General features: G+C 35.7%; 1 protein-coding gene across 1 annotated transcript; it reads right to left on the bottom strand.

Annotated features, from left to right (window-relative positions):
- Positions 1-2,990: 2,990 nt before the first annotated feature.
- On the bottom strand, positions 2,991-33,557 carry LOC143247393 (ras-related and estrogen-regulated growth inhibitor-like protein). Its single transcript, XM_076495392.1, has 6 exons — positions 33,386-33,557; positions 32,800-33,015; positions 17,297-17,427; positions 10,784-10,977; positions 6,703-6,826; positions 2,991-3,232 (listed from the first exon to the last, which is right to left on the bottom strand). The coding sequence occupies exons 2-6, from the start codon at positions 32,912-32,914 to the stop codon at positions 3,059-3,061; spliced, it is 738 nt and encodes a 245-aa protein (XP_076351507.1). The 5' UTR covers positions 32,915-33,015; positions 33,386-33,557; the 3' UTR covers positions 2,991-3,058.
- Between the last annotated feature and the right edge of the window lie 38,532 nt (positions 33,558-72,089).

Raw genomic sequence — 72,089 nt, forward strand, 5'->3', positions numbered from 1 at the left:
GCTCTGTCTACAATCATTACGCTCAGTCATTTGAAATAGTTGGCATCTCTGGAAACTTATAACAGGCACCAAGGTGCACATGTCTGATGACACACATTTTGTGTTAATGCAAAGCTATACAAAGCTATCCGCACTATGTCTACCACAGGGCATTTAACCCTGTATTTTAGTGATGCAAACCCGAACACTCACTGCTGAACTACTGGGAAGAGGCTATGTTTCAGAAACAAGATGCTTGGACTTCTGCTTCAATGCTACAGTAGACCAAAAGAGGAACATCGTAGCATGCATGAAATATTAAGACAACCATGAAGAAAGGAGTTACCACTAATAAATATATGAAGGTAATTCTTGAACACATTGTATTTTCATGCAACACTAAAAACGAGCATAGGACAATATATTTAAGCAAAATAAAAAGATGGGTTTGCCTTGTGGTATAACTCTGTATTTCTGAGCCAGCCAGGTGTGAATCCATGCATTATCACAAAGTATTTCACCAACTTTAACCTTTAATTGTGTTATAAGGGTAGCAGTTAATTAGGGACTGCGGCTTCCAGTCAAAGTAGCTTTGCCTCAAATATGAACACGTTAATAAATCATATATTTTAAAAATAGGCCATTATACCATGACTGTGAATGGATATGAAACACTTTTTTTTATTGAAGATCGTATTAAATACAGTTAAATTTAAAAAAAAAAATCAATCTTATCCTCAGAATGTATTTTGAAAAACTAGACATTACTTCAATATTTATCAGAAAAATATTTTTTTTTAAATCTGCTGTCTTTGTCCGAGAATTTTTCCTTGAGCCATTCTACGATACTTCTATCAAATATTTTTCGTAATTGTTTTTTTTTCTGACAAGCCATAAAAGATGTTGAAAAATAGCTTGAAAATTTCAGTTTTAATAATTAATTAAAAAAACAAATAATTATTTGTCCTTACGTGTTATACGTCTTGTCAGCATTGACAGTAATATATCAAAGGTGATCATTGAAAGGTTTGAAGAATAGAAGACATTACTATGAAGCACAATTTCACCTATTTTAAAACAGAATATTAGGACCAGTGCAAGAGCGAGGTAAAATATATTTATTCATACATATGTTTATAATGTACTTTATAATCGATTAGTTTGTTATGAATTTCGCGCAAAGCTACTCGAGGGCTATCTGCGCTAGCCGTCTTTAATTTAGCAATCTAAAACTGGAGGGAAGGCAGCTAGTCATCACCAACCGCCGCCAACTCTTGGGCTACTCTTTTACAAACGAATATTGGGATTGACCATCACATTGTAACGCCCTCATGACTGAAAAGGCGAGCATGTTTGAGGTGACGGGAATTCGAACCCGCGACCCTCAGATTACGAGTCGAACATTCTTGACCCACCTGGCCATGCCGGGTTTATCGATTAGTAATTGGTTGGTTGTTTAAAACAAAGTTACATTGAATTATCTGCTGTGTTTACCAGCGAGATAATTAGTAATTAAGATTCTGTAAGAATAGTTCGTATGTTAGGCCCGGCATTGCCGAGCGTGTTGAGGCATGCGACTCGTAATCTGAGGGTCGTGGGTTCGCATCCCGGTCGCGCCAAACATGCTCTCCCTTTCAGCCGTGAGGGCGTTATAATGTGACGGTCAATCCCACTATTCGTTGGTAAAAGAGTAGCCCAAGAGTTGGCGGTGGGTGGTGATGACTAGCTGCCTTTCCTCTAGTCTTACACTGCTAAATTAGGGACGGCTAGCACAGATAGCCCTCGAGTGGCTTTGTGCGAAATTCAAAACAAAAAAAAACAAACAAGTTCGTATGTTTGTTATAAGCATAGAGTTTTGTCCACTATAGGTATCGAAACGTGATTTTTGGCTGTAACCTCTCAGACTTACCGTTGAACAACCAAGGAGGGTGCTATTAGAAGACAGCTTAAAAATAACTTAATTGTTATAATGATGGCAGGTTAATGCTTTTATGTAACGAATGATAGAGGTGTATTCGAATAACTGATGCCCATATAATATGAAGAGTACTACCGTTTGTACGTGAAGTTAGAGAAATAAATATTTAATACAATAAAATATTTAGATTCCCGCAGTAATTTGGTATTTTGATTATTGTGTGCTAGCGTGATATCCTTTTGAAAGATACATGCAAACAAATTCTACATCTCTTCATTAAAAGGTCTAAAATCCTTAAATAGTTAAGATAAACTTATTAATGAGAGAGACTATTATTTTAAAGATTAGGTTTACGACACTCAGAAAAGATCATCTCAACGTCATTGTTTTTGAGCCCTAATCTATTTAACTATAAGGTTTGTTTTGAATTTCGCGCAAAGCTAAACAAGGCTATCTGCGCTAGCCGTCCCTAATTTAGCAGTGTAAGACTAGAGGAAAGCAGCTCATCATCATCACCCACCGCCAACTCTTGGGCTACTCTTTTACCAACGAATAGTGGAATTGACCGTCACATAATAATGCCCACACGGCTGAAAGGGTGAACATGTTTGGCGCGACCGGGATGCGAACCCACGACCCTCAGATTACGAGTCGCATGCCTTAACACGCTTGGCCATGCCGGGCCTAACATACGAACTATTCTTACAGAATCTTAATTACTAATTATCTCGCTGATAAACACAGCAGATAATTCAATGTAGCTTTGTTTTAAACAACCAACCATTACTAATCGATAAACCCGTCATGGCCAGGTGGGTCAAGAATGTTCGACTCTTCGTCAAACCCACGACCCTCAGATTACGAGTCGAGTGCTCTACCTGGCCATGCCGGGCCTATCTGGTTGTTATTAAGAACACAATACAATAGGCTATCTGAACTCTACCCAGCTCTGGTATCGAAACCCGATTTTCAGCGTTATAAGCCCCATATTAATGGTATCACTAACATGTCTGAAACGTATTACTTTTAAGTATTTTCTTAAATAAATATTAATTTTGAATAAATGCAAGACGTAGAAGAAGTTGCGATTAAATTAAATGTTTTATTTTTTCCCATACAATACTTCAGGTAATATGTTTTCCTTGTGTTCAGCTGTGTTAACTACATTGTAAAAGTTCGATCTTGCCGGACTTCGTGTTCAGGATTGGGTCGATTTTTCCGCCACCAGTTACTTAGTGTTGAATTCCCTGCGCTATTTCTTCGAGGATTCTGTATTTTGGGAGTAAGTACAGAAAATGCCGATAGGCGTCGTCTCCGTTCTTTACTGATGAGGACCTTCAAGAAACAAGAGAAAGATAAAATGCGTAAGAATGAGGCTTACATTCGTATCTCAGAACGACTGACATGTGTATTAACACTTTTATTGATAAGGAGAGAACAACCTGAAGATGACGTAGGAAGGTCGAAACGTTGTTCTCTCCTTATCAATAAAAGTATTAATACACATACCAGCCGTTTTAAGATACATTTTTATTTCAAGTGGGTTTCTCGTCATCAAGAGGCTTAAGTTTATGGAAAATGTAATCCCCCTTTCTAACAACTTGGCACTACATTATGCGGATATACACCTCACCACATATAAATGTTTATTTAGAGAACGATAATTACAGTAGACTTTACGCGTGGTGGCTGGGAGTTATATTAATTAATTTAGATAACTGGATGGTATGTTTGTTTTTGAATTTCGCGCAAAGCTACTCGAGAGCTATATGCGCTAGCCATCCCTAATTTAGCAAACCTTAGGGTGCATTTTATATCTTACATTATAGCTTGTACCCTAAGATCCTTTCAATTAGTGTAGTGTTTTCAATTTTTATTTTATTCGGCTTGTTTTCGGTTATAACGAACTAATAAATATAAATCGATATATTTTTAAAGAATCTACGATGTGTTATTATGGTTTATTTAAGATAAAACGTTTCAGTTTCTAAAATGTTCGTGATTTGAAATAGAAACATTTCGATACTAAACGTTAAATGTATCCATGATATAAAATTGTCGGGGACATTGGCAAAAACTTACCTTTCTTTCAGTGATATTATATCAGGTACAGCTAGAAATATTAAACGAACTGGATGTCTACAGTTATCTGAGAGTCACAAATGAAAGTCATCTTTAAATAACTTTCAGAAAATCAACAGTCCAAAACATTAATCATAATAATTTAGAATTTATTTTACTATCTATCGATACATTTATTTATAGTGTGAATTTTGCTAAGCCTAACTCTAAATTAATTGTAAATAATTTCGCCAAATACATTAAATAAATACAGTTTAACTAAACAGTTTTTTTAATTTTGGTGTTAGTAAACAAACCGCAAAAACATCAACAACAAAACAGATTTTTTTCTAAATTTCTCTTTTTATATAATTTTAAGACAACAACAAAATAAAAAGATTCATGTTAAAATTGACAAACAAACAGGCTTTGTTAAACCTAATTTAAAAAAAGATTCGAGAACTTTGGTGGAAAATGGTTTAAAGTTTGTTAGGGATTTTGCGCAAAGCTACACGAAGGCTATCTGCGCTAGCCATCCCTAATTTGGTACTGTAAGACTAGGTTTAAGGCAGTTAGTCATCACCACTCATTGTCAACTCTTAGGCTACTCTTTTACCAACGAATAGTGAATTGACCATCACATTATAACGCCACCACGTTTAAAAGGGCGAACATGTTTGGTGTAACAGAAATTCGACGTCGCGACCCTCAGATTGCGAGTCGAGTGCCATTGGAGAAAAAATGAGTAGCTGTAAAACGTGTTAAAGTGGGGAAACAAAATACAAGAGACAGTGAGGTAAAAATACAACATAACTCATCGAGCCCTTCAGTGGCACATCGGTGTGTCTGCGGATTCACACCGCTTGAAACCGGTTTTCGTCCCCATGGTGGACAGACAATAGATAGTCCATTGTGTTGCTTTGCGCTTGATTCCAACACGGCCCGGCATGGCCAAGCGTGTTAAGGCATGCGACTCGTAATCTGAGGGTCGCAGGTTCGCATCCCCATCGCGCCAAACACGCTCGTCCTTTCAGCCGTGGGGCGTTATAATGTGACGGTCAATCTCACTATTCGTTGGTAAAAGAGTAGCCCAAAAGTTGGCGGTGCGTGGTGATGACTAGCTGCCTTCCCTATAGTCTTACACTGCTAAATTAGGGACGGCTAGCACAGATAGCCTTCGAGTAGCTTTGTGCGAAATTAAAAAAAAAAGATTCCAACACAAACAAACCTTCATCGAACAATACGAAGCCGTGAAAAAAATGCAAAATTTGTATCTCAGAAGGGCTGGTATGGATATTATCAGTTTTATTGATAAGCAGATATTATTGTTAAGTAGAGACACGAAAAAAATATACCAAATTAAATGTGAGCTCTGTAGCCGAAATAATGTGATAAAATAAAATAAAACTGGAAAGTGACTAAAGTAAAAAAACACTAGAAAAAATACTATGCTGGGTCAGCGATAACGATAAAGAAAACAAAATAATCTCATAAAAATAAGTCATCCTGCACAGATTTGGCAATCAATACAAACACCCACATAAAGGAATCTTTACTACAGAAAATATAACCTGATCTAAAAGCTTAAACAATCACAATCAGGAAACGAAGAATTTGGACAATGTTGTCTCTCGCACGTGGCAGGTAGTATTATATACCTTGAATACCCTTGACAACTTTCTCATGCAGTGAAGAAGTAACCCTAACTGACACCTGTTTACTCTGTACTCTTCTTGGACTACGTTTCACAAACGTTAGGGTATAAGAACCCCTAAAAAAATTGAAAATTCCCTTTGCTAGTAGAGTTTATTATTGACAAATAATAGTATAGTTAACTGTCAACCATGAACAACTAAACAAAGGTAGCTTGTTTGTTTTTTTAATTTCGTACAAAGCTACTCGAGGGTTATCTGTGCTAGCCGTCCCAAATTTAGCATTGTAAGACTAGAGGGAAGGAAGCTAATCATCACCATCCACCGTCAACTCTTGGGCTACTCTTTTACCAACGAATAGTGGGACTGACCTTCACATTATAACGCCCCCACGGCTGAAAGGGCGAGCATGTTTGGCGCGACGGGGATGCGAACCCGCAACCCTCAGATTACGAGTCGCACGCCTTAACACGCTTGGCCATGCCGGGCCAAACGAAGGTAGCAACAACACATTTTAGAAACGTGTGTACGTTGTTGTTGTTTTGAATTAAGCACAAAGCTACACAATGAGCTATCTGTGCTCTGCTCACCACAGGTATCGAAACCCGGTTTATAGCATTGTAAGTCCGCAGATATACCGCTGAGCCATTGGGGTGTGTGTGTGTGTGCGGCAACAAATATTTAATTCTTGAATGTTTTGAATGTTTATATACCATCTTCAGCAAGCTGTATTTAACAGTATGTATTATTGGGTACACAAAGCAAATATACAGAAATATTAAGATACAAAATAAATGGAAGTAAATTAAAAGCAACCAAATAAACAAAGGATAGGCTAATATACAAGGATAATTTACCCTTAAGTTATGTGTTTGAATTATTTCTCTCTCACGTGTTTGAACTTTTTAAACACCTTTACCTAATAATCTACACTCATAGTTCCCTACTGACCATAAGTGTGTAAGTTATTGGTCAAAACACAGTCATAGTTACATATTAAGCATAAGTGTGCAAGTTATTGGTCAAAACACAGTCATAGCTATCTATTAACTTAAGTGTGTAAAGAATTGGTAGAAACACACACATACTTACCTGACATAACAACTCCTCGAATGCTAATTCGACATTTTCAGCTTCTCTAGCTGCAGAACATTCGTGGAATGAACATCTTGGGTAAAGAAGAGCAATACGCTGTCCTTCCTTAGCACACACTGCCCTGAAATCAAAACCAAATTCATTTTACCATAGTTACAAAGATAACACCTTTACTATATATATATTGTTTGTTTTTAATATGGCTGATACTATACATCCAGTATGTAACTATATATTGGCTTACCGGTGGCCGATTTGACCAGGAGTTAATAATTTTTGTGGGACTTACATATCACGTAATTTTACACATAATTAACTTATCAATTATGTTCATAACTCCATTATGTTCATGGGCCCTGGAGTTGAGCCTCTTCTAGCTCCCACTTAAATACGTCACTGGATTTTAAGTGTGTTTTGTTATTGATGACGTTTTCCGGAAGGTTTGTATATAACTTTGAGGTCATACAAAATCTATTTGATGCTTCTATAAGAGAGAAGAAAATATGTTAACTAGTTTCGTCCTTTTCTGAATTCCACCTTAAAACTACACACAGTGCACTGTATTCAAGTAAAGTTCTAAATAAAAAGAGTTGAAAGACAGTTCTTAATGTTTGCGTACACTGACATTTATAATGTTTCTTTGTTTTTGAATTTCGCGCAAAGCTACACGAGGGCTATCTGCGCTAGTCGTCCCTAATTTAGCTGTGTAAGACTAGAGGGAACGCAGCTAGTCATCACCATCCACCGCCAACTCTTGGGCTACTTTTCTACCAATGAATAGTGGGATTGACAGTCACTTTGTAATGCCCTTACGTCTGAAAAGGCAAAATTTATAATGGCAAAGTAGACTGGTAATATATTGTGATAATACAATGATAATTAGGCAAACAACGAATTATAGGCATAAGGTAAAGTTTTATTAATGGAGGATTATTTGTTTGTTTTGAATTTCGCACAAAGCTACTCAAGGACTATCTGAGCTCGCCGTCCCTAATTTAACAGTGTAAGACTAGAGGGAAGGAAGTTAGTCATAACCGCCAACTCTTGGGCTTCTCTTTTACCAACGAATAGTGGGATTGACTGTACTTTATAACGGCCCCATGGCTGAAAGGGCGACCATGTTTGGCGCGACGGGGATGCGAACCCGTGATCCTCGGATTACAAGTCGAACGCCTTAACCCACCTGGCCATGCCGGGCCTTTGATGGAGGAACATACTACGTGTTCCAACAGATCCTTGGTGTGTCTACCTGAAGAATACTGTTCAACGTTCTGGCGAAACATGTGGTATGTTATTATAATAAGACTAGTAGCATTGCAACAAAGAGAATATAGTTATTTTTTTTATCACAGCTTGATGAACTATGCCGTAGACATACCACTGTGCCATTAGGGGAAACTATGCCTGTCAGTTACATCACGTTGTTGATCGCGTGGGTGCTGTCATTTTGCAAAAACGGATCTAAATTCATTGGGTAACTAATGGCGCGCATTGTTATGAGCTCTGCTTGAAAATTTCACGTTAAAACAATATGTTCGAGCAAGCTAATCTGTAGTTATATAACTTCTGAGATCCCGAAAATGACTAAGTTAAATGGAGACATAAATAGTCGCATATTTTATAAGGACTGTCATACAGTTGACTGGAAAGACATGATTACACGTGTACAAGGAATAAAAAAAATGTGGCAGGTATTTAGTGTTTTATTTTGCTTTTAAATATCACACTATCCTAAACTGGTGTGTCCAGTGGCAATATTATCCTTCTTCGACCTTCACGGGAACATGTTAAATTTTAATAAGGTCGAAGGTTAATAGTAAGTTTAGTGACTGTTGGTATATGACGAAAGAGAAATTTGGCGGATTTCTGGTAGATGCAGAGACAGAGAAAAGGCCAAGGTCGATGGCTTCGCTGATGAGAACGACGACAACGAGAAGAAGAAAATAGACAGTTATCCAGCAGAGTATGCCACAATGGACGCCTCTTCAGCATCTCCATCTTGTTGCTGGGATATATAAATCTAAGAGTGGCAGGAAATTACAAAGAAGTCACGAGTTTTCAGAAATCTGTGGCTATAAATCGATAAGTGACATTAAAATCAAAGTCGTTGAAATAATACATATACACATATATATACATATATAAAATTACGATAGAAAACAATATCGAGATGATGGAAAATTTAGATCATACACCCTAAATTCTCGATTTATTAGATAATCTATATCAATAAAATGTTACATAATAAAGGGTTATTAACAGGTTAACTTATGCTATGCATAAGTCGTTAGGGTTTCTAGATATTTATGCATTAGATTTTTTTTGTGGCTGGGGTCTGGCGTAAACGTGTCGTTAATGTTCTCTTACTGAAAATCAAAAGATCGTGGTTCGCATTCAAATGGTACAAAAACAAGTTCTTGACTTTGGAGGAATGGGTACGATATAAAAGCAATGGTCAAATCCCACGTGTAGTCCCATTATTAGCCATGGATGCTGTTGGCTTACTGCCTTATCTCTAATCTATCTGCCTAGGTAGCCTTTTCACACAAGTCCATGCAGATGAAGTAGCCATAGTTTGTCTGGACGTTTAAATTTCAAATGTAAAACCTTCATAAACGGAAGTTTAAAATGAAGGCAAGGCGTGGCTTAGTGATAAGCGTGTCGGATTGTGGATCAAAGTGGATCAGACTTAATGTCGCTAAACATCCTTCAAACTGTGAGATATGGATGCACGACGAAATGGCTTGTTTGTTTTTAATTTCGCACAAAGCTACTCGAGGGCTATCTGCGCTATCCGTCCCTAATTTAGCAGTGTAAGACTAGAGAGCAGGCAGCTAGTCATCACCACCCACCACCAACTCTTGGGTTACTCTTTTACCAATGAATAGTGGGATTGACCGTAACATTATAACACCACCACGGCTGAGAGGGCGAGCATGTTTGGCGCGACGGGGTGCGAACCTGCGACCCTCAGATTGCGAGTCGCACGCCTTAACACGCTTGGCTATGCCGGACCACGAAAGTGGCAGTGATTTCTTTTTGTTTCAAAGGGTACAACAAGTTTTTCTGTGGCGGTGGGTGCTTCTCGATGACTGCTTTCCCTTCTGGTCAGTAGTTCAAATTTACAACTGTTCTATCTAAATTCTAGGAGTCTCTGATTTAACCACTTAGTCCACAAAAATATAGGTTGAAAATTTAAAACTAGACTCACATTAAAATTATATATACATGAATGAGTGTATTCTTCAAAGATGAACAATACATTTTATGGATGGATACACAAACGTAAGGTTTTGTTTATCTTCTATTTGTAGAACATGATGGAAGAAGTATGTCTCAATTGTTTAATATCCTGGTTACAACCAGCAATAAAACTCTTACCTAAAAATCTGTGATAATTAAGTGGGATGTGCTGTGCTGGAATGAAACTGTAAGAGTGAAGGGTCAAGAGAATACAGGTACTAATAATATCAGTGGTCAAGAGAATACCGGTACTAATAATATCAGTGGTCAAGAGAATACCGGTACTAATAACGCCACAAGGTCAAGAATAGCCACAAAAAAGAAGGGAAACTAGTCTCTTACTTCGGACATACGAAACTTCATGAAAAATCTCTGAAGGGAAATCTAGAAGTTTAACAAACTTACAACACTAAAATAGGGCCTCGATTCCCTGCTGTGGACATATTATACAACATGTCTTTGTTCTTAAAAGAACGAACAAGCAGAAAAAGAAAAACAAATTAGAAGTAAAAAGTAATTTATGAAAAAGGGAGTAAGGTTTGTTTGTTCCCTTCAGAGTAAAGTCACATTAGGGAATCGAACTTGCTGCTGTCCGACCAGGGAAGGGGGACAGGTGTTAAGACATTACTACAAATCTTCAGTCGTATTTCACGTGCAATATTAAAACTTTACAAATAATCTACACACACACACACACACATACACATTTCTTTCTATAATGGGACATCAGAGTATTCATTTCATGCATACCAACCGGTAAATTAGCGTTTATGTTATTAACGATTACTGCTGAATATTTAAACGGTGTCGAAAATTAATGCAGTTCGCTACAGACCTGTAATGGGAAAGATCCTCTTTGTTACCAATAAGGGCCACTGGTGTTTGTCCTCCTTGGCCAAGATCTTCGTTCAATAGTTTTATCACTTCTCGTGCTTTCAGAAAGCTTCTTTTGTCTGTGATAGAGTACACCACAACAAAACCATCTGCACCCTCTAAGAGGCCCTTGGATTTTAGCGACGTAAAAGATTCCTAATAAAGAAATATAATTAAAAATAACTTACTGAGCTAAACATACAACAACTGGAATAAATATACTTAAAAGTGATAATAACATGTATCAATTAATAATCCCATTTGCAGCTATTTATACAGTTGACCAGTATCGTAAAATTAATTTAAAACCGCAACTCTGGATACTGTAAGGAACTGGGAATATAAAATACAGGAAACTAATTAAAACGAATGATAAATAAAAAACGATAAACGTGAAAATGTAGACGGAAACAAATAGGTGTTTTGGGAGTATAACTCAGATAAGAAACGATTTCCGTCTTCATATATTTTCGAATATTTATATTTGGTATGCGGAATAAGTAATTAGATAGTGGCATAAGTTGGCAAACCTATATAACAAACACAAGAAGATTTCCAGTCATACGTCATTAGAATTGCTTCTGTCACGCTTAAATACGACTCAATGCTTAGTGAACTACATTACACACCACTGAACTGGGTTTATCGCACTTGGTAGAAACAGACTTTCTAGATATACACGTGGCTTGCTGTCTTGGACTCAACTATATGATGAATTCTAAAAATGAACCAAAGGCCTCCTGGGCAATAACTCATGGCAGACAAAACGACAGACCTGAAATTCTATTTTTATATACGTTTCGAAATTCTAGCTTAAAATAACATAAAATTAAAGAAACTAAATTCTGGAACTAATCACGATTTTAATTAACTAAAATTATTTTATTGTACAATTTTTGTATAAAAGTGTTCCCTTTAATGTTTTTATCTATTTGTTGCTCAACGTCTTAACAACTTCAGTTTATTAAGTTTTGTAGTTTGATCTTTTCTTAGAGCATATGAACAGATAGAAAAATATTTCGATAACTTCTGCTCAACTTAATTAAGTAGTTTAATGTATTCTTTAGATTAAGCTTCATAACAAAGTGTTTACTTGGATCATAAAGACAAATAAAAAAGATGTTAACTTTTGCTCAATTTAATTAAGTAGTTTAATGTATTCTTTAGATTAAGCTTCATAACAAAGTGTTTACTTGGATCATAAAGACAAATAAAAAAGATGTTAACTTTTGCTCAATTTAATTAAGTAGTTTAATGTATTCTTTAGATTAAGCTTCATAACAAAGTGTTTACTTAGATCATAAGGACAAATAAAAAAGATGTTGTAAACTTCTGCTTAACTTAGTTTTGTAGTTTAATATATATTTTTAGATTAAGCTGATTTAGACCATAAGAACAGGCAAAAAATATCTATATATAGATGGAAGGAAAAGCTCATTTCTGGTTTTCATACATCAAAGGCTGACGTTAAGTGGTTCTTAGCAAAATTAAATTTGAACTACAGGAGAAAAGACAAGAGATAAAATAAAAACACACCAGCCGACCTGATCTCACTAGTAAAACGTTACCTAGGTAACGTTTTTTCCCACTTGATGTCTCACGTTATCATGACAACGCTTTGCTTTTTTTATTATCAAGCCATTCTTTTGCGTAGTGTGAAGTGCATAGTTAGTTTTGTTTTGAATTTCGTGCAAAGCTACACGAGGGCTATCTGCGCTAGCCGTCTTTAATTTAGCAGTGTAAAACTAGAGGGAAGGCAGCTAGTCATTACCACCCCCCGCCAACTCTTGAGCTACTCTTTTACCAACGAAAAGTGAAATTGACAGTCACATTATAACGCCCTCACGGCTGAAAGGGCGAGATTGTTTGGTGTGACGGGGATTTGAACTCGCAACGTTCGGATTACATGTCGAGCACTTTAACCATCTGGCCATGCCGGGCTCAAATGCATAATACTGTCACTGATGTCTCTAGACTTGAATAACCTAAGAAATGTGGGACGTTGGTTAATATTGCGATAATAATGTGGATTTATTTGCTTTTCTTATTTCTATTAAACTCTGATCTCAACTGTTATTGTATTTTTTATGTAGTATACTCATTAGGAATGTTGGTTATCTTAATATGTTTCATAAAATTAATATTATTCTCAAGGTTAGTTACGTCATGGTTTGCGTGGTTAGGTTTGAAACCTATGGTTTGTAAAGTTGCATCTGGCAAACGAGAGAATTAGCTTTCGACAACATATAAATATAAATTGACATCAATAAAAATGACAGTTAGTGTTAAGGTTAGTTATTTAACGTTTTACATTGCTAAGTTTGCAAACTATAGTTTCTAAAATTGTATATAGACAATAAGACGGTTTGGGTTTGATATCATAAATTATATTTTGTACAATAAAACATTATGTTCAAATACCTGAAAGAAAATCACATTTCAGAACCACGTTTATTTTAACCGACGACAGTTGTCTGAAAGTGCGGTAAGGCCTCACGCCACTGGCTACGTAACGCTAAGCATGACGGTAAATGCAGCGAAAAGTTATTATACAAATATTCCGTTATTAATTTGTTCAATTTCGCCCAAAGCTGCTCGACAGCTATTTGCGCTAACCATGCCTGATTTTAAAGCGTTTGCTTGTTATGAATTTCGCACAAAGCTACACGTGGACTATCTGCACCAGCCGTTTCTGAAAGAGCAGTGAAATATTGGAGGGTAGGTAGCTAGTAGTCACCACCCATCGCTAACTCTTTGGCTAGTTTTTATTATCAAGAATAGTGGAATTAACCGTCACTTTATAACGTCCCCACCGTTGAAAGGACAAGTATGTTTCGTGGGACGGGGATTAGAACCCGCAACCCTCAGATTACGAGTCGAACGTCTTAACCCACCTGGCCATGCCGGGGCAATTTATCGAGTGATAGACTAAAGTAAAAGCAGATAGTTCAATACCACCCTCCATCAACTCATTGACTACTCATTACCAGCGAATAGTGTGACTGACCTTTGCATAACAGTTCACCTATGACTGAGAGCGCAAATATCCTCAGCGACGGGCTTTGCGAAAGCAAATTAATGCGAGCAATGTTAGTACAATATACACTACGCATTCGAAAATAATATTGGTTATTTATCATTCCAATTACGTAATGCTGAGTGGCAGTTTCATTATGATTGTTAAGTCACTAGGTGTAAATATAATTTTGAAAATAGATGCTCGATTTTTAAAATACAAGAGTTAATTGGAATTTCAATAAATAATTATCACATCGCAAGAAGTCGAGTTTAGGTACCCATGGTGGGCAGAGCACATATAGCGCCAACTGTGTAACTTTGTGCTTAATTATAAACAAACAAACCGTGAATAATTATTTCTTAGCTGATAAGAAAATTCGAACTGTTGTATTTTTATTATCAGGTGTTTCCAAAACAACTTTTTTCATAACACAGTCACATCAGACTATCTGCTGTGTTCACCGGATGTAATCGAACCCCTGATTTTAGGGTTACAAATCAATATATTTACCGCTGTTCTCCCGGGGGGAACTTTTGCTTTTGTTTGTTTGTTGTGGAATTTCGCACAAAGCTACTCGGGGGCTATCTGCGCTAGCCGTCCCTAATTTAGCAGTGTAAGACTAGAGGGAAGGCAGTTAGTCATCATCACCCATCGCCAACTATTGGGCTACTCTTTTACCAACGAATAATGGGATTGACCGTCACATTATAACGCCCCCACGGTTGGGAGAGCGAGCATGTTAGGCGCGACGCGGGCGCGAACCCGCGACCCCCGGATTACGAGTCGCGCGCCTTACGCGCTAGGCCATGCCAGGCCTGGAACTTTTGCAACGAAGTTAAATAACACAAATCTGTCCGATTGTTTCCTTTATACAAAAAGCAGGAAAGCAACTACAAAATAAATAGTCGTGTAGATTTCGTATTAAAAAACCATTTTAAGATAACGCTCTTACAGTAAGTATATTATAATCCATACTAACTCTGCAGTTTATTAATTAATTTAGTTTATAATTTATTAATTAAATAGACAAACACAAATGGCAAGTTCCTTCCCGTATAAGCGAATGAAAGGTAAAAATAAACAGTTTTTAATGTACATAAAGCTTAAGATTTAAGGCAAAACAAAAGCTTGTATTGAGCTAAATATATCCCATTAATTTGAACCCCACAAAAAATTGCACAAATTATAATAAAAAATATAAAAGTTCACACAATCTAATATTTCTTTTATTGTAGAATTAGCAAAGGTTAGAAAAACATAAAATACCATTTTATTTGCTTGACGACAGTTGCGTATGAATACAGTGCTCGATAAGTACGAATTCCATTCACCAAATTTCGTAAAGAAAACTCCAACATTTGAAATTCACTAATAAAAAAGTATAAATTTCTTTCTTCTATTTAACCAAACGCAGTAATAAATTCAAAAATAATTAAGAGTTGTGTTATTGCTACTTCAAACAATGTGTGGCCCGGCATGGCCAGGTAAGTTAAGGCGTCCGGTCGTAATCTGAGGGTCGTGGGTTCGAATCCCTGTCACACCAAACATGTTCGCTCTTTTAGCCGTGGGGGTGTTATAAGCGACGTTCAATTTCACTATTCGTTCGAAATACGAGTAGCCCAAGAGTTGACTCGGTGAGTGATGAAGACTAGCTGCTTTCTACCTAGCCTTACACTGCTAAATTAGGGACGGCTAACGCAGATTTCCGTTGTGTAGCTTTGCGCGAAATTAAAAAAAAAAAAAGTATATACAAAAGCATGAAACTATGATAAACCCGGATTCCCATTCCTCGTGTTGGACACAATAAATAGCCCAATGTGGTTTACCCTAAAACAACCAAACCAATTAAAGATCTATGTGGAAGAGTGAGTAAATTAGTGTTTATAAAAATCAAATAGCAGACCTATAATTTTCTTGCCAGTTTATGTTTGTTTGTTTTTGAATTTCGCACAAAGCTACTCGAGGGCTATCTGTGCTAGCCGTTCCTAATTTAGCAGTGTACGACTAGAGGGAAGGCAGCTGGTCATCACCACCCACCGCCAATGCTACTCTTGGGCTACTCTTTTACCAACGAATAGTGGGATTGACCGTCACTATATAACGCCCCCACGGCTGAGAGGGCGAGAATGTTTGGCGCGACGGGGATGCGAACCCGCAACCCTCGGATTACAAGTTGCACATCAGTTAATGAAATATTTTGCTAATTAAAGCGTCTACAGTAACATTGTTGTGACTGATTAAATATGAGTATATCGTTAACATTCTATTGATTCCAATATATGATTCGCGAAGATGCATTAATGATACATTATAACTGACAGAAATAGCAGTATTTGTTAACAAGCAGTTAGATATGGAAGTTATGAAACATGGGAAGACAAGAAAATTATGATTCAAGACGTTCAAACGCTGGAGGGATTGAAAACATGGCAAAAAAGAGAAACGTTTTTCAGGAATTATTTTATTTGTTTCAAGAACAAATGAACAAAAGCCTCTTCTAATGCCTGTGTTAATTCATCAAATTTAACTTTGTTTAAAAGTGTAAGCACGAGGTAATACTTAAGCTAACCAGAATTACTTGAACCTATACCAAAGATATAAACTTAAATGTAAAGAGTATTTCTGTTTATTATATTTGTATCTGTAGATTTGTGCCTTTACATATGGTTACTGTAATTCTCTATACATCTTGCTTTATAAAAAAACAGTCACACTATTTAGAATGGCCGAATTATTTGTGATATTGTTTTCCATAATCATTTAAAAAAACAACAACATCTACAGCATCGTGTTCTGTAGCTATTTCTTTATATTTATGTGGTATCGTGTACACCACATGAATATACTTTGTCTTCAGTTACATACAGCACATTAGTGATAAAGCTTATTATTCAGAAAGATTCTGAGGGTCTATTTTCATTGTTATTCAGTATAGTTTATTATAACCCAAAACAAGCCGAAACAAAAATAAAAAAAATAAAGAACAGTGCACCAATTAAAAGAATCTTAGGCTGCAGGTTGTAATATGGCGAATGGAAGTTACAACTGATAGACGGTGTGTCCCCACCGCAGTGCGAGTCCTACTTTTATAGTCACCTCGAAAACCTAGGGTACATTCTATATATCGCATTATAGCCTGTACCCTAGGATTCTTTCAATTGGTGCATCGTTTTTTATATTTGTTTTGGCTTGTCTTTGGTTATAATAAACTCACATTAGTCAGAGGTTTGAACTTACTGTTTTTAACGCAGTTTTTTCTTTTAATTTTGTTTTATTTTAGTTAATTCTTAGTGTTAATATTCTCTTTAAATATTCCACACACACACACACACACGTACATCTCCAAACTAGTTCGGAAAGAAACTTTGACGCAAGTTTACGACTCCAGCGTGATTATAATAAAGTTAAATGTATAAAGAAAAACCCCAAAACAACCGGTCCACTCAATTTCCGCACCTTTCCGGAAGTATCCGTTATTCGCACCGGAAGAACTTTATCGTTGACATTGACGTTTCGCTCGTAGCAACGAGAGGTACAGTGGTCATATTCCGGGAGGTACTTCTTCGTGAGGAAACGGACAATCAACGCTGAAACATGAAAAACATGTAACAAATTAAATACTAAACAAACATTATAACGAACTAAGCTTCCGCGTGGAAATAGTTGATATTTAAAATATTTCGATATATATTTTTGTATTACCACGAATGAGTTGTCATTACGCAAACATACAGGTTTAGATTTGTTTTAAATTTGCGAAGATCCACCCTAATTTAGCAGTGGTAGACTAGAGAAAAGGCAGCTAGTCAAATCACCCACCGCCAAGTTTGGGCCACTCTTTTATCGACGAATAATTTAGCAATGGTAAAATACAGAGAAGGCTGCTTTTCAATATCAACCATACAAACTCTTGACCAACGAATAGTGGGATTGACCGCACTTATGTCACCCTACGGCTGAAAGGACGAGTATGTTTGGTGATGAGGAATTCAAACCCGCGACTCTAACCACCAAGCCATGCTATGCCTACACATATACAATCAATAAACCAACTCGATAAACTTCAGCTATTGTACTTTCATACAATAGCGTTCATCGTTAAACTGAAAAGTTCAAAACAGTAGATTTGCATCATAGAGGCCCTGTAAGTGTGGGCTATAAGCCCACGGATTCCTTAATAGCTTAATAATAACGAGTGTATCCGAGTGTTTGTTTATTACATTTGTATTTATAGATATTGCTTTTAAGTATGGTTATTTTATTCTATATGTATCTGGCTTTATAAAAACATTCACACTGTAAATTATTGTTTGGAATGGCCGCATTATTTGTGGTATTGTTTTTCGTAAATATTTTTAAACGCGTATAGTATTGTATTACGTAACTATTTTTTTTAGAAGAGGTGTGGTTTGCCCGGCATGGCCAGGTGGATAAGGCACTCGACTCGTAATCTGAGGGTTGCGGGTCGAATTCCCATTACACCAAACATGCTCGTTCTTTGAGACGTGGGGGTATTATAAAGTGACTGTCCCACTATTCGTTGATAAAAGAGTAGCCGAAGAGTTGGCAATGAGTGATGAGGACTAACTGCCTTCCCTTTAGTCTTACACTGCTAAATTAGAGACTGCTAACGCAGATAGCCCTCGTGTAGCTTTGCACGAAATTCAAAACAAACAAACAAATATATGTAGAAACAACCAAGAAATCATTGGATAAAAGCCTACTAAAGCGTTAACCAAGGGAATAAACGATTTATTACTCAATAATTAAACGTCAGTAGTTGACAATGACGTCATGCTATTGGTCAGTAGTTAACAATGACAACATGTTATTGGTCAGTAATTAATGATGGCATGTTATCGGACAAAAATGACAGAAAATAAGAAACTGTAGCCGCACTAACTTTTTTTAATGCGTTTAGCTAACGTAAACTTTCGTTTAGTGTGTTTTATATCTTTACAGTAAATGTTATACAATTCCTCATGCCATTCTCAGGTACTAGCAGTATGAATATTAGCATTGTTTTAATTTTCTAATTTATAATACTATAGTTCATATCTTTATTTTATTCGGATAATTCTTTCCATTTTTCTTTATTTAGAGGCAAGGTATCGGTTCGTTTATTTATTGTCTTCATAATTTTTAGTATTTTTAACTAACTACTTTTCGTTCAGTATATTTCAGTACGCTGCACATTGTTGTGTGTTGATATGTACGTACTGAATGAGTTGTTTGACAGCATGAACGCAAGGTGTACACCGCATAAAATAAAGATATTCATTAAACAGTAATTATAAACTTTGCTAGATTAATCATAAAACTAGTCTACAACATTTTGTCAAATTTATGTCTAGAATGATGGAGCGAAATTTATCACTAACGGAATTTGAAAACTAAATATCGAATGCCGCTTCCCCTTCGATAATTTCAGTTTGACACTAAGCTAATACTATAACTCATGTATCCTATCAGTTTACTGAGGAAAACGTATATTTTTGACGTCAGAGCCACTGATCCTGGGAATCCCATTAATAAAATGGGTGGCAAGAAAAACTACTTCGATGCCATATTTTGTTATGAGATTTAATTAGCACGAGATATAATCAAGGGAATAAGTTTATTCTAAGAATGGCCGGTAGGGGTATTAAAACTTTGTTAACCTGAAGATGACCTAAGAAAGTCGAAATGTTGTTCTTTACTTTACTTTAATTAAAGTTTTAATACCCATACCAGCCGTCTCGGCCTGGCATGGCCAGGTGGTTTAGGCACTCGACACATAATCTGAGGATCGTGGGTTCGAATCCCCGTTACACTAAACATGATCGCCCTTTAAGCAGTGGGGGCATTATAATGTTATGGTCAATCCCACTATTCGGTGGTAAGAGAGTAGCCCAAGAGCTGGCGGTGGGTGGTGGCGACTAGCTGCCTTCCCTCTAGTCTTACACTGCAAAATTAGAGACGGCTAGTGCAGATAACCCTTGGGTAGCTTTCATTTGAAGCTGGATCATGCTTTACTTAAAGAAAAAAATACATTACTACCCCTTCCATTGGCACAGAGGTATGTCTGCGTACTTACACTAGTATAAATCGGGTTTCGATACCCGTGATGGGCAGAGCATAGATAGCCCTTTGAGTAGCTCCGTGCTTAATAACAAAAACTGACATTACTGATGAAGCAAAGCAAGAGCTGATAATACACATAGAATTTAGCCATTACAATAGCTCAGTGGTAGGTATGATGGCTATCTGTGCTCTGCCCACCACGGGCTTCGAAACCCGATTTGTAGCGTTGTAAGTCTGCAGACATGCCGCTGTGCCATTGGAGTAGGGAGCACATCTGTAAAAGTTAGACTTGTTTGTTTATAATAAAACAAACGTTGGGATACCTGCTGTGTCTGCCGCGGGGAAAACGAACCTCGAATTTTAGCGTTGTATACTTTTTCGCCCTCCCACCGAGGGAAAGAAAATAAGCTTATAGCATAGGATATTTCTGGCATTAGATTTCCAATTTTTTGAAAGCTGTAGTAAGAACACACTTTGGTACTAAGACTGAACTTGTATATATCCAGGAAGAAAATATTTAAGTGTCATCGTATAATCTGAAAGACAGCACTGAAAACATTTTTTATGTTCCGCTCTTTCAGAACAAACATAAATGTTGGCACACGCGATTGGCTACTTATCACACACGTTTCAACAGACTGGAACCAACACAAGTTTTGCGTAGAGTTTATTTAATTCAAATAAATGAAAACATTACGACCTGAAAAAATATAGCGACTGGTCGATAAGAAACACACTATCATGAAACACTAACTCATTACGTGAGGTTAAAATAAACTATTTTATGAAACGTTTAGTATCTTGTCTACATGCATTCTTTCCTATACCTGCTTCGTCTGTCTCTTTGTTAAAGAGCAACGCCGCATTAAGCTATATGCTGTGCTCACCATGTCGAATCAAATCACGGATTTTAGAGTTGTAAGTCGGCCAACTTAATGCTCTCACACAAAGTTTTGTCATTTGTTTGAGGTGGGGGTCTATTGATGAGTCAACGGTCCCTTAACGAACATACAGTGCTACAATTCGGGGTTCGATTTTCTGCGATGAACACAGCAGACAGTTCATTGTGGCTTTGTTCTGAAGTGTAAACAAACACAGTTGTAGAGGTGGGTATTTTTTGAAACTTCTTGTAAAATATTTGCTTGTCATTCGACTATCGATTAGAAGATAATATGTAAAGATAAAAATTAGCACCCTACTATAGTGTAGTTTACGTTTAAAGTTAGATTAGCAGGAAATATTTAATGTATTTTGGTTTCATAAATGCTTATATCTGCTATTTGGTTTGATTTCAATTTTGCGCAAAGCCACTCGAGGACTATCTGCGCTAGCCGTCCCTAATTTAGTAGTGTAAGACTAGAGGAAAGACAGATAGTCATAACCACCCACCGCCAAATCTTGGGCTACTCTTTTACCAACAAATAATAGGATTGACCGTCACTTTATAACGCCTCCACGGCTGAAAGGGTAAGCATGTTTGGTGCGATGGAGATTCGAACCCGCGACCCTCATATTACGAGTCAAACGCCTTAACACACCTGGCTATGCCGGGCCATCTGCTACTTAATTATATATTTTGTCGTAAGACCCGTATCATAAATTGTATAATTATTTCTATTTCTATTTGTAACAATGTCCTAGTCTGGTTATTACGAAAAACATCAGAAAATCTTCCTTCACTTTTTAAATATATCTTAATATTTCTCTCTCTCTCTCGTTCCCTAGCGGTACAGAGGTGTATCCGTGGATTTACAACACTAAAAAATGGGTTTCGATACCCTTGATGGACGAAGCACAGATAGCCCATTGTGTAGTTGTGTACTTTATTTTAAATAAACAAATTAACTTTAGTTAACACTTTTCATATTAAATAAAAAGGTCTGGAACAATGTTTAAATTATAGTACGTTGAAAACACCATTAATTTAGTCGTTAAAATTGTAACAAGGTTTTTTTCATGATATTTCTCTAGTTATAACCCGTGGGCAGCTAGTCATCACCACCCACCGCAAACTACTGGATGGTGATGACCACCCAATTTTTAACTAACGAATAAAGGGATTGATCGTGACATTATAACGTTCCCACGGCTGAAATGGCGAGCATGTTTTGTGTCGCGGAGATTTGAACCTGCGACCCTCAGATTACGAGTAGAGCGCCCTAACCATCCGTATACGTATATTTTAGATATGGAGTGACCAATGCTTTCTTGTATTACCAAAATTGTTGTAATTACTTACCATCTAATCGTTACTGATTGTACTTCATTTGTGGTCGTTCATTGGTTACTTTATGAGTAACAAAGATGTGAAGTCCTTAAAATAGTTGCATATCTTTATGCAATATAAATACATTTTAAAAACCCGGTTTCTAAGATACGTCCATTTCCTTTGAATATTTACATTTAATTTAGGAAGGAAATCGAATTTTACGCTCAACGCTAAAATGTTTGAAAAATAATATACAACGTAAAATCTAGTGGTTAAACCATTTTTTTTTCTTGTAATAAATTTAAAATCATCTATCTCTACTTCTCTGTCTGGGTTGAAAGAACAGTCAATACTTTAAAGTATAAACACTTATTCCAACTTGTTCCTTATATTGGCCTTAAAAGCAAAACGCTGATTTTGTTTCTTCATGGTTAGATAAAAGTGACTTTACTTTCTACATAAGTGCTTCCAGATATGACACAATATACTAGAGGACTAAAAGCAAACCCATAACACAAACGTAGGGCTCAGAATGTACGACTTATATGACTTCTCTCTCGTATTTTCCTACTACATTTTGTTTCTTAACTAATGGGCAAAAATGATATGCTTGTTTTCACCTCTTTGAAAATAGGGTCTTCTTATCCTGGATGACGAGAAACCCAATTGAAATCAAAATGTATCTCAGAACGGCTGGTATGGGTATTAACACTTTTATTGATAAGGAGAGAACAACGTTTTGACCTTCCTAGGTCATCTTCAGGTTAAAATGACCTAGAAAGGTCGAAACGTTGTTCTCTACTTATCAACGAAAGGGCCTTCTTATATTTTCGCATCTAATTAGCATTTTCCCCTACCCCACAATATAGTATATATGTTTTCGCTTTACCGGTTTTTGTAATACAATTGAAGTTGAAGACGCAATTAGAAATACGAATATATCAAAATATTAGTTTTTTTTCTCGAGTTGGAACCCACTTCTTTTTTTTTTGTCAAATTTATAAAATAATTCTGTGTGGTTAACATATTATAACGCTTTTTTTTTTTTGTTTAAACTAATAAGGTCTTTCAACTACTTTAACAGACTTCAGTGGCGTAGCGGTATGCTCGTGGCTTTATAACGCTAGAAACCGGGTTTCGATACTCGTGGTAGGCAGAGTACATTGTGTACGTTTGTGCTTAACTTCAAACATACTTCAGTGAGCACTTCTCGCATTAAAAGAAGAGGCCGAAAACAACGTTTAAAATTATAGTACGTTAGGAACGCCATTAATTTAGTGAATAAAATTTTACAAAGTTTTGTTCATGGTATCTCCCTTGGCTCGGCAAGGCCAAGCGTGTTAAGGCGTTCGACTCGTAATCCGAGGGTTGTGGGTTTGAACCACGGTCGCGTCAAACATGCTCCCCTTTCATCCGTGGGGCGTTATAATGTGACGGTCAATCCCACTATCCGTTGGTAAAAGAGTAGCCCAAGAGTTGGCGGTGGGTGGTGGTGACTAGCTGCCTTCCCTCTAGTCTTACACTGCTAAATTAGGGACGGCTAGCGCAGATAGCCCACGAGTAGCTTTGCGCGAAATTCAAAACAAAAAACAAACATCATGGTATCTCTCTGGGTACAACATAAGTACGCACGGTGTGTTAAGATTTAGAAACTAATGAATTCAAGCTGTCAGAAATAGCCACATGTGGCAATAAGTAACAACACTGGTGTAATCTCTTGGCGTTACTATAGCCTCTGCATCTAAAAGGTTTATGCCTACTCAGTCAGCGATTGGTATATATGAAGTCTTGTTTCTCAGCTAATGATTATCCAAGTTCAATAGTTTAACGTTTTGATCTGCCAGAATTCCCGAGGTGCTACGTTAGGATTTTTTGTAACTGTTTTTTTTTTTTTTAAGGGAGTTTACCAAAATAAATATTACCTAGGGAATTATTCAAGTGATTTTTTGGTGTGTTTTTTTTCTCAACCTAGTTAATCAAAACACAATATTACACCGGGAATTATTCAGCATCAGAAATACATCAAGTATGATTGTGCCATCATATGTTCAACTGGGTTTAAAATCCTTGGAAGGATATATGGACGTCTAGTGTTAATGATGCTGCGACATCACTGTACAAAATGCGTAGGCCTATCGACCCTGCTGACAACTTTTGATGAACTGGATAAGAAAATTTATTGAGTTGTGTGATGACAAGCGGTTAACCATGGGGTGAAGCATATCTTAACGATCTGAAGCTGGACATGTGGTGTCTGGTAAAACATATCTTCATGATCTCAAACCAGATCTGACAACGTCAAGCAGGACCTGGTGCATCTGGTGTAGTACATCTTAATGATCTCAAGATAGAACTGCGATATTTGGTGTAGCATGTTTTAACGATCTGAATCTGGATATATGGTGTCTGGTGAAACTTATCTTAACGACCTGTTTACGAACTGTTGTTCTGAAGTACACGTTAAGGTCACATTCTGATTGAGGACGTCTAAAACGTAACAGTCAACCCACTGTGATCTTTTACAGGATGTTTAGTATACGTATCTCCAGTCTGATCATGGTTCATTACCTTTTCCAATATTGTTTTCTGTACCTCCGTCACAAACTTAGTTCACCGACATCTCTTGACGATGTTATAAAAATGTTTGGAGAAAATTTGTTGTTTTAATGCATAGGCACATCGGACCATTTGTTGAGTTTATCGCGGTGAATCGAACCTCGAAATATTGCGTTGTAAGCTTGGAAACATATCGCTAATATATCGAGGGAACATGGAGAAAGTAACCAGAATTGAGGTACTCATAGATCATTATATAAAGACATGTGAGGCTGAAATTTAATTTTAGGCTTACAAACATTATATACATCCAGTATCTTCAGCCAACTCATCTGGAAAATCCAAGCTGTTATTACTTTTTTATTTTCAGTAGAAATACCATAAACCTCCCCACCAAACGTATGTATTGTATGCAATATGGCCCTTGAGAAATAAATGCCGTTTTGTTTGTTTGTTTTTGAATTTCGCGCATGACCACACGAGAGCTATCTGCGCTAGCCGTCCCTAATTTAGCAGTGTAAGACTAGAGGGAAGGCAGCTAGTAATCACCACCCACCTCCAACTCTTGGGCTACTCTTTTACCAACGAATAGTGGGATTGACCGTCACATTATAACGCTCCCATGGTTGAAAGGGCATATTTGTTGCGACGGGGATTCGAACTTTACTTAAATCCCAACTGCACGATTTCTTTTCACTTCGAGACAAGACGCAATGCACGTCCTTAATTGTTAGCTATTATTTTGCATCAATTAAAATTATTCTGTTTGTTTGTAGTAAAGCATAGAATTGTCTGCACATGTTCTGCTCTGAAAATTATTTAATTCCGTAAAGTTTCACCTTACGGCTTCTTAAAGTGTTGTTTTTTTAATAATCACATTCGGTTTTTGCTCCACCAGATCAAAATTCATGACTACACAATGGGCTATACGTTCTCTACCCACCGCTATGTTACTTGGGTGAGCAATAAAAATAGTAACACACTAAGTGATGAATATGTTTATGCACTGTGACGTTCCTCATGTGACTGAAATTCGCGATTTGAAAGAATTTAGATAGATAGTGTATTAGTAAATTAGATTATTCGTGCTTTACTTAAAAACAGAGAACAAACAGACAAACAAGGCATATCTTTAATTCATTTACCGTGTTTTCTACAAATTAAAATATTTTCAAATAGGAAATAAACCACATGTTTTCGAGTATTGTTTGTATATTGTCTTCCTCTTCAGTTTGCAATGATATCGACAACAATTAACGTACCACTTTAAACATGTTATCATCAAAATGGGTTTTGAAAATGAAACCCAGGATGTTCATTTCATTGCCAGGTTTCCAGATATACATTGGCACACACATAAACTGACACAAGCAAACACGTAATTTGTTTGCACTTTCAAGTTATATAAAAAGAAAACTTCTGAACTAGATCTGATTACTTGAAACTGTAATACAGTTTTTGTTGTGCTTATGTAACCAAATATGACATACTTCACCGTGTTTCTCTAAGAATCTGGGATTTTCGTGAACCTGAAATACGGACTTTTAATATGTATTAGTGTGGTTTATTCTTAGAACACGTGTGCTATTTCAACTTAAAGCTACAATAACAACCATTTGTCGTGAGAAGCATAGCATTAATACAGCTAAACAAAATATAGCTTTTAACTTGTTTTTAAAAAATATTTTTGAATACAAGTTTTCGTTTAGGTTTGTATTCGCGGCTCTTTCAAAATGATTAAACATTTCTGTTTTCTAATTTTACCTGCCAGTGTACATTGAAATTAAGGTTAGAAACTTTGATTAAAAATACAACTTTAAAGGCATAGGCTAAGACATAATCAGAAAACTCCCATGTTTGAGAAGAATGACTTTTCAAAATTATCCTAAACAAAGATTTTCAGTTACGTTAAGCCTTTAATCTATGCCATTTTCTAGGCACAGAACTACAGAGTAACTTTCATTACTGTGTTTCTGACAAGAATCAAAGATCGAATTTTAAATATTATGAACACCCAAGCCTACTAATGACACTATTAAGCTAGCGGGTTACTATTCTGTCAGGAAATCATCTGGTAATAAAGTAATAAAACGACTTCTAAATATTAGAAACAACTACCACAAGATACTTAAAAGAGCCACGATATTGAAGCTTAAGCAGCAAAATAATTTATTTCACCAATAACAAATTCCGAACGTACCACGTGATGAGAGTGTGTATACGCCATGATGACGCCAGTAAAGTAAGAAAGCTCATCCACTTGTCTAATAATTTCAATATTTGAGGGAAGTTAAAACATTTCAAAATTTGCTAAGTACAAGAACCAAGATGCACTTGTAATTTTACACCGTGAACTCTACAAAGGGAAAAAAAACAACAACTTTATTCGCCACCATGGTGAGGTAATGTAAAGTTTCACTCAGGCAATATCGTATTATTATTATTATGTATAACATGTCGTGAAAAGTAATATTTTCGGTTGCGGGCGATGCTGATTGGTTGTCTACTTTTAGCTCGTGCGCTGTTGGAAAAGCCAAATAATTTTTTCGCATTGAAATGGTACAATTAAAATTAAGTAAGCCTAATTAGGCAAAATTGGTTTATCTATACCATAAACACCTGTCATACAAACACCACATAGTACGTAGCTATAAGAACCGAAATTAATGGGTGAAATTACTCAAAAATTATCAGTAGATAAAGAATGTTATGCGATTGTATTTTTATACTAAGAACGGTTTTAACGTTCATTAAAAAATAGAACATGTTTACACAAATATATATGATAATTGGGAGATCACGTTTTAATAAGACGTATGGACACATTAACGGACGTGGAGAGCGAAAATTGCATGTAACTGTCGATATACCATTATAGGCTGTACAGTCGAAGTTATTTTCACCATACATTTGTCTTTTTAAATGGTCTATTGGTGTTGCGGCCTGGCATGGTCAAGCGTGTTAAGGCGTGCGACTCGTAATCTGAGGGTTGCGGGTTCGCATCCCGGTCGCACCAAACATGCTCGCCCTTTCAGCCGTGGGGGCGTTATAATGTGACGGTCAATCCCACTATTCGTTGGTAAAAGAGTAGCCCAAGAGTTGGCGGTGGGTGGTGATGACTAGCTGCCTTCCCTCTAGTCTTACACTGCTAAATTAGGGACGGCTAGCACAGATAGCCCGCTAGTAGCTTTGCGCGAAATTCCAAAAGCAAAAGCTATTGGTGTTGCAGCTAGACACTGGATTATCATGTTGTGAGAGAGAATTTGTTTTAGGTGAGACATATGACTTTTAATGATCATTTACTAGCTTGTATAATCAACTTTTCGCTGTGTACCGAAAAAAGCCGTTACGCTTACCAGTCTGTCGTATTCCTTTATACGTGTGATTTTATTCCTTCTTATTCAACGGGATTACGCTTGAAGGTTTGACCTTATCATAAAACTGAACATTTGTAGACTCTACAAATGACGGTGTAACTTCATGTCAATCTAAGTAACTTTGTCGAGATATCGTTTTTTGCAAGTCTGGAATATTCGAAACGCTCCTTGTCAAGTTTTATGACGCAAGGACACCATGACTTATTTTATAATGCAGCGATACAATATTTTCCAAAGTTTACACTTTCTTAAGTACCCTACACCTTCACTTGGGAAGATTCTTACTTGCTAATAGTCAGACAGTTTTACTTGCTACAGAGTAGAAGACGTTATTTTAGGCACATCTAAATATCGTTTATTCTTCGACCTTTCGTTCCTTATAGCTGAAATAATAATGATAATAAAACTAGCTACAACAGTTTAAGTCCACGCATGTTTTTTTCTAAAATTAATAAGACACTGATGATTACTTGTTTGAGTTTCTTTCGCTAACCCTACTTTATTATGAAGCATTTATAATGTTTTTCTTTCTCGAGTTTATGAACTTAAAGGACACAGCTAATTCTATATCATGGTGATTTAAATGTATTAATCTTTCATTAAATTTAAGAACGCTGAGTGAACTCTTTTAAAATTAAAACTTTATTATCCTTTATATTGTTCGTTTCTTGTACATGTGAATATAGGTCACAATAAGAACTTTTATTCTGTTGTGACTGGAATAAAATGTTAATATTTGTCACATTGGAATATATTACAAATAAAGTTTTTAATCTAAGTTTTACACGACATTAGTAAATCAATCATTCCCGCTCAGAAATATGATGTGAAGAGACAGAAAAACATTTAAGTGTAGTTGTTCTGTATCACTTTGAGTATCGAACGCTTGTTTTAATGATACAAGTTCCGAGATATACTGCTGTGCCACCGCGGAGCGAATGGTTTATGACACACCCTTCTTTGTGAACGTTTCGTTATAGAATCACATACATATAGCTCAAAACGAGGCACATGACGTTTGTCAGATACTGCTCTGTTAAACTACAAGTGTTTACTCAGTTAAATTATTTATTTCCATTGTATTTCAATAAAGAGCTTACAGGTGACGCTTTTGAAAGTTTAATAAATCTCCAAACTTCAAATTTATTTGGAAGTTGAAATTTAATATATATATAATGAAACAGTAATTATAAAAATGAATAAAACTATAATAAAGTAAGCTAGTTTCAGTATTCTATAACTGCAACACTGAAAGAAGTAAATCGTTTTATGGCTGACATATAAAAGCCATCGATGACTCAGTCGCTTGTATTATGTTATTATATTTTACTTCAATCATTATTTTGATAAAGGGTTTGTTTTTTTAGGGGGAAGGATAAGAAAGAAATTTGTCTATCGATTGGCGAAGAAATTCCTAAAGACATAGCTGGTTTTCCTACTTATATGTAATTTTTAAAAATAAGTTTGCTTATAGCATGGAAATTGTTACGTGTATACATTTTCTTGGAATTTAAATTACGTACTTAAGATTAACTTATATTTGCCTGCTAATTATTCGTATTTTTTGTAAAACTAATACAATGAAAAGTTTTGATTCAATATTTCCATTTATAAATTTACTTTAAAATTGTTTACACAACACTTTCTAACACGCGAATCATTACAGATACACATTATTGCCTCTTGAAGATTCTCAATATATGCCTGCTTTAGCTCTCCCTAATTTTGAAGTGATAAACTAAAGGGCTGTTCTTGTCGGCCGAATACTGGGATTCGACCATCACTTCACCAACGGTTCCCGCCCCCCAGTGGCTCAGCGGTATGTCTGCGGACTTACAACGCTAAAATCCAGGTTTCGATACCCGTGGTGGGCAGAGCACAGATAGCTCATTGCGTAGCTTTGTGCATAATTCAAAACAATAACACCAACGGTCCCAGCATAAGGAATACAGTCTTGTGTTTGTTTTTTTATATTTGGTGTAACGGGTCGTGAACATGTTGATTAAGTTGTCATTTCATGTTCTTTAAATTGTTGTTTCCTGATTTTTTTTTAAGTTACTACTTTCTGTTGGTTAAGTTGTTCCCACCTGCTGGTAAAATCGGTCACAAAAGGTTTTCTACTCTCACGCATAATGGCAATTAGATTCGGTAGATTTTTATGATAGCTTTTCTAAACAACCTGTTTTCAATCGAAGAACATAGATACATTCTACGATAACCAGATACGGTGTGACTTTCACATGTCTGTACCTTTGGGTTTGGCTTGTTTCGAATTTCGCGCAAAGCTACTCGAGGGCTTTCTGCGCTAGCCGTCCCTAATTTTGAAGTGTAAGATTAGAGGGAAGACAGCTAGTCACCACCACCCACTCTTGGGCTACTCTTTTACCTACGAATAGTGGGATTGATTCAGCCACCACGGCTGAAAGGACGAGCATGTTTGATGCGACGGGGATTCGAACCCGCAACCCTCAGATTACGAGTGTACCTTTGGGTGATATGGCTTCTATATATGTGCACTTGTAAGGTGATATGACTTTTAAAGACTGTTTTGATTTGTTCACTCATATTCACCTTAGTGCTCTCTTCCACTATATGTTATGCATGGACAATATCAATAGAAAAAATCCTTTAAAAAGTAATTGATCCAAGTTTAAGTATTCTGACGCGTTTCTGAAATAGAATATTTGAAATAACTAGGCAAATTATAGTTTTCTTTGACGACATTAACTCGTTTAATTAAGAAGGAACTCCAAATCTACATTAATGCAATGTTCAAACAGCAGACATTCATTAGAAAAATGGAGAAATAAAGAGTAAATGGAATACGGGTTTCATTTGTTCAGCGGATGTAATGGAACTGTTGGTATTGTTTGAAAGAATTACAACGACCACATCGCGTGGCACTTTTGTGTTGCTAGTTCCTATTTGTTTTTTGAATTACGCGCGAAGTTACACGAGGGCTATCTGTGCTAGCCGTCCCTAATTTAGCAGTGTAAGACTAGAGGGATGGCAGCTAGTCATCATCACCCAACGCCAACTCTTTGGCTACTCTTGTACCAACGATTAGTGGGATTGGCTGTCACATAATAACGCTCTCACAGCTGAAAGGGCGAGCGATTTTGATGCGCCGGGGATTCGAAAGCCTTAACCTACCTGGCCATGTCGGGCCCGCCAGTTCTTGTACCACTTCTGTTAGTATTGTTTGAAAGAATTAAACTTCCTGAAGCTTGTGTTTGTGTTGTCTTTAATAACGAATATAATGGATTTCGTTGATCTATGGGCATCAAAGGAAGAGTCTATTATCACTATAGAATTTATTTTTGACGAGTCTGTTGTTATAATGGGTCTCGACGGGTTAATAGAGTTTGTTTTCTTGAATTTTATGCAAAGCTACTCGAGGGTTATCTATGCTAGTCATCTCTAAATACAAGGTGATAAACTAGTGAAAGCTAACATTATACACCCCTAGTATTTAAGCTACTATTGTCAGAACGTATAATGAGATATGGCTATCACTCTCATAAAGCACTAATCGCCCAAAAGTGTGGAGCGCAACTACTTTGTTTTTTACGGCAACAAGACGCGAATCATCGTCTGGTTCGCGTTCAGCCTTTGTTGAAAAGGCTTAGTATATTTAATTAGTTAGTTAGTTTCGGATATTTGCACATAGTCATATAATGGCTATTTGCACAAACTGCCGTTAATTTTGAATTAATAGATTTGTGGGAAAATAGTTGGTCATTACCATTCACTATAACTTTTGGGCTATTCTATTCGAATAGTGCAATTTGTCCATCAGTCTTATAACTGAGCCAATGCTCTGCAGTTCAGAGCGTGTTGTTACAGCAACAAGAAGAAACCATGGATTCTAAAACAAACTGTGACAAGCATGGGGTTGGATAACATTTTATCAATATAAAAAGTGTCTTTTTTTCTTGTATTCCAAGAAGTCACATTATAATAAGCTTGTCTGTTTTTCTTAAAGATTTATCAGAGGACAAAGAACTGCTGACTTTGGGAACATTGTCTGGTTAATGGATTAAAATACTGTCTTTGGGAGCTTTAGCTGGTTAATGGATTAAAATACTGTCTTTTGTTGGTTAATGGATTAAAATACTGTCTTTGGGAAATTTGGCTCGTTGAAGAGTGTAACAATTGAAGGCTAAAATTTGTAAAATTTGATAAGAGTCTGCTGGGTTTAGAAACTTGGTTTATGAACAAATCTACTGTCTTTAGGGACTTTGGCTAATGGATAAATCTACTGTCTTTGTGGATTTTATAAAGGTACGAGCCTAATGACCTCAGAAACAGTGTTTTGTGAGATAATACTGTTTTTATGGACCCTGGCTGACGGATAAATCTTCTATTTTTAAAGATCCTAAAATATATGCACGATATTTTCTTGAGGAGTTTATATGTTTACCTAAGTATACGTCTTGTTATCAGAATAAGTGACTGCAACTCCTCGAAAACATAATCGAGAGAAATCCTTTCGTGTCAACTGCCTGAAGGTTTTCCAAGTTAATGGAACAAGGTTAATGTATACGTAAAAATAGAATGGATTATTGATGTTGTTCTTACTGGTTATTAAAAAAATAATTCAAATACATTTTATTATTACTTTTTACATTCAATGCTATTACTTATTTAACAAATCAAAAAGTAAAAGCTGTGTGAAAAGCAATTGTAATTTCGAAAATAACATCATATGCGATCTAAAAAGTGCTTATTTTAGTGAGGTGATAACAACTTACCAGTCTTTCCCACATCTTCTGAGCCCAAAACTATGATGTTACACGTGCCGTGTCTGGACCAGATACTAGTGAGGCCTAATTTCCGTAAAGATATTCCTTTTCCTTTCTTCGACATCGTGCCTTACCAACTTTACAATTAGCGAGATGTCTAAAACGTTGAGAGTTTTCAATTTTCCAGTTTCAAAGCTGATTGTAACTGCTGTTTGTTTTGCAAACCTTCAATAAATAATAAAAATACATTAATTCATTAATGACTTTTCTCTTCATTAAAATACTATTTTTATTTTTGTGAACTTTTGGCCTTCTTACCTTCAATCTGACAATAATGTACTGAGCTATATAAATTTGTTGATCCGTGGGTCACTGATAATTAATTTCTATTGTTTAATACATTGTTACCTGATGAAGGTTCCAATAATAAAAAAACGTCAGAAAGTGTAAAAAAAGTAATTTTGACACAGAGAACAAACAGTCCGTGTATAATTCTACACATTAAGTTACATATGTTTTGACACAGAGAACAAACAGTCCGTGTATAATTCTACACATTAAGTTACATATGACTCTCAAAAATTATATACATTACTCTTTTTTATTATTAATTATTCGTTGATTTATCGACAGCGATTACTTGGAAAATAACCCATTTTTAGGCCTAGTGAAGCTACAACAGTGGCTTATGATTTAGAATTTAGCACCCGCGATTGACTGGACTGATACCATCTTGCGAAATAAATTCATGTGCTTTTCTCGAGCATACACGGTGTCTATTCTGAGAATCAATGTGTCTTCGCGTGGTTTTAATGGTAGTGTAAACTCACGTGATCGTTCTACAGAGTAGAAACGGATTACCAGTCGTTACATATACAGGTAATAAACGCAGTTTTGTGTGTTATGCGAAATGATCAAATGTTTATTACTGATGTAGAAACTAATTATAATTTTGTTTATGTATACTTATGTTTGTAATAACTTAAAAACAAACCGAAACAAAAATAAATTAAACAAAAAAACGTCCCACTAATTGAAAAGATTCCAGGATACAAACTATAATGTGGGGTTATAAAATTACCCAAGGTTTTGGAGGTGACAGCGGAACTAGGACTCATACTTTGGTTGAGATACACCGTCAATCAGTCTTAACTTCCATTCGTCAATCTCACATAAGAAATAAAAAAGTAGAAATATAAATTAGGAGAGCGAGATGTGGGTACTCAAGCCCAGAACGTCCCACATCCATATCTCTCTTCACTGGCTGCAGCCACTTGTGGGAAGGTGACTGCTCTCCCACGTAAAGAATTAAAAAATTATTTGAAAGAGAAATAAGGAAATAAAGTACTACCATTTTGGGGGTAAGCAAGTTGAAAACTTACCTCTTGAAGTTAACATTCCAGCTCCTAATATGGTAGAAAAGTAGTAATTAACAGCATAGCAAACGAACTATATCAGCTATCCAAACAAACTGGTATAGATAGCTCCCAACCACCATCCATTCACCATATCTACTATAACTATTGTATTCCAAACAAGTCTTCATATGCAGCAAGATGAAATCTGCATAAAGTAGTGCCAATTTGTTAAATGACATTATTCATAACTAAAAATACTTATTAGAAATTTTAAGTAAAATTTCTCTAATTTTTATTTATTCCCATTTATTTAATATATTATTATACTTGTTACAGAATAATTTAATAATTTCATTTAAAATTTCTTTAGTAAATCCATTAACTATTAATTTTTATCAGTATTTCAACATTACTGATAAAATATTGTAATTTATTACAAATTTTACAATATCTGAATACTTGTGAAGTTATAATACTTATAACAGAAGAGTATGGTATATTACTATTGAAAAAAGGGTAAACCATATACTCGAAAAGCAAAATACTTTATTTTGTCAAAAATATTTATATTAGTATCCTTAACAATTATTTTAATTTATAAATGTAAGTAATGTGTTTCTGTATTAGATATTGAAATATTTTCAATTTCTAATTTTACTTGATAAATAATGTTAATAACATTATTTAATTTTTTAGGCAAATTAAAAAGACTTTTATAATTATATAGTAATAGACCAATTGGAATTTCGTATCTTTAAATGATGGCAAGCTTTATAAATTTTTACAAGGAGAAATAATATTTTGTTATAGATTGATGAATAATTTTGGAACTCTGCAGACCATTGAATATTTTATATCTAAAATTAATTACCAAATATGAAAGTTTGAATTGTCGTTTCTCTTTTTCGAAACTTGATAAATCATTAACTTTTAATCGATATTTTATTCTTCAAGTGTTTTGTATGATCATTTCGAATATTAATTTTTTATTAGATTAATTAATGCTTTTATTTTGGGAATATTAAGTTGATAAATGTTTTTAAAAATAATTTACGTATTCTAGTACTAGAATAAAAACTATTATCTAAATAACTACAAAATTTTGAAAAAGTAACCCATTTTAATTTATTATTTCCTTCTGACGGTTTACGATTTCGGAATAAAGTTTTTGGACTGTTTTGTTTAAAAACATAAATCATTCGAGTGTTTTAATAAAAGTAACACAGTATACCTTACTAAGACAGGCAATGATAAACTTACAAGTTTGATGTTTAAACAATGTATTTGTTAGATTCAAGGCAAGGGCAAGTGAGAAATATTTCAGCCAGTTCTTGGGCTGTTACATATTTCAATGTACAGAGAAGATCCTAATATTATGTATAATCAAAGTTATTAGGACTTATCAACTCCATACCAGCTAAGATAATTCCTAAGTATTAAATATATAGGTAAATTATTAAATATTACTAACTTCGGACCAGATTACATGAATCTTAAGTATTAAATATATAGGTAAATTATTAAATATTACTAACTTCGGACCAGATTACATGAATCTTAAGTATTAAATATATAGGTAAATTATTAAATATTACTAACTTCGGACCAGATTACATGAATCTTAAGTATTAAATATATATATATATAAAGCTATTATATATTACTATATTCAGGTCAGATTAGATTAATCCTAAGTATTAATTATATACCTGTGTGTAAAATTACTAGATATTATAAACTCCAGACTAGACGAAAACTAAGTATTGTATGTATATATTTAAAGTTATTAAACGTTACTAATTACACACCGAGCTAGATTTTCTGTTTGTTTGTGTGTTTCGAATTAAGCAACACAATTGGCTATCAGTGCTATGCCCACCACAGGTAAGAAAATTAGGTATCTAGCGTTGTAAATCCGCAGACATACCGCTGTGCTACTAGGAAGGGTAAGGGAGTAATCTAGTTTAACACTAAGTATTAGATATACTAGTCAAGTTATTAGGAAATATTTTGTCTTTTTCCAAACTCGTCAAAAGAAATACAAGACGTGAAAACGGATGAGAAATGAAGCTCTCGGGAAAGTCAGTAAATAAATACAAAATACGTCAAAAGGTGAAAACCAAACCTAAAATACACGTAACCAATATTTAGTATAAAGTTCAGGCATTTTTAAATTTATTATGAACTCGTCTAGGTTAGCGATTTCGTGGACAAAAATAAGGTATTATGTACTAACAGAACCAGTGGTTTGTTTAAAACATTTGTTTGTCATATTTCCATAATAATCAATCAGTAAGGATGTCACTAGGCTTAGATATATGATTTAAAGTTAACTATGTTTTTACATTCTATTGTTTATAGTAGATGAAGTGATACTGAGCGTCACTGAAACGATAATACGGACAGAGATGGGCGAATAAAACATGTGGAAAATGCATAATATTCGAAGGAAATAAGCAACTAGAGACCTGAAAATAGAGGTAAAACTTTGTGTTCAAAGATAGGGTATAAGGTAGTAAGGCGTAGAATTTCATATAAAAAATTCAAATGCACATGAAGAAAGAAACGGAAATGTAATTAAGTCCCTTTAGACGAGGAATTCCTCACTCAGTTCTAAAGTAAAATATTAGGATTTACAGATAAAATAATCGTTGTTAGTAATGTAGAACTCGATATTGGAAACAAGAAAAGACTCGGAGTTACTGCGATTAAAGATGTTGTTTAGGAAAAAAGAAAAAGTCGTTTTGTTAGAAAGGAATGAAAAGAATGAGAGTTAGTTACTAAGAAAATATCTTCCTTGTAAGAACAAATTATTCTGAAAGAAATACTGGCCTTTTTGTTATAAAACAACCATTATCTTGAAATTTGATAATTCCTTCATATTTAGAAAATAAAATAAAAAAGTTGTACTTATGAATGATGGAGATAGAAGAGCATAGCGTTCCAGTCACTAAACCTATCTAGGAAAGAAAAGAGACGATGTAAAAAATAAATAAAATATGTTAAAATGGATAGTTATGCTTTTAGATAAATGAGAAAAGAAAAATAAGCGGATAGATATTTCTAAATCTCATTCGCTAAATTATTCGTGGTACTCGAATAAAACCCAAGTTAACAGTAACCAATATTTTGATTTCTTGCTTTTGTAGTTCGTGTGTCATGCTGTGTTGTAGCCTACAGAGTGCATAATTATTCTCGTGATTCATGGCGTGCGCACATTTCGCTGATGTTACAACAATACAAATTTCAACGTTAAGCGGCTTTTATATGACGTCATTTTAGTGTCTACTGACTGACTGACAGACAAAATAATACTGTATAACGGTGTGAGTGGTTAAAACAGGTGAGCCTTTACTGTGTAGGTCAAGGTGTTTCTAAACAATTAGAAAGCTTTCTTTAATGAAAAACTCAAAGGCTGTAGAACATTTGTAATGATGGTAAGACTGTTTACAGATGGATTAAGATGGACATCCTTCCAACTCAGACTGCGTGTACAAAGGAATGTGTATATATAATATATGATATTTTATGAGAATTAATTAAACCTAAATTATTGTAATGATAACAATAATAAAAACAAACTGTACTGTAATGAATCTAATTTGAGAATTTTTGTACTATCATTTAAAAAAACAAACAAGGGTACTAAATTATATATTAAAATATGAAACGTACTTAGAGATTGTTTTTCATTCTTGTTTTCCTATAAAACTATCCAGAATATTACATGTGCATAGGCCAACAAACTTTACACTAATCCTGTACATTTGCAACCTACCGAACGCAATATTAGTTGGTATGAAATGAAATGAGTTTACTTGGAATCATAAATTATAATATACAGTTTCAGTAACTTAGTAAAATTTTTTGTAAAGCAATACAGACACATCTGTTCCCACAGTCACGGCATAGATTTGAACACCAAATTGTACGATAATAAACTAGCATTATCTATAAATAACAGTCCCTAATTTTACAATGATAAAATTGCAATATTTGTACAAAACCGTTCATAATTTTACAATGATTAACTACTAGGAATGCAGATAGCCAACAACACCCACTGTTAACTCTAAGGCTAATATAGCCTGACCGAATGATACAATTTAAAATTTAACCTATACGTTCATAGTTCACTAATAAACTGAACTAGAGAGAAATTTATGTAATTCATATTAAGATTAAATTGTTAATATGTTTTAAAAAAAGTGTTACAAAATGAAAATAAGGACGTTAGAAAACAGTGTTACCGAGATGAAATACTGTGATAATTACACTATGTAAATTTTTTTTACTTTTTCTTGTTCTTGGGCAGAGTGTTATTTCTCAATTGCTTATGCCTAAAGTAAATGGAAAAGACCCATTTTTCTCTTCAAACTTTGCTTTCGTGACCTGGGAGCGTCTAACAAAAACATGATGGGAGACTGTATTTGGGGGATGATACGTGAAAGTGAGTTGCATTAGAGACTCAAATCTCGAAAAACTACTCACTTCTAAACATTTTTGTGTAACTTTAGTATAAACACATGTAAATCTTGATTCATATGTTGTTTTATTCAGACCTTATGTAAATGAAAATGTGCAAATTTGCCCGTATTTACATAGAAAATAGGTTAATTTCTAAATTTCATTATCCAGGTCACAAAAGCAAAATTTGAAGGGAATAATGGTAATTTTCTGTACTTTTACAACATAAGCAATTAAGAAATAGCACATACTATCTAGGAACAAAATTTGTGTTACATAGTGTTATCAAAAACAGAATAAAGAAAATAAAACAAACAAAACAAAGGATTTAATCAAGAAGTATTCAACATCCAAATCGACTTTACGTCATATTTGATAAGAAAATTTACTGTTAGGTATTTTAGTATGATATTAAATATTTATATGGAATCTATATTTAAAAGTGGTTTATCTGTATGTAACTGGAACTTTCCATCTTCACGACTTTTCATCACAACAAAACTTTCAGTAGTCCTTGCGTGTGATCAAGAATCCCAAAATTCCATTTGCTATATTACATTTGCAATTTTTTTCGTGTTTTATGGCCATTTCAATTTTTCTCTTTGTCGCTCACCCATTTCCTATTTTCCGAACTCTGAGCTCTACGAAGTTTTCAGTTCTTTGGTGTGTCCCTTACGTAATCCGTTTTCCCATTTTTACAAGTTTGACAGACATTCCAATTTTATCTTTGCTATTGCCTAACTGTATCTTTTCACGTCTCGCAACGGACCACTGGCAAGTTAACGGACTTACAACGCTAAAATGCAGTGCTCGATTCTAGAAAGGCTGTTTTTATAAATAGTTACACTTTTTTTACAACTGTACAGTTGAAAAGTGTAAAACCGTGTAACATATTTCTGGAGAAATTATATTCTCTCAAAAATGAAACTGTTTCCGTATAGCTTTTAAAATCTAACGAAATAAATGCTATTAAATGTAATATGCCTTACTCGAATATTTATTTTGGCGCAAAACTATATACAATTCTATAAACCCTGAGGATTCAAACCCCGGATTTTAGCCATTTAATTATGTAAATTTATTCCTGACACATCGGTGGATGTTTTCCTTGAAAAAAACAAACTTAAAAGTTCATTGTAAACTAAGTTAATAACTAGTACTGCAAAACCTCATGGGGGTTATGACAGAAATGTTTTGTTTGTGGGACAAAAATATTAAATTAAAAAGTGTGTTGTCTGAACACCATTTTAATATGATTATTTGGAGACAGATAAATCTTTGAAATAAAAAAGTTTTGTCACCTAAATGGTACACGTAAGAGTGTGCTAAGCCTAAAGTTTTATCAACTAAATGGTTCTCGTAAGAGAGAGTTAAACCCAAAGTTTTATCACCTAAATGGTACACGTAAGAGTGTGCTAAGCCTAAAGTTTTACCAACTACGTAAATGGTACTCGTAACAGAGAGTTCGATCTGCGCAACACAGCATTACCAGCATGTAAAAAAACAAACTACAAACACGTAGTAGATACACCAGTTATTACGATTTTGATTGTAACCTAAGGATTAAGAGCAATTTGAGGAAACTAATTAACAAGAGGGGTAAGGAAAGTTCGAGAAAATTATATACCTGTATCTTCAGAAAACAAATATGTTTATCAGAGTGACGATCCAAGGAACCATGTTTCATCAAATCTAAATATAGACTCTAAAGATTATATATTCCCGTGGTATTCATAGCTCACGAGTGACAGTTTAAGGTGAAGTTCAGGTTTCAATCAATGGATTGGTTTTCGTTGTTGGCGGTGCTACTTAGTTTCAACGCACCTCTTGTAAACAACACCAAGTGGAAAATTGCCCATTACTGACGTTCAGTTACTGTGCATGTTGTCTTCTTCCGACGACAAGAATGTAATGTATGATCCATATTTAAAGTTCGAATTTAAAATAAGTGTTCGATCATGGGCGTCTCGCTTCGCTTCTTCTGCATGGGTATTTGGGTATGCTGGAAATTTTGATACCCAGGAGGGTCAGGTGCAAAAGACCTCTTCCTCCATCCCTAATTTCCATTTTCAGTTACTAGTATTGTAGTTGTAGTGCTTGAGGGCCAGAGTAACTCACAGCACTCCGACCCTTTTCATGGCAATGTCCATATATTGTCTAGAATAGATTTTTTATTATATATTTTTATATTTGTATAGAAATATTTATTAACTATGCATGTTATACTAATTCTAAACGTCTAGTGCTAGGTGGCCTGCTTGATTTCTATTTCTTAAATATATATTCATTGTAAAGAAGTACTTAGGACTATGTTAATCATGTACGTAGTATCTGTCGAGATCACACAATAAATCATTTTTATGCCAATTTTTATTAAAATAATTTAGTGTATTATGCAAGAGTCTATCGGATACTCCTCTAAGTTTGCATACTTGTGCGTGAATGTTGTTGAAGTACTGCGCGGTACTTCATATGCAGTGGTGATGATAGAATTTTGTATTTTCTGCAGTTTTTGTGATATGTTTAATCAGGTTTGAATGCGTAGTGTACAATGGGTCTAATGTGTGTCTTGTAGATTTTTATTATAATATCAGAATAAGTCCCTTGATTTTTACCTGATAGGATTCTTGCATAATTTGCTCTTTTCCAGATTTTAATCAGTATATTGTTAGTATGCTGTACCCACGTTAACCTGGTATCATAAGTTAATCCTAAAAATCTAGCCAAGGTAGCAGTCTGTAAGAGTGATCCGTTCATGTATAACTTTGGTGGATTTTTTTTTCAGTTTATTTAATCTGATGAATAGTATTACTTAGTTTTTTGGTATGTTTATTTATATTCTGTATTTCTGGCAGTATTCTTCTAAGTTATTCAGGATTAGTTGAAGGTTTGTTGCTGCTATTGAAGGAGTGGTTAAGGTACTCGACTTGTAATCCGAGGGTCGCGGGTTCGAATCCCTGTTACACCAAATATGCTCGCCCTTTCAGCCGTGAGGGCATTATAATGTGACGTTGGTAAAAGAGTAACCCAAAATATGGCGGTGGGTGGTGATGATTAGCTGCCTTCCTTCTAGTCTTACACTGCTAAATTAGGGACGGTTAGCGCAGATAGCCCTTAAATAGCTGTGTGCGAAATTCAAAACAAACAATCATATAATTTCTGAGTACCATTTTTTAGGAGAATGACTTGTATTCCATCTTATCCAGATGCTTTGTTTTTTGTGTTTTTGATGGCCATTGATACTTCCATTACTGTTATATCTTTTATCAGTTGATGAGTGATTCAGTCTATTGTTTTATCTGGTTTTATTGATATGCTTATTGTGTTGACTGGGAATTTTGGCATGTATATGGTTTTGTACTGTTTAATAAATTTATTGAATTCATTATAGAAGTATCTGTTCATGTCTGGTTCACGGTGTGTTTTGAATGTGCTTTCCAGGTGGTCTTTAAATATTAATGTAAATTATTAAACTCAGTCATTGGAGATGCGCGCAATGAAATTCTAATGTGCGCAACCTCATTTTTATCTTCATCGAAAGTAAACAAATACGATTAGGGCGAACATATACTACACGAATAAATGTTTTTAATAACATCCCTCCTAATCTGGTGGATCAGCCGAGAGTCAAATACTTATAACACTATAAACGGGTTTTGATACCTATGGTTAGCAGAGGACAGATAACTCAGCGTGTGGCTTGGCGCTTGATTAGAAACAAGTGAAAGTTATTACGGGGAAAAACATGACTTTTTGGAGTGCGTGTGTATGTTTTTTACAACACATCTACATCGGGTTGTCTGCTGTAGCTACCAAGGAGAATCGAACCCTAACTTTAGCGTTGTAAATCCAAACACTTACCACTTTGGGGTAATAATAGTATTTGTTTGGGGTAAATAATTAAATAAAAAACTGCACAGAAATACCAGTTTCCTCTAGTTAATAATGGCAAATTGTCCACGGAACAGAAAGACAAGCTTTAAAATATTGAAAGTGAAGCCGGACCCTGAGCGACGAAATGAACAAGTTCATTAAGCTGGTGTGAAAATCAATAGAAAAAACATATCAAGCTGTTTAATGGATATTCAACATTCATTTTTATCAATTACGTTATAGTTTTGTGGTTTAAATTTAAAGTTAAAGAGTGTGTGTTTGTGTTCTCTTATGGCAAAGCCACATCGGGCTATCTTCTGAGTCTACTGAAGGGAAATGAACCCCTGATTTTAGCTTTGTAAATCCGTATCACTGTACCAGCGGGGACTAACGTCAAAGAATTAGAACGTAAACGAGAAAAATGCATTAAAAATAAATCGTAGTTTATAATTTTTATAAAGATATTTTTGGATTTACTTTGACAATTCGTTTTTTTTTTCTTTTCTGGGAAATGTGGCTAAAATTTCACGTTTATGATTATTTATTGTTGTAAAAATGAAACTTTGTAGACACTATAATCATAATTTTATAATATGGTTTATGACATTGCACTGTCCTGCCATCTGCTGGAATACAAACGAATTTAGTTGCTCAACACTCCTTTTCTTTGTGACATCTAACCCCAGTGGCAAAAATCAGGTTTTGGCACTTGTAGTCGGCACAGTACAGATAGCTCATTGTGTAGCTTTGTGCTTAAAAACAAATAGACAAACGCATGAACTTTTTACTAACATAGTATAAAACTTGTAGTCACATAAAATGCTTCTTGAGTTATATAGTTTACAGTAAGAGTAGGGCAGACATAGCTAGATGACAAGCATTCTGAGGGTCGCCGGTTTTTCTCCACATCCCACGAACATACTCGTCCTTTAAGCTGTGGGGCGTTATTAAAGGAGTAGCCCAATACTTGGCAGTGGGTGGTGATGAATAGTTGCCTCCCCTCTAAACTTTCACTGCAAAATTACGTACGGCCAGCATGGGTAGCTCTCGCGCAGCTTTGCGCAAAATTCAGAACAAAACTATAATACTGGATGAAGCTTGAATGTGTACTTTAGTGACAATTAGAGAAGAGGACTTTTAAGCAGAAAATAATTCAAAACGAGTAAGAACACGAAAAATTAGAGGAAGATATTCATACTATAATAGAACTCTTGCTTATATGATACTGGAAAAACCTTTTTGTTACGCGATGTGCAACGCCAACTTCGCGAAACTTTTATCTTGTGTGCGTGTAGATTTGTAATAGGGTCACGATTTTCCTGTTTCGCCTCCGTGTCTCGTCACGGAGAACTTTATTTTTCTCCGTTCTTATGGTGCAGATATGACATTATGAAACGTAACACGCAAATCTAATGCACTGGAACAACGGGTGATTAAAAATAATCTTTCTACTTACGAAATAGTAGAACTGATCTTCCAAAAAAGAAACAAACTTTTAGACCTAATAGGTAAATCTAGAAACATCATTACGATTACTTGAAACTCACCGTGACAAAGAATGTAAGGGTACCCAAAACAAACATTATTTAGTTTTATTACTTTAGTAGAAACACGTGAACCTTCTTGTATTTATTAAATAGATTCTTCAGTACTTATAAAATAAGATTTTAAACCACAAATAATATCATCCACTTACCGGAGGAGCGCATTTCTTGTTTTTCGTTTACAAATCCTTGAAGCTCATGCCACAAAAAATAACGGGTAGCACAAAATTTAGTTTTTTTATTTCTTAATGTTTGCACCCCGATTAATACTGTTAGAAATCGGTTTTCGATACCTTTGATGGACAGAGCACAATTAGCACATTGTATAGCTTTGTCCTTAGTTCCAATGAATCAATTTTTGATGTTCATCATAAGCTAGCATACGGGGAGTGTCTGTAGCATTAATTTTTACCAGAGTTCACTGACGTAGCCGTTTTCTAGTGGGCCACAAGTTATAAGTTACGGACTTATAACGCTTAAAATTCAGGACTTAACCCCTCGAGGTGGACAGAATAGCTAACCCATTACGTAGCTTTGAACTGAAAAAATAAAATTACGCTCCTTGTGATTAGAGTGTTATAGAATTTATTATAATATCAGACCCAGTATGGCTGGGACACTTGACTCGCAATATGAGGGTCGCGGGTTCGAATCCTCCGTCACACCAAATATGTTCGCCCTTTCAGCCGTGAGGGTGTTATAATGCTCAATCAATCCCATATTGGTTAGTAAAAGAATAGCCCAAGAGTTGGTGGTAAGTGGTAATGACCAGCTGCCTTCCCTATAGTCTTACATTATTCAATTACGGACATCTAGCAAGGATAGCTCTCGTGTAGCTTAAAGAAAAAAGACACTTGACTTTTAATTTGAGGATTGCGGGTTCGACTACTCGTTTGATTTGAAATAATTACAGTAGTTTGGTTCTTCCTTCTCTTTTTCTTCACTGGTATACTTAAATTGTAATAGCCATTACAAACAGCATTATTTTCAAATAATATGGAAGTAGATCTGTATAAATTTAAATCTGTGTTATATTTCTGAAAGATAAAAGTTACTTGCACGGTTTATACGTATAAATTAGCAGTCATTTTTAGCTTATATATAACTTACATGAATGTCTCTGTGTTAAATGGGCTTGTTCAATAGCAATACTATAAAAGCTGCAATTTCGAATACAGCCATGATGTAAAAAAACACAACCACAAGCTATCGATTTATCTTTCAATGTTCACAACTACTTTTGTCTTATAGCATGAGGGATGATGTTAGGATTTTTCTAAGATCCCTTTTTTGAATTATAACTGGGTAGGAAACACAGCATCAACTCTTGTTTGACTTTCTTTTGGACAAATTATGCTAAAGTGAAGTGACTATTGACTCCAAATACAGACGACTGTTGTATTCATTTTCTGGACATGTCTCCATAAGAATGGATGTTTTGATTTTCTTTCCAACATACCTAAGACCTTGAATAAGGACCCCATCAACCAAACAAATACTTGTGAACAGTTTGGCGACTACATTTCTCACACACCTAAAATGGAGGAAAGCCATGCGTTGACAGACTTAGCACTCACGTTTATTCTGACCAATCTCTAAGCTTCCTGCTGTGACACATCTAAGTATTTAAAATGGTGGAAAATGTTTGCATAACAACATCACCACTTATTGATACCATATATACTTGCGTATCAAAAATGATGTAGGTTCTGGGTATGCAGGTCTTGCAGAGTTAAGAAACCAAGATATATCATACATCGTAGGTTGATGTCATTTACGTATCCTGCTATTTGAAAGCTTTTGTTAACAAATCGCCAGTATCTTAACATAAGTTTGAATTTCTTTAGACTTATCATTGCAGTAATGATGGGACAACAAGAAGGGAGAAAACAGCAACATTTTCAGTGATGTCGAGAAAACCCACTTGTAGAGAAATATATATGCAAAAACGGCTCGTTTGGGTTGAGAAAATATTTTACATAGAAGAGCGAACAACGTTTCGACCTTCTTCGGTCATCGTCAGGTTCACAAAGAAAGAGGTAACTGACCGGAAGCTGACCACATGTTTGAAAGGGGTTGTGTAACTGAGTGTCGGAATGTAGAGGGCGGTGATAGATGTTTGAATATATAATTTTATTCATTTTATTATATTAATATAGGTATAAAGGCGTTCCTTTATATTGGTTTACTTTTGGTTTAAGTTGTTGTATAAGTAAGGCTTCTTTAATTTTGCGTTTGTTTATGTTTGTTTCTTTATTTAGTATTTGAGTGTTTTCTATGGTTATGTTGTGTTTATTTGACTTGCAATGTTCGAAAACGTGTGAAGGTGACTTTTTATGTTCTTTGAATCTGGTTTCCATTTTTCTACTTGTTTCTCCAATATAGAAGTCGTGGCAGTTATCACATTGTATCTTATAAATAATGTTGGTGTGGTGTTTGTCAGTGTAGTTTTTACATAGTATAGACCTCAGTTTTGTGCCTGGTTTTTGAATAAATTTGGTATTAACTGGAATGTCATATTTTGTTACTAGATTTTGCCAAATGTTGGTTATTTGTCTGCTGATGTCAGGAATATATGGTATGCAGCAGTATATGGTTTCGTGATTTTTTGATTCGTGAGATATATTTACTTTAGTTGGTTGATTTTGCTTTCTGTCTAGGTGTGTGCGTATAATGTTTTCTACGGTTTGTGGAGGAAACTTGTTGATGTTGATGAAGTATTGTTTTATTTTGTCTAATTCATCGTTAATTTTATCTGGTGAGCATAGTTTTATGGCTGTGTTTATTTGGTTTCTTAGTATGTTGAGTTTTTTGTTTTGTTTCATGTGCTGAGTCCCAAGGAATGTATAGTCCAGTATGGGTGATTTTTCGGTGGATTTCTGTTTTGAATTGTGTGTCGGTTCTTGTAATTTTGAGGTTAAGAAATGATATTTGATTGCTTTCTTCCTGTTCACATGTGAAGTTAATGTTGGGATGTATAGAGTTAATGTGATTGAAAAAATTAAGTATGTGTTCTGTAGATTTGAATCCCGCAACCGTGTCATCTACATATCTGTACCAGTATAGTGGTGGATGTAATGCTGTGTTAATTGCTTGTGTTTCAACTTGTGTCATAAAAATATTGGCTAGAACTGGTGATACTGGGTTGCCCATGCTTAGGCCATTTGTTTGTATATAGTTGTGGTTGTTGAACATGAAGTTTGTCTTTATCGTGGTGAATTCTATGAGGGTTGCTAATTGATTACTGGGAATGTCTATAGTTGGGTTAGGGTCTCGGATATAGAGTTCTAAGGCTATCTTGCAGGCTTCAGTGGTTGGAACTTCTGTAAAGAGGGAATGATGAATGATGAATGAGCTGGCTGATGTTGCATATTTGGAGAATGCCCATGCTATGTATTTACCAAGATTGTAAATAAACGATTCATATGTGGACATTATTGGTTGTAATGGACAATCTGGTTTATGAGGTTTGGGGATGCCGTATATTTGTGGTGTGCGTGAGTCGGTTTTACGTAGGTAGGAATAAAGTGTTTGTGAAATTGTGTTGGCTTTTTTCATTTGTAGTAGTAATTTGTTCAGTTGCGTCTCGTATGTCTTTGTTGGATTTGTGTGTATTGGTTTAAATTTGTTCGTGTCTGATAGGATGTTCTTCATTTTTTGGGTGTATTCATTCGTGTTCATTATGACTATAGCGTTACCTTTATCTGCTTTTAGAATTTTTATATTTTTGTCCTGTTTTATATTTTTCAATGGAATTAATGTCTCTTTTTGTAAGGTTGTTTTTTAGTTTTCTGTTTTTAGTTTAGATCTACAGGCATCATCAGATAATATTTATATATATAACAGATACACTGTACACTTTTAACTGAATATATATATATATATATATATATATAACTGAATATGCTGAACATTGTTTAACAACTGAATGTACAGTCAACAAAGTAATTATTTGCACACTTTTTAATCTTGTGCCAGTTGTGGTTTTCTGATGAATCACTTAAATTGGTCCTTTAAGAGATATTAACATTTTGTCTCAATGTACAAATGGCTATGTAACCTATTCATCATGAATGATATTGTTCCTTCAGTAAATTTACTATTCAATTATTTAAAAGTAAAAGAAAAGTGTGCAAAATATTTCTTTGACTGGTGCTGCAGTGTGTTCTGCTACACATATATCATGCATGTAAGTTTCAATTTATTCAGCCTGGCTATAGATGAATTATACATACCTGACACAAAATGTTTACTACAAAGTCTGGTGTGCTCTGTGGGTGTCCAGTTTTTCCTATTGACAGCTGCAATCCATCGTCTTCTTCGGTCGGGATCTTTAGGAAATCTGTGGTATGACACATTTTCCACCTGTCCATGTCGATTTGAACAGTTAAATGCACAACACGAGTGTACCATCGCGCACTTTTGACTATGAATCACCCTTGTGTTGGAATATAAGCACGCCGAGCGTGCCACCCATCATGGCGGTCAGCAGTAACTAGGTCAAGAATGACGTCACACGCAAAACCTCTATACCTATATTAATATAATAAAATAAATAAAATTATATATTCAAAAATCTAACACCGCCCTCTACGTTCCAACACTCAGTTACACAACCCCTTTCAAACATATGGTCAGCTTCCGGTCAGTTACCTCTTTCTTTGTGAACCTGACGATGACCGAAGAAGGTCGAAACGTTGTTCGCTCTTCTATGTAAAATATTTTCTCAACCCAAACGAGCCGTTTTTTGCATATATACAGCAACATTTTGTTGTTATTGTGTAACACAACGGAGTCTGGTTGTCTTCAAAAAACTTGTATTCCAGCTTTCTTGCACATCATCCAATGTCTTTCTCTGTTAAGGCGATTCTGCTCATCCGAACCACGATGAAAATAATATATTGCATCATGTAAAGCTCAAAGACATCTTTTACTGTTTCCTTGCAACCTTCTGGTGTTATAGGTGTTTAGTTTCTTACAATGTCCTCTTGCTGTCATTGGTATACTAGAAGATCGCCGAACCTTTCTGTTTCTTTCAATGTTTTGATTTTATTCTGATTTCTGGATTAACGACTTCAGTTAAAGCTCAGCTAACCTTATAAATCACAGCTGAAAAACTAACATACAGATTCGTGAAGCCAATTTTACAGCGCAAGCTGACTCGACATACTTAGTGTGATAACACGAAAGAAACTTAAAACATTGAATTATTGGTTGAGTATTTTCAGTACTTCTGGAAGCACCATTATCATGTTCTTCTATTCCTTATTTGTCAACACTATTATTAAATGGAAGATTAGTTTCTTGGAGCACTTTATTTAAGCTCACAGCGGGCTTTTAAGTCAACAAAGAATCAGACTTGTACACACCATTATTATAATTTTCGTAATTACAATTACATTTGCAATAGGATGAACAATTTTTTTTTCCAAAAATAAAGTTATTTCTCTTGATAAAGGCCTGGCTTGGTCAGGTGGGTTAAGACGTTTGACTCGTAATCCGAGGATCGTGGGTTCGAATCCCCGTCACAACAAACATGCTTATCCTTTCAGCCGTGAGGGCGATATAATGTTACGGTCAGTCCCCCTATTAGTTGGTAAAAGAGCAACTCAAGTGTTGGAGATGGGTGGTGATGACTAGCTGCCTTTCCTATAGTCTTACACTGCTAAATTAGGGACGGCTAGCGCAGATAGTCCTCGTGTAGCTTTGCGCGAAATTTCAAACTCTTGATAAAATCTTCATCGCCGTAATTTAGATTAGCTAAGTCTGATATATCACATTCATCTAAAATAATTAGCCCTAGATCTTTTACAGTAGTATATCTGACTGCTGTTCACAGTTCCGTTGAAGAACACGTTTCAACAAGGCTGTATTTTATTTGTCCCTTAAATAGAATTGTACGTGTCGCAACTTATCATGCAGTACCGTACTCGTATTTCTTCAAAGTGAATGGGAAACTCGTATCAAAAGTTTTATAGTTTAAATTACGTACGCAAGTTTCCAACATGATGACAATTCTACAGGTAGTCTTGCACAATATTTTAAGTTTTGGTTTTTATTTGATCACAATTTTACTTGCCGTTGTCAGGTACCCGACGATGATACATATGTTGTCAAAACTTTCTACATTTATAATAACGTTGTTTTTTATTACCCATTCAAGGCTTCTCTAACTTTTATTGATAGGATATGTTTTGAATGCTTCGAAAAATTATTTTTCTGTTAATAAAATCGAAAACAGAAGTACGAAGACTGCCACTTATCTATACTCTGTGAAAATGTTCCCAGTGTTTATTGCATCTAACATTATTTGTAAAAGCGGAAGAGAGAAATTCTTTTATCTAGAATGAACGAAAAAGTCTCTTTATTCCGTTTGCCAGTGAAAATATTTGAGAGAGAAATGAAAAATAACATGTTTTGAGACAGTATCAAGAGATTACTCGAGTACCTGATACTTCATGAACTCCTACACTTACATGATGTTAGTACCCGGATGTGAGTAGGTTGACACATTGTTAACAGCAAATACTGAACGGAAAATTCAACGTTTTCTTATCGTTGTATGTTTTTAGTTTCTATTTTGTAATGTGTTATCGCGTTAAATACGTCTAGTTAGTTTGCTCTATAGAAAGGTTTCATACATCAATGTTAGTTTTTCCGCTATAATTTATATGGTTAGCTGAGCTTTAATTGAAAGTTGTTGTTACCACAATATTCAGGACAAAATAAAAACTTGGTAAATATAAGAGCTTCAGGCTTGTTTGTTTGTTTTTGAATTTCGTACAAAGCTACACTAGGGCTATCTGCGCTTTTAGCAGTGTAAGAATAGAGGGAAGGCAGTTAATCATCATCACCCACCGCCAACTCTTAGGCCACTCTTTTATCAACGAATAGTAGGGTTTACCATCACATTATAACGCCCCCACGGCTGAAAGGGCGAGAATGTTTGGAATGACAGGGATTCGAACCCGTGATCCTCGGATTACGAGTCGAACGCCTTAACCCATCTGGCCTTGTCGAGCCTTGTGAAATAAATAGAAAGCTAATGTATCGATATATTATAATAATATAATGTTTCGAATACGTTTTTTATATTTCATATTTTACGTTTTTATGCTCGTATGGACCTAACAGTTAGGTTTTTTTTTGTAGTTGTAAAGTCAAGTATGAAACAAGTTATTCAATAATGTTACATCCATCAGAAGTCTTGTATTTATTTCAATCGATTTCGAGTAATTAGCTCAGTAGACAGAAATTGAATAAAAGTTAAAATATAGAATATAAAAAAATATATAAGTATTTAGTCGCTTATCTACAAACCAGCTCCCAAGTCTGCTGCCTTACAACGCTAGAAGCCAGGTTCAATACTCGCGATGGGCAGCGCACGGTGAGCCCATTGTGTAGCTTTGTGCTTGACTTTAAACAAATAAATAGATTATCCACGAGGAAGGGGTAAATCAATAGTTACTTAAGTACAGTATTGCGAAGAACATGAACTAATTTATGTGAAACAGATTTAGGATTTTTTTTTTAGTCATTTGGCTGCTTTTACCCTGAAGAGTAATTCATATTTAGGGACAGCCTCACTGACTCCTTCAGTAGTATATATAAGTTTATTACCGCATTGCTGAGCACCATAAATATGAGAAAAAATAAATATAACATCACTATGTTCGTTGAGTTTGAAATTGCTTGTTTGTTGAACTTCTCACAAAGCTACTCGAGAACTATTTCCATTAATTGAATATAATTCAAAACTTAAAATTGATGGACTACAGGAAATGCTGTTTTTCAATATCAGCCACGCAAACTCTTGACCAACGAATAATGGGATTGACCTTCGCATCATAATTCCCTCACATTTGAAAGGGTAGAAATGTTTGATGACGGAATTCGAATGCGCAACCAGCAGGTCATCATCTGAAAATATTCTACTGAGTTTTGTAATTAAAAATCGGTATTTAATATTTTATTTCAAACATAAATAATGAAAAAAATTTGTTTGTTTATTTTGGAATTTCGCACAAAGATACTCGAGGGCTATCTGTGCTAGCCGTCCCTAATTTAGCAGTGTAAGACTAGAGGGAAGGCAGCTAGCCATCACCACCCACCGCCAACTCTTGGGCTACTCTTTTACCAACGAAAAGTGGGATTGATCGTAACATTATAACGCCCCCACGGCTGAAAGGGCGAGCATGTTTGGTGCGATTCGGGCGCGAACCCGTGACCCTCAGATTACGAAGCGCACGCCTTAACGTGCTCGGCCATGCCAGGCCTAATGATAATAAACAGGGTGATGATGTGAATAGCATATCTTCGAGAAAATCGTGCAACAAATAGCTTTAAATAGGGTAAATAAACTAGATATTTGTGCTGAGCTGCATGTAGTTTTGTGGTTACAGCTATAATATATCAATTAAAAAAAATAACTTCGTGAGGTTATATTTGTACATTCTCATATTTATTTATATAAGTTTCAAATGTTACCAGTCTTGGCTTTTTGATTTCTTATCAGAAGCCAAAATGCCATAAATCGTGCTTACAAAAACCTAATAGTTGTTGACGGTTGTATTAACAAAGGAATAAATCAAGTCTACACTATAACAATCCATCAGAACAAACGTTTCTGAAGTTAGATTTATTTTTCTTATATGTCATTTTAATTCAGTAATGTAGTACGAAGACTGATAGATCGATAAATTAGTGATAGCTGCTTATCTTTAGTGTTACATCTTTTTAACTGCACTAATGTGATTTTCATAAGGTTTATTTTACGCTTCTCGACTTTAAGCGAATTTTTCTAGCTACAGTATTAGGAAAAACATGCACTAATTTATATGAAACAGATATAGGATTTGTTTTTATTTTCATCTGGTTGCCTTTACCATGAATAGTAATTCATATTTAGGGACGGCCTTAGTGGATCCTTCAGTTGTACAACTATTCTTTTATTTAGTCACAAAATAATTTTAAAACAAATACGACAAAAGAATAAATTATTCGAATTAAAAAGATTCTCTTATAAGCTTGTCACATGTATTTACAGCTCGTACACAGTGAACACTTAATTTCTAGCCCTCGCCATATTCAAACAGAACTTCACTATGAAAGAGTTGAAGTGAATCACGCGATACGTGTCAAAAGGTAGTAGTTGAAAACATACAATAATTTTATTTTTAGAAGTATATGATTCTCCATAGAACATTCTCTTCTGTTGCATTTACACTGTCCATCTGTCTGTACATAGACAAATTAGGTACATAGCGCTCTCTTGTGGCAGTATTTTCACTATTAAAGTCTGAGGGTCGCGGGTTCGAATCTCCGTCGCACCAAATATGCTCGCCCTTTCCGCCGTGGGAGTGTTATAATGGTACAGTCAATCCCACTATTCGTTGGTAAAGAGTAACCCAAGAGTTGGCGGTGGGTGGTAATGATTAGCTGCCTGCCTCTATCCTTACACTGCTAAATTAGAGATGGTTAGCACAGATAGCTCTCGTGTAACCAAAACAAATCGTTGAATGATGGTCAAAACTGAAACATACTGTTAATTTTTTTTCTAATCACCAAGTTGTTCTCGGTTTCACGTTTCGTGCAGCGCTTAAGTTCTGTTAGCCCAGAATAACTGCAGATACAAATTTTAAATTTGCTTTTTAAATATCGCGCAATGAATTCAGATGGACTAATTTGCTTTAGTCGACGGTAAACAACATGTTACTTGTGACGTTTGGTTCAAACATAGCACATCGATGACAAAAAAGTATATATTTGTATTTCAGACAAAGCTACTAAGTTCTATCTGTAGTCGTCCCTACTTTTAAACCGCAGAGAAAATAGCCAGTCAGCATCACCATACAACCCACCATCCACGCATTATCAAATTAAAGTAAAGATAATATTTTATGGTATCGTACGGATTCGAACCCAGATTTTTCACTTCCGAAATCCAACCACAGAGAGAACAGATAGAGTCCACTGTCTAGCATTGTGCTTAACAAGAGATAAACAAAATCTAACACTGAACCGAATCGCCATGAAACAAATAAATAAAGGCGAGTCTAAAATTACAGAAGTGAAAATTAACAGACCACATGTAAAAATAAAATTAAACCTCAAAGTATTTTATTTTCAAATTGAACCATTTTATTACACATTTTCTGACTTTTACTCACGATAATGAAGTTTCAGATAAAAATATAAATATTTATGTGTAGTAAAAATGAATAGATTTTAATAAATCTAAATAAACAAAATATATGTATCTATTGCTATCTTTTTATTTCTTATGTGAGACTGGCGGATAGAGATTAACACTAATAGATGGTGTATCCCCACCGCAAAGTGGGTTTTCTTCCTCAGTTACCTCCAAAACTTAGGGTACATTCTATATCTGCACTCTAGGATTATTTCAATTGGTGCGTCGTTTTTATTTTTGTTTAGGCTTGTTTTTTAGAGTATAACTAATATATATATATATATTATTCCTAACAAATAATTTTTACACTTTACCGAGTGTTCAGAAATTCGAACCTAAAATATAACGGTATAAATGCTAAAATCCGAAGTTTAATTTCCCACGGTAAACACAGCAGAGAGCCTTTAAAACACACAGAGACAAAAAGAACAATGAACCTTACTGATCCTCTTGTAGCATAATGGTAACTTTACGGAGGTACAACGTTAAAAATCCGCGGTTCGATTCCCAGCGGTAGACACACCCGACAACTTCATGTGGCTTTGCTTTAAAACAAAGAATAACAGCAATGAACCCTACTGGACGGGTGTGTAAAAATTCAATCTTACTACAGATTATTGTTCTAAAACTTCTATAGTGGTTTGCTTTGGTTTCAATTTCGCGCAAAGCTACACGATGGCTATCTGCGCTAGCCGTCCCTAATTTAGCAGTGTAAGACTAGTTATCACCACCCACCGTCGACTCTTGGGCTACTTTTTTACCAAATAATAGTATGATTGACCGTCACCTTATAAAGTCCTCACGACTGAAAGCACGAGCATGTTTGGTCTAAGGGGGATTCCAACCCTCGACCCTCGGATTATGAGTCGAGTGCCTTAACCACCTGGCCATGCTGGGCCCTTCTATAGTGTGAAAACAGAAAAAGTAGTTTTTATTTCATTCAGATGTTGCGCTGAAAAATATTTTTTGACAGATAGTGGAAAGAGTTACCTAGTTATGATGAAAAGGTGATATGTGATAATAACATTAAAGATTGGTTAAGTTTGGTTGTTGTTAAGTGTAAAGCTACACAATGGACTATCTGTGGTGTGACAGTCATGGATATCAGAATCTGGTTGATCGTATTGTAAGCCTACAGACTTACCACTGAACTACTGGGAGTAATATTAAAGAAGTATTAGTTTTTCATATCCTTGTTTATTGCTATTTAAATTATAGTCTTAATGTGAATGGTTGTAAATGTAAGACTGCTCATCGCGGGTATCGAAACCCAGTTTTTCGCGTTATAAGCCTTCAGACTTATCACTGAGCCACTAGGGGACGGTATTAAAAATGTAAGACTAGTAAATACGAAGAGAAACACATTTGCCAACAGCAACATAAAACGTGTATATACAATATCATATCCTTTGGTATCAACATCTTAGCAGCTGCATTTAAATCACGTAGATAAACGTAAAAAAACAGCTGACGTTTCGTGTGAACTACCATGCATGTTGACGGCGCGTTCACTTACGTTTGTCGTGAAATGTTTTGTTTAACGCAACCGCTGACTCAAAGTATCCGAGTGAGTGACATAGGTGTCATTCACAACAATCTATAAAGTACAGTTCCTTTTGTGTGCTACATATATACATATATCAAAGCGTCTCAAGAAAGAGGTTTTAAGAAAAAATCAAGTTTCTCGCATTTTAACATTTACGGCATAACAAATTATGCGATTTTTGTCCTTCCTCCTTCTGTTTAACGTTCTGACGTTCATTTTATCGGTTACTTGTTTGTTTGTTTTACAGTAAAGCCACATTAGATTGTGTCCATCACGAGGAATCGAGCCCCGGATTTTAGCGTTTCAAAACAGTAGACTTACTCCTATCCTCCAGAGGGGTTATTAGATATTTACTAACATATAAGGTTAGTCAGTGTATATATCTGTTACTGCCAATAAATTCTTTACGTAGGCAATAACAATAACTCCTGCTACTGTAATATTTTGGATGATTTATTCTATGAAATCGTGCAAGCATCGTTATCCAGCCATAGTCCGCTTGCGTAGCGAAACGGAGCGCATGTAATATTGTAGTAAAATGAAGACTTTTATTAGAGTTTACGATCTATAATCAAAAGAGTTTAATGTTTAGTATAAATCAATGTAAACAGCGAAGTCTGTCAAATAGGACCACAGCATAGGGTTTCTGTTGATTTCACAGTCAGTATAGTTTTATGGATAGCTTTAAGAAGTTACTATTTTATTTCCATTGGTCACACCACTTAGATTTACTTCTGTATGGGTGCTTGGCTTTTCCAAGTGTGTGTGCTTTCTGATATATTATTTGAATATTGATTTTAGAGAATACCGAAAATCAAAATAATCATATTTTGATATGACGTATTCTAGCGTCATCGTCACCTGCAACCTAGTTTTCAATGTTGTCAACAAATCTGCTAAATTAATTAATCAAAATAAATTATTTTTAAACGCTACCTGAACGGAAGTTATGTAAATTCATGATTAATAAAAGCTTATCTTTGGATATGAAACGTTGCTTCCTTTATATGTAATTGTAAGAAATAACGCAAAATAAAATGCCCACACAAAATGTGAAACCGAAAATTTTCGCGTATCTCCGAAATGACACAAAAAACCTGCATGGCAATTATGGTGAAATTCCATCAGCAGGGGGCGAAGTAGTGGTAAAAAACACAATAACGCCCATAGAAACCTCAAAATGAAAAACTGAAAATTTGTATGTACCACCCGCATGGACCTAGTGAACTATATAAGCTTTGGTGAAGATCCATCCACACCTTACGCAGTACTTACTTGGACATACAACAGACAATACGTATTATATTTATATAAGGCATGGCATAGTCAGGTGGTTAAGGCACTCGAGTCGTAATCTGAAGGTCGCGGGTTCGAATTCCCCTCACTCCAAACATGCTCTCCGTTTCAATCGTAGGGACGTTATAATGTTACGATCAATCCCAATATTTGTTGGTAAAGGAGTAGCCCAAGAGTTAGCAGTGGGTGGTGACGACTATCTGCTTTCCCTCTAATCTTTCACTGCTAAATTAGGGACGGCTGGCGCAGACAACCCTCGTGTAGCTTTGCGCGAAATTCAAAACAAACAATATTTTTTCTTCATTTACTTCTTAACATTTTAAACACATAGATGGCACTAGCCGTCAATAATGTTTTCATGAACTTTTCAAAATTTCGCGAAATTTGTAAAATATCAGTACTGTTCTTATAATTCGTAGATATAATTTTGATAGTCATAAGTTTTTATTCTAGTTTGACTTTATTAGAAGATAAAAATCGTATTTAATTGAATAAATTGGACTTTTCTCGCTCAAAGCTACATGAGTCGCACATCGGTCTAACTGAGTAGTGTGGTCAGTCTTTTTATATTACTTCATAAAAACATTGTCCCACCTTAATGTCTCAGGGGTAAATCTTTGTACTTATAACGCTAAAAAATCGCATTTCGATATCTGTGATGAACACAGCACAAATAGCCCATTGTTTAGCTTTGTGAATATTTATACCACATCTTTTTATTTTTTACAGATAATAAATATTTTTCTGGAAAAAATATCTGCGGTCCTGAGATAGAAAGAACTAGTAAATAATGTTTTGTTTGCCGCATCCCGCGTATGTTAAAAATAATATATAAATGTTTATAATTAGTTAGGTTTAACTGAAATAAATATACTTTCATTTGTAACCAAAATTTTTTTTTTCTATCGTAGCATTTTCAAAATGACTTAGGATTATTTTTTTTTGAATTTCTGTTTTTAAGCCTTAGCAACTTTATGGTTGTTGCTAAATTTATAATTTCTTTGCAGAACTCTTCAAGAGCTGTCTACGCAGAGTCGCCTGTAAATTTTAATTAACAGGCTAGAGGTAAGACTGTTTTCTTTGTTTGTTGTTTTTTTTGGGAATTTTGCACAAAGCTACTCGAGGGCTATCTGCGCTAGCTGTCCCTAATTTAGTAGTGTAAGACTAGAGGGAAGGCAGCTAGTCATCACCACCCACCGCTAATCCTTGGGCTACTCTTTTACCATCGAATAGTGGGATTGACCGTCACATTATAACTCCGCCACGGATGAAAGGGCGAGCATGTTTGGTGCGACGGGGATGCGAACCCGCGACCCTCAGATTACGAGTCGCACGCCTTAACCCACCTGGCTATGCCGGGCCCGGTAAGGCTGTTAATCAATAGCATTCACTGACTGTTTATGAACTACTCCCGTCTGAGCCAAAATTGGATCTTGATCATTGTTGTTACAGAGCAGCCACAGCTACAAAGTGCAGAGCTACGGGACTCGAACCATGATTTACACTCCGGTCATGCTTCTGCCTACCAGTAAAATATGTTCGACCCAAATATCGTAACCAGAAAATAAAATATAAAATAAAAGTATCAGTAAGAAATTTACTGAAACATCAGTGAGTAGTGTTTTTCTTATACTATTGCTGTGTCCACCGAGGGGAATCGAAACCCTTATTTTAGCGTTGGAAATTCGTAGACATACCGCTGTCCCCTCGGGGGACCTAAAACATAAGAAAATATTAAAGCAAACACCTACAGTTTACTACAATGCCGAAGGGATTACCTGTTGTTTTCCGTTAAATTTTTTTTTAAGTTATCAAAGGAATATCTGTGCTCGTCGTCCCTAATTTTGACATGATAGATTAGAGTTGAGACAGCTAGTCAACCCCACTCACAGCAAAGCTGTGGTCTAGTCAACCCCGCTCACTGTCAAACTGTGGTGTAGTCGACCCCACTCACTGCCAAGCTGTGGTCTAGTCAACCCCGCTCACTGCCAAACTGTAGTCTAGTCAACCCCGCTCACTGCCAAGCTGTGGTCTAGTCAACCCCGCTCACTGCCAAACTGTGGTTTAGTCAATCCCACTCACTGCCAAACTGTCGTCTAGTGAACCCCGCTCACTGCCAAACTGTGGTCTAGTCAACTCCACTCACTGCCAAGCTATGGTCTATTCTAAACAAACAGTGGGATTTGACCGCCACTTTTCTGAAGCCGCAGTGCGGAGAGGATTTCTTTTTCGCTGTAGCAAGATTCGAACTCCGGATCCACAATCGGGACACATTATATACTGAGCCTCACTCAGACCCATTTATAAACAAGAGGTGACTTCGAAAACTAAATTTAAAATTAATGAAGATGTACTAAGAGGAAAAGTAAAGGAAGGAAAACCATGAAATACAAAGAACACATTAAGATGTAATCACTAGAGTGGGTTGTTTGTAACTAAGTACGAAGCTACAAAGAGGGCTTTCTGTGTGCCATGCCACTGGGAAGCTGTTTTATTTATAATTTATACAAATCTGCTTTTACTTCTTGCACAGCGGAATGTCTGTAGACTTACATCACTACAAACCAGATTTCGATAGACCTGGTGAGCAAAGCATAGATGTTCCATTGTGTAACTTTTTCCTTAATTCCGAGCAAACAAACAAATAAATCAATAAAACATTAACAGGGACGATACGTGAAGTTTAAGCAGAGCTGTTGGTGAAGTCATAATTTACTATTAAAAACATTAATTTCTTACAAGTAATTAACAAAAAGAGAGAGAGAAAAACTTTAAAATGTCTAAACCAAACGGAAGAACCGATAAACAGAAAAACTGATAATATTAACAGCATAATGTGAAGCAAACGTTAAAAATTATGGAATAATTTATATGTTCTAAAAAATGTAAAACAAGACGGCAACAAACTCAGGAAAGAAATTAATTTAATGTTAAAACAGTAAAGAAGTAAAAAAGGCAAATAACATTTGTCTTTAAAAAAACACTAGAATACTCAGTTATTAATAGTATTATCAATGTATGAGTGCTTTAAATTGTGAATTATGTAAGCAACTTAGCGTGAATTTTTAAAACTATGTACAAAAAGTAAATGAAAAATGACTGTTGTTCAACTCCTACGTAGTAGCAAACACGCTAAAAGTAGCGACATGCGCAAATTTGCTTTAGAGGATAGTGTGGGCGTGTGTTTTTTATTAAAGCAAAGACACATTGGGCTGTCTACTGAGTCCACCGAAAGGAATCGAACCCCTGAATTTAGCGTTGTAAATCCGCAGACTTACCGCTGTAACAGCGGGGGACGTTAGAAGATAGTACTTATTTTAGATGAATGTGATATATCAGACATAGCTAATCTAAATTACGGCAATGAAGATTTTATCAAAGGTTTGAAATTTCGCGCAAAGCTACGCGAGGGCTAACTGCGCTAGCCGTCCCTACTTTAGCAGTGTAAGACTAGAGATATGTATTTTCTTAGAGCAAAGCCACATCGGGCTATCTGCTGAGCCCACTGAGAGGAATCGAAACCCTGACTTTAGCGTTGTAAATCCGAAGACATACCGCTGTACTAGCGGGGGGCTTTCTCGTTCGGTGCACTCTACCCGCTCCCACGGCGAGTAGAAACTCCACTCTCGAATCGGCAGACGCGTGGCTAGAAACACGCCTGCAGTTCAAAGACTATAGGAAAGGCAGCTAGTCGTCACCACCCACCGCCAACTCTTAGATTACTCTTTTACCAGCGAATAGTGGAATTGATCTACATTATAACGCTCTCACGACTGAAAGGACGAGCATGTTGAGTGTGACGAGGATGCGAACCCTCGACCCTCAGATTGCTAGTCCAATGATTTTCTGTGAAAAAAAAAGATCCTTCTATGACCGCACTTTTTCATAGCTAAAGTGTTTTTGATTAGATATCACGACCTTTTGTTGATACACATGAACAGACTACAGCAAGTAAGAAAGTGACACTCGATAGTAACTAACATTAGTTTAAGGATCGCAACCCAATTATTCTGAACGGACCTGTACTTCACAAAACCAATCAGATTATTTAAAATACACGATGGTAGTTTTGCTCTTTAAAATAGTGATAGTAGTTTCCTTTATAACAACGCCGTGCATATTAGATTAACAGTTTCTTGTCATCACTCTCATGCAACTAGTACAGGTGTATGAAGTATCATTACTTACGCTAAATTATCAATCTGATATCACGTAACGCTAAACAAATTTGTTCTTAAAAGTTAGCAATGAATAACTAATAATAAGCCACCGGTCTGATTCTTTCAAGATTTGAGCTGAAAATTATTAATCTAGTTTCCTTGGACAAACCAATATTTGCATATTTGCGTGTACGTTCATTCTTTAGTTACTTTTCTCTAAACCAGTCATCTTTAAACTGAATAACGCAAAACTAAAATCAGTCCACTTTTACCCTTGCGTGAAGTTATAGTAAAAATGTCAGGTAGATAACTCACATGAATTTTTGCGTTATGTAGCTTTTAGAGAAAAGATTCGAATCCGCGATCCTCCGATTACGAATCGAAAGCCTTAACCAACCTGGCCACTGTTACATCGCGTTAACCTGGTATCGTAAGTTGATCCTAAAAATCTAGCCAAGGTAGCAGTCTGTAAGAGTGATCCGTTCATGTATAACTTCGGTGGATCTTTTTTTTTATTATTTAATCTGGTGAAGAGTATTACTTAGTTTTTTGGTATGTTTATTTTTGTTCTGTATTCAGGACTTGTTGGAGGTTCGTTGCTGCTACTGAAGAAGTGGTTAAGGCACTCGACTCGTAATCAGAGGGTGGCGGATTCGAATCCCTGTCACACCAAACATGCTCGCCATTTCAGTCATAGAAGTGTTATAATGTAACGGTCAATCCCATTATTCGTTGGTAAAAGAGTAGCCCGAGAGTTAGCGGTGGGTGGCGATGACAATGCAGATAGCTCTTGTGTGGCTTTAAGTGAAATTCAGAAACAAACAGAAACATAAAAATAAGTCAGAAAACTCGTAAAACTCGTTTTACGATTTTTTACGGTACCACAGGTATCGTAACCTGATTTCTAGCGTTGTACGTTCGCAGACATACCGCTGTGCCACTGGAAGACACATAATTTCATAAATTTTAAGTAGCTCAGTTTATGTAGTTTTCGCTTTTGTTTTGTCTCTAAATACGTTTTATAACCAGCTAGTTTATGTATATATTGATCCTTACTGGTCTTTATAAGTTTGTTTTCTGTTACACTCATGTAGTTTGAATGTATCTATGATTCGAACACTGTTCTCACAATTAAATAGGAAATTCCCATGAAAATTTGAATGGAGACCTAAACGTATAAGTATCTAAACCATAGTAAAGTTATGTAGAGTTAGTTACATTTTCCGACATGTTTTAAATACATTTCTACAAGTATTACATAAGCGCTTTTACAATTGATTTTTATATATTTTAAAGACGTATTACGTTGCGAGACATGTAACGATTAATTATAGGAAAATCAATACTTACGTAGCAAGACAAATTACGCCAATGTTCGAAGCTACTAAAATAACTTGACCATATTTCCTATTAGTTGAAAACAATGCAACGTATGTAAAGTTTGTTAATTGTTTCAAGACTGTTTAGTACAGTTAATTTGAACATGTTACAGTTAAAAGATTCCTTAAAATGATTAAAATTTAGCTAAATTTTCGTACTACGAAGATTAATTATATCAATTATAATAATCTGTATGGTTTGATTATCAAAGCAGAAAGATTTAAAAGTCGTTAGTGGTTGTTATACTTGTTAAATACTTTTGTCGAATATTTAGCTCGACAAGTGAAATGTTGCAATATATATTTCACGTAGTTCTGCAAAGAATCACGGATAAGATTTTGGACTGTGAGGAATTTAGTTCGGTTTGTTTTGAATTTCGCGCACAGCTACACGAGGGCTATCTGCGCCAGCTATCCCTAATTTAACAGCGTAGGACTGGATGGAAAGCAGCTAGTCATCACCAACAACAGTCAACTCTTGTGCTACTCTTTTACGAACGAATAGTGGCATTGACCGTCACTTATAACGCCACTACGGCTGAAAGGGCGAGCATGTTTGGTGTGACCGGGAATCGAAACCGCGACCCCTTGGGTTACTATTTTACCAATGAATAGTGAGATTGACTATAACATTGTAACGCCCCCCCACGGCTAAAAGAGTGAGTATGTTTGGTGTGACGGAGATTCGAACCGGAGGATTATGAGTCTAGTGCCTTAACCACCTGGCCATGCCTGACCAATTTAGTTCAGACGACTCTCCGATTTATTATGTTACGTATGTTAACGTATTACAATTTCAAATAACCAGAAACTGGAATTTTAATTTATGAAATAATTAAATATCACATTCATGATATTTCCCAACAATAATTTTCTTTTTTAACGCAAATATATTTTAATATATAAACAAAAACAATACAATTTAAAATAATAGTAATCTTAAATAATGGTTTATATACAAGAGTTTTGCAAACTTACACACAATTCTGAGCCTTATATCCGGCCTAGAACTGAATAATTTATCCACGTTCACGGTTAGCAAATTAATTATTTGTTGACATTTTCACACGCCTCGCTTAAGCTAACTAGCTAGATTGGCTTTGCGTCGCTTACAGGCTGACTTTTTCCAGCGAAGATTTTCTTTGTTTGTTTGTTTTTGAATTTCGCACAAAGCTACTCGAGGGCTACATGTGCTAGCCGTCCCTAATTTAGCAGTGTAAGACTAGAGGGAAGGCAGTTAGTCTCATCACCACCCACCGCCAACTTTTGGGTTACTCTTTTACCAACAAATAGTGGGATTGACCGTCACATTATAACGCCCCACGGCTGTAAGGGCAAGCATGTTTGTCGCGACGGGGATGCGAACCCGCGACCCACAGATTACGAGTTGCACCCCTTAACACGCTTGGCCATGCCGGGCCGGCCAGCGAAGATGGTACACTTCTTTTGACGGAAACGCTAATTAGCTTTATTATTGGCTGGCTTCACGGGGTTTGCAACCTCACTTTTTACCTAATACTACAATGTTAATTCACTAAAGTTAAATGCGTGTGTGTGTTGTTTTTTTTTTTTAGCAAAGCCACTTTGGGCTATCTGTTGAGTCCATCAAAAGGTTGAATGGTTCGTAATGTTAGGAATTTTAAAACGTTCCTGGTCCAGTTCTATAGTTTTCCGATTACTAGGCGTTTATCACAATTATAGCTTCCGAGGCCTATAGCACACTGATAGTAGCTGACCAATCATTTTCGCTCAGCTGCTTTTATGTCAATTGCTCAAGTTTCTTGAAGTTTCAACAATGTTCTAACGCATTTTCGTAAAAAAAATATTGTTCATTCTTACTCTCAAAAATCTACTATAAATATGGAGAACAAGCGGGTCTTGCAAAATACACATGCGATAATATAAGTCACGCGCAAAAAAGAAAACTACATTGAAACCGCGTCGGAATTAAAATAAACGTATAACGGGTGTATTTGTATATTTTCTTATAGCAAAGCCACACGGGGCTATCTGCCGAGTTCACCGAGGGGAATCGAAATGTATAACGGTAAATCCTTTACAGGACTCATAACAGTAACATCCGGGGCTCGATTACCGGTAGTAGACAGAGCACACGTATGCGCTAAAACAGACAATTTCACATAGAACGAAATCCAAACACAATGCAGCTACATTTGAGTGAGAGTTGAGTATTTGGTAGTATAGTAAAGTTATTTGTTTTTTGAAGTTCGCGCAAAGCTACACAAAGGCTATCTGCGCTAGCCGTCCCTAATTTAGCAGTGTAAGACTAGAGGGAAGGCAGCTAGTCATCACCCCCGCTGCTACTCTTGGCTCTTGGGCTACTCTCTTACCAACTAATAATGGGATTGATTGTCACATTATATGGCCCCTACGGCTGAAAGAACAAGCATGTTTAGTGCGACGGGGATTCGAACCCGCAACCATCAGGTTACGTACGAGTCGAATGCCTTAACCATCCTGGTCATGCCGGGCCTTTAGTAAAGTTAAGTGAATTTGCTATTGTAAATATGTAAAGCTGATCTGTTTAAGAATACTTCAAGATATGTAGAATCTAAAACCAAAAGTACTTTTTTGATTATTATAAAACAAATTATGCGTGTTATAAATACAAACTGGACAATAATTTAAAAAAAGAAACCTTTATGTTATATTATATGCCCCAGAGCTGCTCAGTCGGCGTGTCCAGTCCCATGACTGAGTTTATTCGGTCCAGCGCACTCATTATTATTTATTTACTAAATTTTAAGTTCAAACATAAGAAAAAAATCCAAAACATTTTACTAACAAGTAAACACTAACAGTAAACTTGATTTCCGGTAAGGTACGTAATAAAGAAAAGAACAAATTATGGCCTTTCTGTATTTCCATTTCTTTACATTAACTGCAGTTAACCTTTGATAAGACAAAACACACCATCGGTCCTACCCTACACGCATTCGAAAAAAAAAAATATATATATATATACAACAAAAATATCATAATAATGCGAAAAATGGAGCTTCCTTTAACGCGACTTTAATTTCTGGACCAGTTAACAGACAATACACTGAGAACCACTCCTTCACAGCCTTTCACCCCAGTGGCATAGCGGTATGTCTACTGATTTACACCGCCAGTAACCGGGTTTCAATAATCGTGGCGGACATAGCACAGATAGCACATTGTAGCTTTATGGTTACTTCTAAACAAACAAACCTTCACAGCCGGCCCTGTTCGTGACACACTGCGTCTCATTCGTTCCTGTGAAAAACACAACTTGGTTTAGGACAGAGAATATAAGAGGAGAAATAAGTACAATATTTGGTAATGAAGTCACTTAGAACGGAAGCCTTATTGTGCCACCTGATTTAAAATAAGGCGGACTTGCGTATTCTAGTGATTTATTTGCCTGTAAGTGCCCAGCATGGCCAGGTGGTTAGGAAGCTCGACTCGTAATCTGAGGGTCGCGGGTTCGAATCTCCGTCACACTAAACATGCTCACTCTCTCAGCCGTGGGCGCGTTATAAAGTCAAAGTCAGTCCCACTATTCGTTAGTAGAAGAGTAGCCCCAGAGCTGGTAGTGGGTGGTAATGATTAGCTGCCTTCTCTCTAGTGTTACACTACTAGATTAGGGACGGCTAGCGCAGATAGCCATCGTTTAGCTTTGCGCGAAATTGAAAAAAAATAAACAAACAAATTAGCCTGTCAGTCTGAAAGTTCCGTCGATTCGCGTTCCGTTCGCACAAAATCGCGTTCTGAACATCGAGGTCGTGGATGTGGTTTACACAGCAAGAGACATATTTCACTCTTCGGCCATACAAGAGCAGCCCAAGATGTTACGTTGGATATCGCTGATTAGCTATCTTTCTTCTAGTCGTATCAGTTCAACACCAGTTACGGCTATGTGCAGATAGCTCATGCGCAGTTTTGCGTAACATTTCGAAACAAACAAAATAAAATGAAGTTGTTTTAAAGGCATATTTTTCTGTTGTAGTACATATTTGTGTCTTAGAATTACACAGAACGAATATATTGAGGTAACTTTTGTGGAATTATAATATGTTCACTATTTCAGAAACCAGCTTAATTATACTTATTTTAAACGAATTTTGGTAAAAGCAAGAGGGAATCTTTAACAGCTGCTGCTGTAACGAGATCTCAAATCGGCCAAAGGATGGAGCTATGAGCTAAATGTTTATACTTGGAAAAAGGAAAAGCTCAGAGCAGATCTACGATCCACTATGCCGTAGCTAAAAATTATTTTAATAACCTCATATTATGACTAAACATCATATTCGCTACAAATTGAGTGGCTTCTGTTTGTATCTCTGATTACTTTGTTATGAGTATGACATAACTAATCCTGTTCAGAGCACGTACGTCTCCAAATAACTGAACATTAATATGTATAGACATCATTCGTCAATTATCCTTGTTCAAGATATTCTTTGGAGATATGTATGTATTTGAGAAGGTATAGAAAGTTATTTATATTTATAAAACTGTTCATAACTAAAAGTTAGCCCACTATATACCTGTGCGCTAAAAATTCTATAACAGCAAAGCACAGTTAATATTCGAGAATATAGCCATTCCGAAATATTCTTGCTATTCAATTTAATAAATGCACTAATTCGCATTTCCCTCGGCTATTAATTAAATCACCATGTACTCTTGTTCATAAATATCTTTCAATGTGCTATTCTTAAAAGGAACTTAAGTTAATGTACTTTTATAACAGCACGCTTACCTGTAATGGGTGTATTTAAACAATTGCTAGATCCACATTTTATTGTCACTCATTATGTTTGTTTCTCATTTTGATTGTAATAGTAATTTGTTGAGTCGCTTTATGGTTTATATATGTATTAATGTTTATTATGCTAAGAAAGAAAATAGGAGCACAATTTCCTATCTTTTGTTATAAATGTCTTTTTATTTCAAACGTACAACGAGCGGGAACTCTCACTAATGTTCTATACGTATTTAAGTTAATTTGATGATGTAAGCCTAAAGACATTGTGATACATTGTCATCACAAGCTATTTGCCTCATTAAGAGAACCAAATGAAAATATAACATCACAGCTTTTGTAAATCTAATAATGTTTTGGAGTTAGACTTTTTCTAAGTGCATAATACAACTGAATTTAAATCGAGCAAACTATAATCCTTCACTAACGAATAGTGGGATTGATCGTGACATTATGAAAAGACAAGCACGTTTAGTGGTACGGGGATTAAAAAGAGTGATCATCGGATTGCGAATCCAGCTTCCTAACCATCTGGCCATACTAAGCCTGGATGGATATTAATATTATATTAAAAATTATTTATATCGTTAAATTATAGCTGAATTTTATTATGGTTTCTGTAATCAGCCAAACCTAGAAGGTTGGAAAAAAGATTCAGATTTGTAAGGTGTGTGAGCTTTGATTTAATCTTATGTTTGTTTATTTTGTATATCTGAAACTAAGTTTATCTATTGCTACTCAAAAAAATAATAAAACAAAAAGGACAGAAAAGACAGTCAGGAGTTACACTTTGACTGTCATGTTATCAAGTAGTTTATTGTAGCTTGCAGAATTGAACCCACTTCACTTGCTACGAAATCCAGGGCTCTATCAAAAGGTCGTTCAGTCCCGGAGTCTCTTATAGGATTAAAGTAAAGCCCGCTAGCAGCGTAGACGCTTTTTTAAGTTTCGCTAGGTGAATTTACGATATATGAATATTTCAAACATTTCAAGAAAAAGAATTAACGTGTATAAGAATGCTTATATAAATGTTCTATTTTTATGTATTTTATAAATAGGTGTAAAAATACTATTTCACTTATTGATGAAAGATTGCTTGTTTTTGAATTTCGCGCAAAACTACACGAGGACTATCTGCGCTGGCCGTCCCTAATTTAGCGGTGTAAGGTTAAAGGGAAGACAGCTAGTCATCACTACCCACCGTCAACTCTTGGGCTACTTTTTTACCCACAAATAGTGGGATTGACTGACACATTATAATGTTCCCATGACTGAAACGGCGAACAGTTTGGTTTGACCGTCTGCTGCGAGTTGAGTGCCTTAACCACCTGACCATGCCGATTCTTGATGAATGCAAATTGTTTGTTACCATTGTTATCTGTTTTTTATCATAAACGTTCTAAAACCTGTTTTTAAACCTTACTGGTGGATGAAACAAAATTAAATGTAAGGTTTATTGGCAGTTAAGCACAAAGCTTCACAATGAATACACTGCACAACAAAGTTTTTGCTTCTTGAACACTGTTGGGTGTTCCTTATAGATTTTTGGCTGCTGATTATGAAAATCACATCCACATTTGCCCATCACGTACTGTTTCATCAAAATCTTCAGTTTTGTCATGTTTTTTCTTATATTTGTGTTAAAAAATTTTCGTTTCAGCAAGGACCTATGAATAATGTTTTGTGCAGTCTGGGCATGTCCAGGCATGAAATCAGACCAAGTTGGAAGCTGTTCTGTGGAAGTATGCAGCTCGGACATGCCTGGGCAAGCCGGAGCCAGCTTGACACTGTCTCAGCAGGCTATATAAGTGGCTTGCACACACAGATGCTGCTCATTGGATTAATATAAACCTTTTAGTGTGTACGTATTGTTTCAGAATATAGCATTGCTTCAGTAGCACTGTAACAAGTACGTTAGACGTTATAGACGTTTACAGGACGATTGGTGTCGGTCAATATGTCTCGTCAATGTCGTAACAGCCGCGATACATTCTGCTATATTTGTGGCGAGTATACGCTTGTTCATTAGAGACGCTCAATGACTGCTCTTTTGAAGAAAGCATATCATCTGTACTTCGGCTGTAAAACTGGTGATCAAGACCAGGAATGGGCGCCTCACATTTGTTGTGCAACATGTGCTGTCTGTCTGAGAGAGCTTGGCTCAGAGGCACTCGAAAGACAATGCCGTTTGCTGTCCCGATGATATGGCGAGAACAGAAAGACCATGTGACGGACTGTTACTTCTGTTTGACTATTGTGTCTGGTTTCTCTGCCAAAAACAAGAAGCCAATTGAATACCCTAATCTGCCTTCAGCAATGAGACCCGTGCCACATGACGACAGTCTTTCAATTCCGAAACCACCAGAGGAATGGACCTTAGACGAACCAGATGAAGAAACTACAATGCAGGGAACTGGCAGTGACATTGATCCGGATTTTGAACCGTGCTTCTCAGGCGATCCACATCTCACAACACAGTCAGAATTAAACGATCTGGTCAGAGATTTGAGTCTGTCGAAAGGAAAAGCCGAATTGCCTGGTTCGAGACTGCAGGAATGGTGTTTGCTGTCACCAGGTACGAAAATTTCTGTTTTTCGAAGCCGTCAAGATGGTATAAAACTAAATTACTTGCACAAGTTGACAGTCTCCGTTTTTTGCGTTGACATCGAAGGATTGTTCTTTGCTTTAGGTTGTGATCATAACCCGCAAGAGTGGCGTCTCTATACTGATTCACCAATGTTAAGCCTCAAAGCTGTTCTGTTACACAATGACAATGTTCACCCTTCAATACCTGTTGGCTATGCAGCACACATGAAACCTACGAGAACATGGAAATGTTGCTGAAGCACATCCGGTACAGCAAGTACAACTGGAATATCTGTGGAGATCTGAAAGTGTTACTGGGACTGCAGCTCGGCTATATAAAGTACTGTTGTTTCATCTGTGAATGGGACAGTCGTGCCAAAGAGACATTATTCTAGAATCTAGACAGAGCTGGCCACTCCGTAAAAAGCTAGTTCCAGGACAAAAAAAAAATGTGGCACATGAATCGCTTGTCGACCCGGCAAAGATTTTTTTGCCCTCTCTTCACATAAAATTGGAACTTATGAAGAATTTCGTGAAAGTAATGAACAAAAAAGGCGAAGGTTTTTGTTATTTAAGACAGATGTTCCCAAGAATAACTGAGACCAAGATCAAAGAGGGCATATTTGTTGGCCCTCAGATCAGACATGCTATGAGTGGTGACAAGCGGTTAGAAGATCTGTTAGTTGGGCCGGAAAAGATTGCCTGAAAAGCCTTCAAAGACGTTGTTAACAATTCTCTTGGCAATTACAGAGCCCCACATTACATGCAGTTGGTAGACAAACCTCTCAAAATATACAAAACAATGAAGTGCAATATGTCACTTAAGATTCATTTCCTTCACTCACACTTGGACTTCTTCCCCGCAAATCACGGTGCTGTCAGTGACGAACACGGTCAAAGGTTTCACCAGGACATTGTTACAATGGAAAAACGATATCAGGGCAACTAGAATCTGTCAATGCTTGCTGACTACTGTTGGACACTGCAATGTGATGCACCGGACATTGAATACAAATGAAAATCAGAAGCAAACCACTTTTAATTATGTTGAACTTAAGAGCACATTCGAAACATAAACGCAACTAAATACGTTATTGTCGGTAAACAGCTGTCTATTTCTCAGAGTTCTTACGTGATGAAGCAAAACCTAAACTATATTTGTGCATACCCACCAGGTACCTGTTACAATCAGCAAAAACTTTTCAGGAAGCAAAGCTTTTCAAAAAAATTATTGTACGGTGTCCATTGTAGTTAGCGAAACCAGATTTCTAGCACTGTAAGTTCGCTGATATATCACTGCGACATTGTGGTAGTGGCGATGGTAGGGGTACGTGTAATGAACAAGGAGGATAAAAATACTGGAATAATTAATTAATGGTAAACATAACTTTCTGTACATACTTCTACTGAAAATAGTATAGATTAAATAATAGTGCGTTTTAATCGCTATGGAAATAAGATGGAGCTGAATGGAAATCTAATTATTATGAAAATAGGTTGAGGTTAATGAAGATGAAGTATATAAAAGAAGTAACTGATCGAAATGAAGTAGATAAAGGAAATAACTGATGAATATGAAGTAGACAAAAAAGTTATTTATCGGAATGATGCAAATAAAGGAAGTAACTGATAGAAATGAAGTGTATATTGGAAGAAAATGATCGAAATATGTAGATAAAGGAAGTAATTGATCAAAATGATCTAGATAAAGGAAATAACTGATCGAAATGAAGTAGATAGAGGAAGTAACTAATCGAAATATGTAGATAAAGGAAGTAATTGATCGAAATGAAGTAGATAAAGGAAGTAACTGATCGAAAAATGTAGATAAAGGAAGTAACTGATCGAAATGAAGTTGATAAAGGAAGTAACTGATCGAAAAATGTAGATAAAGGAAGTAACTGATCGAAATGAAGTAGATTTTTTCTTACAGAACACACTTATTATTTCATAGAATCTTTTGAAAAACGATTTTAATCAAGGCATTAGAAAGGAATATTTAATGAGGATTTGTTTGACATATCTGTATTACAATAACAGTGTTTTGTATCTTTATTAACTGCTTAGACAATGTGACAGAGGTTTTAAAGGTCAAGGACAGAAGAAAAAACATGTATACTTTAAAATGTTACTTTGTTGTTTTTT

The sequence above is a fragment of the Tachypleus tridentatus genome, chromosome 3 (assembly GCF_004210375.1).
Source record: "Tachypleus tridentatus isolate NWPU-2018 chromosome 3, ASM421037v1, whole genome shotgun sequence".
NCBI classification, from domain to species: domain Eukaryota; kingdom Metazoa; phylum Arthropoda; class Merostomata; order Xiphosura; family Limulidae; genus Tachypleus; species Tachypleus tridentatus.

What these genes read in the sequence shown, in the direction of transcription:
- LOC143247393 (XM_076495392.1), bottom strand. Translation starts at nt 32,914, where the DNA reads ATGTCGAAGAAAGGAAAAGGAATATCTTTACGGAAATTAGGCCTCACT. An exon ending in AGAAGATGTGGGAAAGACTG is followed by an intron (nt 17,428 to 32,799) that starts GTAAGTTGTTAT and finishes TTCATGTTTCAG; the next exon opens with CGTTGATTGTCCGTTTCCTC. An exon ending in GAGGATCTTTCCCATTACAG is followed by an intron (nt 6,827 to 10,783) that starts GTCTGTAGCGAA and finishes TTTTGATTTCAG; the next exon opens with GGCAGTGTGTGCTAAGGAAG.